A 72,089-nucleotide genomic window follows, 5' to 3' on the forward strand; every position below is an offset into this window, starting at 1 on the left:
CTTACTCCATCCTTTAATTCTGACCTTGTGGGTGTCAACCCGCCTCATGTGTGTTTCTTGAAGACAACATATGGTAGGGTTTTGGATTCTAATCCATTCTGCTATTTGTCTATGTTTTATGGGTGAGTTCATCCCAATAACGTTCAAAGTTATGATTGTCATTTGTGGACTCCCTGGCATTCCCTAATTCTAACTTTTTCTTCTTCGGCTCTACCTTTTAGTCCAGTGATTTACTTTGAATCTGTCCCCCTTGTCCCCTCCCTTGAAGTTTCCCTTTTTAGTCCCTCCCTTTTTGTTCCCTCCCCCTCCCCTTCCCTCCCTTTTTGTTCTCCCTCTCCCCCTCCCCCCCTTGGTTTTCCCTTCTCCCTACCCTTGTTGGGGAAGATAGAATTCAAGATCCCAATGGATCTGGAGGTTTTTCCCTCTCAGAGTTGATTTCCTTGAGATTAAGGTTTAAGTAAAAAAAACCCCTCTCTTCCTCTCCTTCTTATAGGAGTTTTCTTCCCCTCCCCTTCCCATGTGAATCTTTGTGTGAGAAAGATTATTCTATTTGGTCTTTCTTTACCCCCTATTTATACATTACACTTTCCCCACATGTTAGTATACATAGATTGATATAAATGTTGTCCTTATAGAAGAGAGTTTGAGTAAAAGAAGAAGATAACATTTTTCCCCTTTCCTTAATATTTACCTTTTCAGATATTCCTTGCTCTTTGTTTGTCGGTATCAAACTTTCCACAGAGCTCTGGTCTTTTCTTTGCAAAAAGTTGGAAGTCTTCTATTTTGTTGAATGCCCATACTTTCCCTTGGAATTATATATTCAGTTTTGCTGGGTAGCTGATTCTTGGTTGAAGACCCAGCTCTCTTGCCTTTCTGAAGATCATGTTCTATGCCTTATAATCATTCAGAGTAGAACTTGCAAGGTCTTGTGTGACCCTGATTGGCATTCCTTTATATCTAAATTGTCTTTTTCTGGCTTCCTGTAGGATTTTTTCTTTTGTTTGATAGCTTTGGAATTTGGCAATTACAATCCTGGGAGTTGTCTTTTGGGGGTTTAGTGTAGAAAGTGTTCTGTGAGCTCTGTCAGTGGCTGTATTGCCCCCCTGTTCTAGAATCTCTGTGCAATTTTCTTTGATTATATCTTGTATCACGATGTCGAGTTTGGTGTTTATTTCTGGCTTTTCTGGAAGTCCAATTATTCTTAAATTATCTCTTCTCCCTCTATTTTCCAGATCGGTCACCTTGTTGGTGAGATATTTTATGTTCTCTTCTAATTTCTTGGTATTTTGGTTTTGCTTTATTAATTCTTGCTCTTTTACACGATCGTTGTCTTCCAGCTGCCTGATTCTGGCCTTTAAAGCCTGGTTTTCCTTTTCACTTTGGTCAAACTGGTTTTGTAGATGCGTGATTTCTTTTGCATTATTTCCCACTTTTCCTCCCAGAAGGCTTCCATCTTTTTGGTCATTTCTGATTCAAATTCTTCATGGGTTTGTGGAGAGTTTCCATTTCCTTTGGAAGGTTTCAGAGCATTTTCTTGTGCATCGTATTCTATCTCCTCTGTGTTTTGTATTTTGGTTCCATAGAATGTGTACAAAGTCGCCCCTTTCTTCTTATTTTTCTTGTTATTTTGGGGCTTCTGTGCTTCTGTGAAGTTTGCCATAACTGAATGTGGAGGATTAGCTTTTCTTATCTCTGTCTGGTGTTCAGAGGCTTTATTCCTGGGCAGATTGTCGGTTCTATGAGCTCTCCCTGGGTTAAATTGAGTATGGGCAATGACTTTCACTGGAACTGGAATGGAAGGGTCGGATCAGGGGGCCACACTGTCCCCCGGCTCTATCTGCTTCCCTGCTGCTAAGGTGCTAAGGTGCCCCCTCGACTGGACTGGGTCGGGTTGCTTTCCGGAAGTTGCCTTCAGAATAGCTGGCTGTGAGGCTGTTTGGTCAGCCCTGAGGGTTGCTGTTGTTTCAGAGGACCCTGCTCTCTGTGGGGGGATGGGCCACGGCTTCAGGGAGCTCTGAGGGCAGTGACTTTCACTGGGACTCTGATAGAAGGATCCAGCCCGTGAGGCTGTCTTGTCCGCCCTGAGTGTTGCTGTTGTTTCAGATGACCCTGCTCTCTGCCTGGGTATGGACTGCGGCTTCCTGGAGCTCCGAGGGCAGTGACTTTCACTGGGACTCGGATAGAAGGCCCTGAGGTTTGCTGTTGTTTCAGATGACCCTGCTCTCTGGGGGGGAAGGGGCTGCGGCTTCCCAGAGCCTTGGACTCTGCGCTCCTACCCCTTAGGTCCCAGTGGTCTCAGGTTCTGGCTTTTGAGGGGGGGCGTACCTTTTGATCCAGGTCCAGGTCCAGGAGGAGGATTCCCAGGGTCTATGCTGTTGATCATTTTGAATTTCGGCGCCTTAGGAGCTTATAGTTTGAGATCAGTCGGGAAGGGTTTTCCGGAGATCTGAACTCTAGCTTTCTCTAAGCCGCCATCTTGACTGGAAGTCCTGAGGATTTTTAATGTATTCTTTTTTCTAATTTTCTAAGTTGCAAGCCCAATTCATTGATCTCTGCCCTCTATATTTTGTTGGCATATTCACTCAGTGATATAAATTTTGATATGATGTCTCCTCATTGTCAATCTCTTTAATGAATTCTGGAATTATTTATATGGTTTCATTCTTGATCCACTTGTTTTGAAGAATTAAATTATTTAATTTCCAATTAACTTTAAATTTACTTTTGCATGGACCCTTGTTAATTATCTCTTAAATATCTGAAAATTGGTATTCATTATTTCTGATTTTCTGCATTTGTTTGCAATATTTCCATGACCTAGTACTTGGTCAATTTTTGTGTATATATACCATGTACTGCTGAGAAGAAGGTATATTCCTTTATAACCCTGTTCAGTTTTCTCCAGATATCTATTACCTCTAATTTTTCTAGCATTTTAATTACTTTCCGTACTTCTTTCTTATTTATTTTTGGTTCAATGTATGTAGTACTGAGGGGATTTTTAAGACTCTCTCACTAGTATGGTCTTAGTATCTATTTCCTCCTTGAGTTTCTTCAATTTTTCCTTTAGGAATCTGGATGCTATACCATTTGGTACAAAACTGTTTTATTACTTCATTGTTTATATTATCTTTTAACAAAATATAATTTCCTTCCATATTTCTTTTAATCAGATCAATTTCTACTTTAGTTTTATGTGGTACCATGATGGCCACTCTTGCTTTTTTTTTTTTTACTTTAGGTTGTTAAGTTAAATTTTAGGGGTTGAGACTGAATACAATAATTATTGGTCACCAAAGTTTTTATTAATATATCCTAAATGAAACACTCAAGTCAGAATGGAGTTTATGGTGATTTAATTACAACAGGAGGAAGAAATTATTAGAGGGAGAGAGAGAGAGGGAGAGAAGGAAGGGAGGTTAACTCAAAAACTGCTCTGGCTAAGGCTGAACCAAGGCTGGAGTCTAAGGCCTTGGAGAGCCAAGGCAGAGAAGGGAGTCAGTCATTATCACTCACATGACTGATCTGAAGAGAAGCTATCTTTGGAGCTCCTCCAAGCTCCAGCTCCAGGATAGAACTCACATCTTTCCTTCTCTACAGGAAGTCATGAGAACTCCAGAGGCTGTTCTCTACCTGACTTCCCAAGTTTCACTTGTGCCAATGGTGGCTCAAGCTTGGCTTAGGATAGCCCGGGGGGGCAGTGAGTTGTTTCTGATTTGTCATTAGCTAGCACATGCCCACGTAGTGTGGGTGTGTACATTCCTGGTTGCTAGATCAAGCAAGATGGAGGAAATTTAAAAATCACAAGATTACACATTATGAATTCTGCTCTAGTTTTTTTATCTTGAATCTCTGTGTGTCATCCTGCTTCAAATGTGTTTTTTTGTAAACAACATGTAGTAGGATTTTGGTTTTTAATCCACTGTGCTCTCTGCTTCCATTTAATGGGTAAGTTCACACCATTCACATTAAGCATTATGACTACTAAATATGTATTGCCCTCCATCTTATTATCCCCTTTCTATCCTACTCTATTCCATTTCACTCTATTGATTTTCACCAGTATTTTGCTTTTGTCACATCCTAGTTTCTCCTCCCTTTTATTATCCCCCTGATTCCCTTGTCTTATTCTCCTTCTACTTCTCTGTAGGGTAAGATAGAATGACCCACTGAGTATACTCATTTTCCGCTCTCTGAAACAGTTATAGAGTGAAGCTTAAGCATTGCCCATTAGTACTCTTATCCCACCCTCTTTGTATTGATTTTTCTCATCTCTTTATGTTATATAATTTACTACATTCTTTCTTTACCTTCCCTTTTCTCTCAGTGCAACCCTGTCTTTCAGCCCTTAATAGATTTTCATGTCATTCATATTCATACATATTATATCATACATACATATTGTTCCAAATCATAACATTTACATATACATCATATCATCATTCATCATCATATTATCATAATCAACTTACTTTTCTACCCTCTTTCTAAGTAAATTTCTTCTTCTTTACTACTGAGAGTAATTTTTGAGAATTATAAAAATCCTCTTTCCAAGAAGACATATAAACATTTTTTCCTTAATGAGTCTTTTAAATTTTCTCTTTCTTATTTACCTTTTGGGGCTTTTCTTGTATTTCGTATTTGGTCATCAAATTTTTGTTTAGGTCTGGCTTATTCCTCAGGAATGCTTGGAAATATTCTACCTTATTGAATTACCTTTTTCCCCTTGAAAGAGTATACTCAGTTTTGCTGGTAATGACTCTAGGTTGTAAACCTAAGTCTTTCATCTTTCTGAATATCATATTCTGTGCCTTATGATCCTTTAATTTAGAAGTCACTAGGTTCTGAGTGATCCTGAGGGACAAGTGGATTATTGGAATGTGGGAAAATAAAAATAAATTTGGTTATGTTGGAAACAAACATTATGGATATCTATAGTGGGGAAAGTAGAGCATAACTCATCTCATCTTAGGGTAACATTATAGTCAGAGAATGCCTCCCTTGAGTCCATCAGGAGCTCCTGCTTTGAGATCCAGCAGGACACCATTGCCTGAACTTTCCCAGGGGAATGACTGTGGTATAATTAGTGTGATCTATGTCTTATCATTACCTTTTGATGGTTTTCCAACCTCTTCCTCTCTATTATATTCTATGCTCCTCCCCCTTACTAATAGCATGCTTATTTATTTACTAGATACAATAGTCCTAATTACTTAAAAGTTTGGAGATTTAACTATGAAAAATAATCAGTCACTGAGGCAACAGGCTCAACAAGAAGAAAAGGAAACAAAGCAGTGGAGATTTATTCCATGAATTTCAACTGCTTTGTTCAAAACTTCTAATTCCTATTCCTTGTCAAAATGGAATTTCTCTATACTGATTTCCCATAGATCCTTTTACAGATGACATTGTTAATAATGGATTGTCTCCAATAGTGTTTCATCTTTTTTTTCCAGTTATTATACTCTTCTTCCTATTTTTTGAAGCACTAGACAAAAGCACTATTGTCAAAGGTCAAAATATGGTTTCTTCAAGCTTCTGATTCTGTTGCCAATTTATGGTACTCTCTGTCTTAATATTAATTCTATGTCCATTTGAAGAGATGGAAACAACCATTTTATCCAATGACATGCCCACTTTCAGTTCTTTCATGTATTTCTGTAATCCTAAACTTTTAATCAGTTGCCACTTTCCTACTGGCGTCTGGAAAGTAGCAATGATAGATTAGATCAGAAGAGGAAAGATTTCCTAATAAGTAAGTAGTGTGTCTTACTGAGAAGCTTATAGATGGTATGTACCACCTCAGTTTCTTCATCTATAAAATGTCTTATAAAACATCATTCCTACTGTGATAGAGAAAGAAAGTTTTGCAACAAACTGAGTGGTGTATACGTCAGAGTGATTGACAGGAGAATGTGTCTGAGTCACATTGGAGCCTAGGGATGAAGATCTGGGGAAATATTCTAAAGTTCCAACTGTTTGGGCACTTCTCTCCTGAAGGACCTTGATTGGAGGTTTGAAAAAAACAGATTTCTGGCTTCTCTTGATGCCAGTTGAAGAGAGGAATCTTTGAACTGGCTGCTGGCAGGTTGAACATTAGATTGAGGAGACACTTCACAACTCAACCTGTTTGGACAGTTATCAACTGGCCCATTTGATTGGACTCAATTTGTAAGACATGGTTATTGGGGGAAATTACTGTTTATCTTATAATAAGATAGGTTTAAATAGATTTATGGAAATTAGAGGTTTAGATAACCTTGTAATGATTCTCCTAAACTCTTTTCCTTTCTCCCCTGCTCAAACAATAAATCTGAATTTTTATGTTTCCCTCTTGTTTACTCCTCATAGAAATCCTATTATAACACTACTCATGATTTTTGGGGTATAAAATGAGATTATATATGTGTAATATTCATAAATGAATTTTTACATAGAATAAATCATTAAAAAGCTACATAAGCAAAGACATTTAAATCTATATAAAGAGGGTTTGCTCTTGTAAAAATAGTTAGAATTTTATTTCAATGTCCACCCATTAACATTAAAACATTATTTTGTAACAATGTTCCCCTAAAGAAGTAATGAAGCAATCACTTGTTGATCTAATTTCAGAACATATTTTATACCATCAGCATCTCTGGGCAAATGCTATCTTTGTTACCTATCTGTATGTTAGTCAAAACAATCTGAAAAAGATCAACTTGGGAGTGATGGTGAGAAATATTTCTCTATCACAGTATAATCATAAAGTCAGAAGTCATAAAAGCCAACCACTACCAATATCATGAATATCTACCAAAACATTCATATTACAGTATCATTTAGATTTGGCTGGGTGGGTGGTGTTTGTGGTGAAGGGATTTAAATCCCACTGGAGTCAAATTCTTTATCCTTAATTCATCCCAAAGAGGCTGAACATGAATTTTAATCCCAACTCTGGATTCTTAACTTGGGAATGCTATTTCCCAGAGTGCATTTCTTAACAGCATTCAACTGATATAAACTTGTTTGGATGTCCTCTGGGATTTGTTATAAAGGGATTTAAAAAAAATTAGCTTTCTCAAGATGTATTTGAAATATACAGATGGGTGAAAACAAAATGAAAAGTGATAACTGCTTAGTCAATGTCCATTAAAACTTATTCATACTTATCCTCTGGAAATTATAGAAAAGACAAGTCACTGTCATTTTCATGCTTATTACTATAAATTAATTAACTGATTTGCATTATATAGCCTACCACACAGAAGCAACAAAGGGAAATTGTTGTTCTTAAGCTACATTACAATTAAGCTTAGAATTTCCACTAAGGAAGAAAAGACAAGTGTTCAAGAAAGCCTTAAAGGCATGAATTGTTTTATTTCTCCAGTGGGAGACATTATATAAAGAAAAGATCTAATCCTTAATGAAAGGCAGACAGAAGTTACAAAGCTATCTTTTTTTTCTGAATGGTTGTTTCCCTCTATAAGCCAAGACAACAACCAACTTCTGAATATTCAGATATTGGGAAGGCAATTAGGCATCCGATTTTATTGCTATATATCATTTTCATTTTTGGCTGTTCTATTTATATCTTTCTATGATATAAGTCACTTTTTGGGATGCAACTACAGTATAAACTTAAACTGCTGTTGTGAATAATGTAAAAGGGGGAAAGTAATACAATACAGCAAATACAGCCTATATATTTCAAAGGCACAGACTGAAAGCTTTGTATCCAACAGAGACCACAGTGACCTTCACCTTTTAGGCCCTGTAGAAATTTTGAGTAGCATGGTCAATGGGGATTACTGGTCATGATTAAGAAATTAAAGCTACATTTGCTGCCAAATTACAAATGAAAAAAGCACTCTTCAGTTTATTATTGGACCCAAGGAAAATCAATGCTGTTGCATTTCAGTTCAGCATGTGAACTATTTCTAGATACTCACAGCTGAGCTTCAGACAATCTCTTTCTTTTATTACATGAAGAACAGGAAACCAAATCCATGATCAGTAGTTGCCATCAGGAGGGAGCTTTTGTGGTTTTCATTGGTGAAATTTTTGATGGAGTGTTTAGAGTGACTGCTCTTAATGGAAATGAAAGCAGTGACACAATGTGGAAATAGCTAAAATTAAAATGAATAACTATCAAATCATCTCCTGATCTTTGTGCTTGCTTGTAGCTGGCAGGTATAATGAGGAGTGATGGGCTAAAATGGAGCAAAGGGAAATTTCAGCTGATTCACAGGAACAATTACATATTGGTGAGATTTGTAAGCCTGGAAATGTGTCCACAGGGAAGCCTCTTCACTTGAGTTATTTAAAACTAGACTGGACAAAGCACACTAGAGAATATGCTTCAGGATATAATCCTCTACTAGTAAGAAGATAGGCTAAATGACCTAGAAGTGCTTTCCATCACATATGTCAATGCTTCTGCATTTTCTTAGATAGAATGCATATAATTGCACTACTGGGATTAGATCAAGGCATTTAGATTCAGTACTTCCATTTAAGGAAAGCACCACAGAATTTTAGATCAACAGAAATCAATGTGAATGTTGTATTATTCTTTTGCAAAATACAACAGATCAAAATTTCAATCAGTTTTCTGACTATTTAAAATATTTTAGAGAGGCAAAACAGGAAAACAAGGGTGATTACCCCCTCATAAATGGCCTGCTTAAATTCTCTTGCCATCTTTTATTATATCTCTTGTGCTTCCTGATTTGGAGTTGAAGAACATGGGTTCAAATAACGCCTTTGATTTTGATGATAAATAAGTCACTTAACTTCTTTGGATTTTTTCTTTGTCTGCCTTGTTTTTAGTCATTTCAGTGATTCCATTTTGAATTTTCTTGGCAAAGATGCTGGAGTAGTTCATTTCCTTTTCTAGCTAATTTTTTACAGATGAGGAAACTGAGATAAATAGGATTAAATGATTAAGCCAGGTTCACCTAGCTAATTGGAATTCAAATCAGGTATTCCTGACTCTAGGCTCCCCACTCTTATCACTGGGCAACTACCTGTCTTTGACCTTAGTTATCTGATTTATAAAATGAGGATATGGGCTTGAGAGCCTCTGCCTATCCTTTGTAACTCTAGATTTGTGAATCTGGGTAATTACATTTTAATTTAGGAGTACAACAATAGCACAAACTTCTCAAATATAAGAAATATTTAATCTAAATCCAAGTTATAAGGCCCCAAAAAGTAATATATACAAAATAAGGTAAAAGGGGATAGGGTTTACTGAGGTTACTTTCTCAAGGCACAATACTTCACTCCACTACTGGGAATATGGATCTTTCATTTGAGGTTTGGGTGTGGTGTTTTGCTTTCATATACTCCAATGAGATGTTGCTTCTCTGGCAGACAGTGATGGATACATCTAACCCAAAAACCCAGAGGGAGCTGAAATAGTGATATGGAAAAGAGTTTAAGAGCCAAAATATTTCCAGTTCTAGAGGTGAAGGAAGGTTGAAGGGATAAGAAGGGAAATTTTGATAGACATTAAGCTAATACTTGCAGGCATGAGAAAGATTGTTAAAATGTTGTTCTCTATCTTTCCTTTGAGAAGATAACAGTGAGAACTGACCAAAAGGAAATTATTCTCATTTTCTACAGAACTGAGAAGAGTTGAATTTTCCCTCTCTCTTCTCTTCCCTGCTTCTTCCCTTAGCTCTGTCTTCTCTCAACCTCATATTTATTTATTTATTCCTCTCACTTCCTCTCCCCTTAATCCTTTGTCTAACCACCTGGACTAGTATATGAAAAATCTCAGTAATCAGCCTTCTAGCTTAAAACAATGACAGCTGACCTGCTATAGATATAGATACATAATGGAATCTTCTACTCTCTAGAATACTGCTCTAGAAAAATTATTCCCTTAATTCCTGGGATTAAGTTATCTTTTCAGACAGCTATCCCTAATGAACTCACAGACAGTGATTGTTTTTTAGTCTTTCTGGCTTATGTCTAATATAAATTTAGGTAGAGTTAATATGTGTAGTCATATGCACTCTTCAGTGTTTTCTTTTATATGTGTTCTGGTCCCTACCTCCCTGGAATAGGTTAAGCGAAAACAGTTCTCACACTGTGACAGTTGTAAATTTGGAAAAATACACTCTACTGTACTTGTCCCTTAACCCCTGATTAAAGAGTTGTTCTAGAGTTTCCACTTCCCCAGTCAACCTGCTAAGTAGAATCTGGACTGAAACTCAATGTGTTCCTGTTAACATCTCATGTCTGGAGTCTGCAAGCAGGGAGTTTAGGCAGCTGGAACTTCAAATCTTGTTGGGGCCTCCATTTTTTGTCAACAAAGAAAGTACAGGAACACTATAATAATCAAAAAATCAAATCTTTAATCAGGATTAGCGACAAGTCCTTAATGAAGCACCTGAAATACAGAGCATGCATACCAAGCACTAAATACCACACAAAGCCAAATCTCTAGGGACTCTGGGGACTGTGTCTCTGAGAGAACCCATCACCAAAGATGATTCTCCAAAGAATAATAGAATATGGAGACTTATATACCTTTTGGGGAATTAAGTACAGCAAACATGCACTGATTGGTTATGAGCAGGCTTGGGAAAGTGGCTGTAGCTAGGGGCTAGTGTATCAGAGAATGGCCTAACTTAAAATATATACAAAAGGATAGTCCCAGCCAGGGGCTGGGCTATCAGGGAGAGGTCTCTGATACAATGGAATAAACTTCTACGACAAAAAGAGTGTTTAAGATTTGATTGTGTCTACTAGTGCCAGTTTTGGGATCATTGAGTACTTTAAGGTATATTGTTCAGTCTGAGACAAGGTCAGTCTGGGATTTCCCTTAAGTTAGGTTCCCAAGGGACAGGGGCAAACTTGGGATTCCAAAAATAAAGTTGACATAACTTTAAGGAATATAATTCTTCCACTCTTTCTGTTTCTCTCCCTTCTTCTCCAGTGCCATCATTTACAAGATTAATAGCTAAATGTGCAGAATCAGGATTAATAATCTTTATGTTCTAAAACAAAAGTATAAATATAATTGTCATGAAAATGAATATGGAAATAGACTGCTATTAGTTTTGCATACCTGCATAAGAAGGGCAGTTGGGTGGTACTATGTATAGACTACCAGGCCTAGAAAAAGGAAGATTTCAGTTCAGATCTGTCCTCAGACACTTAGCTGTGTGACCTTGGACAACTCACATAACATTTTCTCTCAGTTTCCTAATTTATAAAATGAGGCAGAAAAGGAAAGGGTTAACCACTCCAATATCTTTGGTAAGAAAACCCCCAAAAAGAGTCTCTAAGAGTTGGATACCACCAAACGAAAAGTAAAATGAGAAGAAAGTGGAAAACTGGAAAGTGAAGGGAAAAATCCAGTAAGGATCTTTCTTCTTGCCTTTGCCTTTGATGCTCCCACCTCATATCCACCAAAAAAAGGCTAAAAAAATAATATTGTTAGGTAAACTGTCCTAAGGCTTTTGGTTATATTTTAAATCCTCTCTTTTCACATTTTGTTAGTGACTCAGTTTCAATCATATAGTCAGCTCCTCTTCTAATTGTTTCCATTATCTTTTGGTCCTGGTCAGTTTTCTCTTCTATGATAGACAACCTAAAAAGGAGTACCTGTAGAGCCATCTTTTCAACTGTGCTTCTTAGTCAACTCAAGTGCAAATATAAAAACAGGAGCAAGTATTTGTCTATTTCACGAATACCTTGATTATCACCTTTATTTGACCACAATAGTGAGTCTTTGGATGTGCTCACCTGGGTTATTCCTATCTTCCATTTCCTCCTAGTTCCTCACTCTTCCCTTCTCATATCCTCAGTTTTTCTTTCCTAGCTCCTCTCTCCTCTCCTCCCAAGATACCTTCTTCCTTCATCTTTTTCTTATCACCTTCAAGATAAGTGATACGGAATCTGTAGCACAACAAATATGAAGTACTCTACCTCCCTAATCAATATTTTATCAAATCTTCCCTCTTTTTCCAGGTTTATTTTAATAACTTACTTCAACCACGCTTAAATGTGTCAAGGTTATGTTCCCAGAGAGAGAATACATCCAAAATGTGACACCAATAAATAGAGGATGGTGTTATTCTTATAGTGCAAAAGACCTACAGACATATGACTTAAAAAGCTTTTCTTCTCATCCTCTGTCTTTGTCACTCTGTGTCTCTCTGGTCTTCCTTTGACTCTATTTCTCCTCTGCCTTTCTCTTTCTCTTCCACTCTCTTTCTGTCTGTCTCTGTCTCTCTGATCCTCCCTTCCTCATTCAAAGACCCCTAGTGTCTCTTGCTCACTCCAAACTACTTTAACACTTTCAGACTTAATTTCCTAGAGATTGAAACTCTTAAGTCCTAGGAACCTAAATATATGGATCTAATTATAAAGCACTTCACATATAAAAATAAATTTGAATAATTGGAGAACTATTAATTGTTTATCATAGGTAAGTTGAGCTAACATATTAACAATGAAAAATGTTCATAAATTAATTAAAATTTTGGTACTGTGCTAACCATTCCCAAAAGAACATTTTATGAATAAGAAAATAATAATGCAATTCATACTGATCTACATTAAGAATCTCAAAAGCAATAATGAAAAAAGAATATAAGATTTTTAACTATCCTAACAAAAAATTAGATTAAGTTTTTTTAATATTTTCTAGAATTAAATTACAGGAGCAACTCCCAGCCTAAAAAGGTTCTTATTGTTTGTTTGTTTTGTAAATGTCCAGCTCTTCCATTTAGATAGTCAAATTTATTGGCATATTGTCAGACCAAATAGCTTCCAATAATTGCTTTAATTTCTTCTTCATTGGTTGTGGTTTTACCCTTCTCATTTTTGATGCTGGTAATTTAGTTTCCTTCTTTCTTCTTTTTTTTATAAATCAAGTTAACCAATAGTTTATTTTATTTAAATTTCCTAAAATCAACTGTCTATTATTTATTAACTCAAAGATTTTCTCATTTTTAATTTTATTTATCTCTCCCTTGATTTTCATGATTTCCAATTTGATGTTTAATTTGGTATTTTCAATGTGTTCATTTAATATTTTTTTAGTTGCATGTTCAATTCAATGATTTCTCTATTTTATTGATGTAACCATTTAGAGATATGAATTTCCTCCAGGTTCCACTTTTTGTCTACATCCCATAAATTATGATATATTTTCACCTTATTTAATGAAATTATTGATCGTTTCTATTTTTCTATGATTTGTTCTTTGTCTCATTCATTCTTTAGGATAAGTATTTCTTTTCCAATTAATTTTTAGTCTTTCTCCTAACCTTTGTTGAGTATAATTTTTATTACATTATGGTCTGAAAAAATGCACTTACTATTTCTGTTTGTTTGTTTTTTACATTTGAATATGAGGTTTTTCTGCCCTTTAATGGCATTGGTTTTTGTGAAGGTGCCAGATACTGCAGAGGGAAAAAATGGTGTATTTTTTTTCTATTCCAATTCAGTTTTTCTCTTATTTCTGGGTTAAGATGGCCACAGAGTAGAAGCAAGAGTCTTCTTCTCCTCATCATTGATCAATAGAAAGTGCCTCAAAAGGACAAAATTCAAAATCAGATGAGCAAAGGGGCTCTACCATAGGGCATAGCCTTGAGGGTAGGCAGGGTTTGGGCATTTCCATGCTATAAGGGGGTAAAATTACTCCTATAAAAGCTTGAATTTACCACCCCTCCCTCACTCCACCTATGAGGTGCCAGAGTCAGAGGGAGCATGGAGCAATCTCTAAGTTCTGGGAGTGGGGGTTGGAAGGGTGGGCTGACTGAAGACACCACAAACTTACTCCTGAGACCAGCTAGACTTGGGACCCCAGGAGATTGAGGAATGAGGAACTTGGACACAAAGACAGAGCAGAGAGGGGCTGCCCACAGTGGATGAGGACATTGAAAAATAGCATCAGGGTAAAATATGTTCTGTAGCTCAATACACAGAAATATGCCTATCCTCCTCACTCATACTTCTGGCTGGGAAGGGAAAGTAAAACTAACACAGCAATGGCCACCAACACCAAAGAACTACAATCTACAACTACCAAGTAAGTTTTCTCCAGAGGTCTATCATATCCCATTTTCTTAAAGTTGTATTTACCTCCTTAACTTGTTTCTTGTTTATTTTTTGTCAGATTTATCTACTTCTGAGGGGGAAAGTTTGATGTCCCCCACTAGTAACATTTTACTATTTCCTCCTGTAAGTCACGTAACTTTTCTTTTAGGGATTTTAGGAATCTTGATTTTATGCCATTTGGTGGATGTATATTTATTATTGATATTGTTTTGTTTTCTATGGTGACTTTTATAGTGCTGTAATTTCTTTCCTTATCTTTTTTATTAGAATAGGTTTTGCTTTTGCATTGTCTCAGATCATGATTTCTTCCCTGTTTTTTTTAATAATTTTTTTTTTAGCTGAGGCATGGTAGATTCTATTCCAGACTCTTACCTTTATTCTCTGTGTAGCTTTTTGTTTTGAGTATGAATAGATCAAACAAAAGGTTTAATTTGCTTTGTGCTTATTGTTGTTTTTAAAAAAGGGCAGAATTGAATCTCCTTAGGCATTTCGGTTATTCCCCTACCATTCCTCAGTGATAGCATATTGATATTGGACTTAGTTCAGACACCTATCAGGTCAGTGCTCTGAAATTCAAAAATCCCTAACTCAAGAGAGCCTCAACTTTCCTTGTAATAGATATATACCAATATGATCAACCAAAGAAATTATCATTAAAATGATTTGGTACTGATTTTGAAAAGTGAGAAAAGTGTCAATCATTAGAACAGATTAGGTACAGAATATACTGAAATTATATTTCATGTACACATAATATATATATGCATATATATATATATATTTATTCAGTACCATAGTGTTTCATCAACCCAATGACTCCAGTTACTAGAAAAGAACTCACTTTTTGATAAAAAAAATGCTAGGAAAAATTATACAGCCATCTGGAAGAAATTAAGTGTAAACCAGCATTTCACATTACATACCAAAATAACTCCTAATTGAAACATAACTTAGATGTAAAATATGCCTTAAACAAATTAGAAGACAAAGGAAGGAACAGTCTTTTGAATCGATGAATATAAAGATTTATGACTTCATCATTCAAGATAAAATGAACTTCTTATTCTGGAGAATATATATGGGTGAGTATATGAATATATACGTATATATTCTTGTTGCTACATTTATATATATATATATATATATATATATATATATAAATCATATAGTGTAGTCACTAGCATTACTGGATGAAATAAAATATCATTTTGTATTAAGTTATCATAAAGTGTTACACAACACAATACTACATTAAATGATAAAAAATGTTGGCACACATTAGGTATAGGCAATATATGTATTAGAAATATCTCTGAATAAGTATGTGTATATCTATATGTATTAGCAATTGAATGGCATAAACAAAGTTTAAAAAGTTGGCAAATTATATCTTTGGGGTGAGAAGAAATATCTTTAAAAAGAATTCTGGTGAATAGCATTATTCAGATAAGAATTCTATTATGGAAAGCCTCATAGTACATGTCCTCTGAGGAGAGAAAAATGCCCTTTTCTAGAGGTTTTGGGTCAGAGGACCCATCTTTCAAAAATGCCCCTCTTGTTATTTTTCTAATTATTCCTACTATTGTCACTTCAGATTATTATAGCCTATCACTTCAAAAGCACAGCAATTCCACATAAACAGAATTGTAGTGTTTCCTCCAGAAACGACATACCTTATTATTCTAAAGATTTTATTTGTATAGCTCAATGGCAGATCAAAGATCATCATCTCTAGTTCCTTATTCATCTAAACTGTGTTTCCCTTCCTATCTATCTCCTAAGAGCACAATGGAGTATTCTTTTTCAAAGGATCACATCAGAGTACCCTATATCCTATCAGAATCAACAAATCAAAAACAATTTATTATGAAACTACTATGTTTAAGGCATGCCAAATGAAGTTAAATACTATCTCATTTTTAAAATTCATTCCCATGAAGAAATATGGTGATTTAGGCAAATTGAACATGTCTATATGAGACAAAAAAATGACACTAGTTCAAAAGAGTTATTCTTTATGCTTTTGAATTTAATATATTATAATGACTAATAATAAACTATTACTTCTTCTATAATTATATTCTTTTTTCCTAGAGTGATATATTACTTCCTTATTGAGACAGCTATAAAAATCATATGAACCAATACAAAAATAGATGTAAATTGTTTTTGAATATTCTCTGATTTTGATTTGTATTATTATTTCTGTGAAAGCTAAAGGGGTTCAGAAAATAACCTAGTCACATTAATATCACTACTAAAAGAGTTTGTACATTCAAATACAAAGTAACAGCACTTAGATTTATATCTAGATCTTAATAGAACAACATGGCACCTGCTAATGGAATCCAGAGAATATGAAGAAAGGCAATGAAGAACTAGGACTTCTAAAATAATCAGTTACTTAGGATAGAAGAAGCAGGCAGAGAATTAAGTATATGGAGTATAATATATAATAGTTGTTCATAGTTCTTTATTTCTTGTGTAATTATGTGTTTGATTTGCATAAGAAACCCTAGTGATTTATAGGAGACAACTGAGGAATAGTCCATGTGTTCTGATAACCTTTATAGTTTGACAATTGAAGAGATATCCAATTTGACATTAGAAGGATTAACTGGATTCACTCTACAACTTTGTGACTTAAAACCTCTGCTTCCTTAGTCAAGTGATTTCATCTTTATGGACTTCATTCTCTGTATCTCTAAAATGAAGGGATTTGCAGTCAATAACCTCTGTGATCCCTTCCATTTAGTGCTATGTTGGTAAATATTTAGCAACTGGGTGTCAGGGCCCAGCTGTGGGGGAGAATGCATGACATACTTTAAAGCTGCATTTGAATTATTAAGTTTTTCTCTGTTGTTTTCTTATATCTAGAAAATCAGCAAAAAACATAAACATAAAAAACTGAATCTTAACTTGTTGAACTTTGTTGATTTTGAAGGTATAAATGCATGTACTAAAACTTATTTCAATGTGGTTTGAGCATACCACTGTTTACAGTTCTAAATCTAGCATAGCATAGTAGTAGTTCATTATAATTATAAACCACAATTTGTTCAACTGTTCCCCAATTGATAAGACATTTCCTCAGATTCTGGTTATTTGCTACAACAAAGAACTGTTATAAATATTTTGTACAAACAGATCATTCTGCACTTTTTAAATCTTTTTTTGATATAGACCTAGCACTGGTATTGCTAGATCAAAGGGTATGCACAGTGTTAGAGCTCTTTGGTCATAGTTCCAAATCACTCTGCAGAATGGCTGGATCAGTTTAGAACTCTACCAGGTGTGTTTGTGTCCCAAATTTTCCACATCTCCTCCAGCACTGATTTTCCTTTTCTATCACATTAGCTAATTTGATAGGTAGGCGGTGGTACCTCAGGGTGTTGGCATTTCTTTAATCAAGAGTGATTTAGAGCATTTGATATGATTATATTTAGACTTGATTTCTACATCTGAAAACAGCCTATTAATAAGGGATGTCACTTTTGTTGGGAGAAGAAACACTGAAGCTATCCATAAAGTCTTACAGTTTGTGTTCCTTAGAGAGACTGAAAACACACACACAGGTGAATTACATTTTAGTATGATATCTCTGGGGTATATAGGGTGTATGGGGTGTTCAGGGAGGGGTATTATTTCTGGTATGGAGGGCTTGTCGTGCCCTTCTAGGGCAGCTCTCCAGCCTCTTACCCCCACCTGACACCCAGCTCTCACTTGTGGTTCCTAGTAGCTGCTAGCATGCGGCAGCAGCCACACCCCAGGCAACGGCTTTGACAGGCTGGCTAAACCTTGTGAGGGTAGCCATTGGGGCATTGACCCCTGGTGAACTACGGCTTTGCTCACCCAGTATGTGAAGACTGCTTTGGCCAAACAGACGGAAGAAACCAATAATAAGGTTCAACGGCTGCGAGGGCAAGGCAGCAAAGCACTGTGGGGTGCTTAGGGTGTGTTGGAGCACAAAAGACAACAGGGCCATCCAATGCAGCTGAGGAAGTCTCCAGGTGTAACAACTTTTTGTGCCAATGGTCCCAAGCTTCCAATGCCAAGAGAGTGGGACTGTCTCTGTGCATCAACTTTTCCACTTAAATCTCCTTCACGCACAAGTGTCTTTGTTCACACTCATCTATTATAGATGAAAACGCACAAAGACAATCGTCATCCTCGGTTACCAAGAGACTACTATTATGACATCTCATCTGGTATAATTGAAAATCTGTTACCCTAAAAAAAGAACTACATTTCCCAGGAGTCCACTGACTTCCTATCATTACATACTTCATGTAGACAAGAGAATAAATTGAGTGGATAGTCCTACATTCTCTCCTTCATGGCAAGGATAGGGGTGGTAAGCATGGGAGATTTGGAACTGGCTGATTAGCCATGGGCATGTAGTTTTTTTTTATTTTGTATCCCTTTTATTCATTCATTCTTTTAAAAAAATCTCCTAAAATATATTTTTATTATTGAAAATTAATTTTAATTTTCACATTAATGGCAACCACTAGACAGAGAAGAACTTCTAAATTATTTTAAGATAGCCTAGATAAATTTTTAAGCCATGTTTCTTTTGCCAAGGTTTTTTGCCCTCCCCACACCCCACCCTCCTCTTGAACTCTGAGAGAATTACAAAATCTCTCCTGGAGCTGCTGCCCTACTCCTGCTGGTTTGTTTGTTTGTTTGTTTGTTTGTTTTTCCCTACTTTTATCCTAGTCACCCTCCCTACCACCCAGGCTGTTTTTAGTTTGAGACTCTTGGCAGAGAAGGGATAAGCTGATTCTCTCAATCATCTTCTTGAGCCAGTGTTCCTCATTCCTCACTGCTGCCTCTGGCATTGCTATTCCTGCTCCTGCTCCTGAACCTCCTCATTCTTAGTCCCTGACCCCTTGCCACTGACCCTGACCTCTCTTGCTGATCCTACTGGGGTACTGATTGCTGCTGGGAGTCCTTGGAGCCCTCTCTGGGCAGCTGGTAAAAACCAGGATGTGTTTTGCTCAGGTAACAATTAGCCTCCTAAATCCCTGTCCACATGGCAGGGGAAACAAACCCCTCCATAATATTTTAACTCAGGGAAGGAAAGTTCATCTGAAAGTATGGGAGCACTCTTTGAAAGAGCAGTGCATTACCTATCTCAAACAGCTCCCAGTTTTAGGATATTTTTTCCTTCTACCACTCCTGGATTCACTGATCTTTTCAATTATCTTGCCTGAGATTCAGGGGAGAAATTCATCTCCCTACAACCCTTGGCCATTTGGGCCTGCCCAGTCTCTAAAATTCATCCAGTTTGGGATTTCTTCAAAACCATGTTCTCCCTCACTATGGGAGATACCAGAGCTCTGAGAAAGGGAATCTGTATAGATAGAGAAGGAACTTTAAAGGGACTGGAAGTGAAAATTTTAAGGCTCTTAAGACTCCATTATTTTATGAAAGTCTCTTTATTTTATTGCATTTTGCTAATTGTTTTGTTTACAATTTAATTTGATTGGTTTTATTTTCATATGTTAATATGATCAATACTATTCTGTTACACTGAATCATTTAATCTACGGTGTTTTAACTATTAGATATATTCTGTTACCTTTCCCGTATACTGAACAAAATATCATTTTATAAGCCCATAAAAGTAACTTTTTTCCATTTTGGCTTTGTTAATTGTCACATAGATGATTGATGGACTCCTTTAATCCAAACAACATGTGGAAATATCTCAAATTGATTTTAAGGGGTCTTTAGAAATAATTTTTAGATTTTTTTCAACATCTCTAACTGATCATTTTGCCTGCGTCTGAGTTATTTGTAAGAAGAGGTAAAGGGTCCATTTTAGAAGCTGAAGTGAAGTGCAATTATATCCACACTTCCACATTTGTAAATATGTTAATGGATGGGACATCACAGTCTCATACCAAAGGAGATGGGAAGTTGTTCCCAGGGCATGGTACCCCTGAATGGCTCTCCCATTTGATCTTCAGCTTAATATATCTTTCCAACACCATGATCTAGATTCTTCATGATGTTTTTTAGACCCAACATCTACAGTACAGAGGTTTTTTTTTTTTTAAATTTTAAATATTATTTTATTTGGTCATTTCCAAACATTATTCACTGGAAACAAAGACCATTTTCTTTTCCTCCCCTCCCCCTTCCCACCATCTTTCCCTCTCCCATTGGTTATCACATGTGTTCTTGACTCAAACCCATTTCCCTGCTGTTGGTATTTGCATTAGAGTGTTCATTTAGAGTCTCTCCTCTGTCATGTCCCCTAAACCACTCTAGTCAAGCAGTTGCCTTTCCCTGGTGTTTTTACTCCCACAGTTTGCCCTCTGCTTATGGATAGTGTTTTTTCTCCAAGATCCCTGCAGATTGTTCAGGGACATTGCATTGCCATTAATGGAGAAGTTCATTATGTTCGAATGTACCACAGTGTATCACTCTCTGTGTACAATGTTCTCCTGGCTCTGCTCCTTTCACTCTGCATCACTTCCTGGAGGTTGTTCCAGACTCCATGGAATTCCTCCACTTTAGTATTTCTTTTAGCACAATAGTATTCCATCACCAACATATACCACAATTTGTACAGCCATTCCCCAATTGAAGGGCATCCCCACATTTTCCAATTTTTTGCCATCACAAAGAACACAGCTATGAATGTTCTTGTCCACATCTTTTTCCTTATTATCTCTTTGGGGTACAAACCCAGCAGTGCTATGACTGGATCAAAGGGCAGACAGTCTTTTATTGCCCTTTAGGCATAGTTCCAAATTGCCCTCCAGAATGGTTGGATCAATTCACAATTCCACCAGCAATGCATTAATGTCCCAAATTTGCCACATCCCCTCCAGCATTCATTACTTTCCTTTGCTATGATGTTAGCCAATCTGCTAGGTGTGAGGTGATACTTCAGAGTTGTTTTGATTTGCATCTTTCTGAGTATAAGAGATGTAGAACACTTTTTCATGTGCTTATTAATAGTTTTGATTTCTTTAACTGAAAACTGCCTATTCATGTCCCTTGCCCATTTTTCAATTGGAGAATGGCTTGATTTTTTGTACAACTCATTTAGCTCTTTATAAATTTGAGAAATTAGACCTTTGTCAGAGGTTTTTGTTATGAAGATTGTTTACCAATGTGTTGTTTCCCTTATAATTTTAGTTACATTGGTTTTATTTGTACAAAAACTTATTAATTTGATGTAGTCAAAATTATTTATTTTACTTTTTGTGACTCTTTCTGAGTCTTGCTTGGTTTTAACATCTTTCCCTTCCCAAAGGTCTGACATGTATACTATTCTGTGTTCACCTAATTTACTTATAGTTTCCTTCTTTATATTCAAGTCATTCACCCATTATGAGTTTATCTTGGTGTAGTGTGTGAGGTGTTGATCCAAACCTAATCTCTCCCACACCATCTTCCAATTTTCCCAGCAGTTTTTATCAAATAGTGGATTTTTGACACCAAAACCTAGGATCCTTGGGCTTATCATAGGCTGTCTTGCTGAGGTCACTTACCCCAAGTCTATTCCACTGAGGCTCCTTTCTGTCTCTTATTCAGTACCATATTGTTTTGAGGACCATTGCTTTATAGTATATTTTGAGATCTGGGACTGCAAGGCCACCTTCCTTCTCATTTTCTTCTTTCATATTTCCCTGGATATCCTTGACTTTTGTTCTGCCAAATGAACTTTATTATGTTTTATTTTTTTCTAATTCAGTAAAAAAAATTGTAGTTCAATGGATATGGCACTAAATAAGAAAATAAGTTTCGGTAGGATTGTCATTTTTATTATGCTTGCTCATCCTACCCATGAGCAGTTAATGTCTTTCCAATTGCTTTGATCTAGTTTTAATTGTGTGGAAAGTGTTTTGTAGTTGTGTTCATATAATTCCTGTGTTTGTCTCAGCAGATAGATTCCTAAGTATTTTATATTATCTAGGGTGATTTTAAATGGAATTTCTCTTTCTAATTCTTGCTGCTGAGACATGTTGGAGATATATAGAAATACTGATGATTTATGCAGATTTATTTTGTATCCAGCAACTCTGCTAAAGTTGTTGATTATTTTGACTAGCTTTTTGGTTGATTCTCTAGGATTCTTTAAGTAGACCATCATATCATCTGCAAAGAGTGATAGATTAGTCTCCTCATTGCCAATTTTAATACCTTCAATTACTTTTTCTTCTCTAATTACTACTGCTAGTGTTTCTTGTACAATGTTAAATAATAGAGGTGAAAATGGACATTCTTGTTTCACGCTTGATCTTATTGGGAAGGCTGCTACTTTGTCCCCATTGCAGATGATCTTGGCTGATGGTTTTAGATAAATACTGTTTGTTATTTTTAGGAAAGTCCTTTCTATTCCTATACTTTCTAGTGTTTTCAATAGGAATGGGTGTTGTATTTTGTTAAAGGCTTTTTCTTCATTTTTTGGGATAATCATATGATTTTTGTTGGTTTGCTTGTTGATTTGGGCAATCATGTGAATGGTTTTCCTAATATTGAACCATCCTTGTATTCCTGGTATAAATCCTACCTGATCATAGTGAACAACCCTCATGATGACTTGCTGGAGACTTTTTGCTTGTATCCTATTAAAGATTTTTGCATCTATGTTCATTAAGGGGATTTGTCTATAGTTTTCTTTCTCTGTGTTTGACCTGCCTGGCTTTTCAATTAGCACCATATTTGCAGCATAAAAGGAATTTGGTAGAACTCCTTCTTTGCTAATTATGTTCAATAGTTTGTATAATATTGGGATTAGCTATTCTTTGAATGTTCGAAGAATTCACTTTCAAATTATTGAGGCCCTGGGTATTTTTTCTTAGGTAGTTCTTTGATGAATTGTTCAATTTCTTTTTCTGATATGGGATTATTTAAGAATTCTATTTCTTCCTCTCTTAATCTAGGAAATTATATATTTTTTGTAAATATTCATCCCTATCATCTAGATTGGGATATTTATTGCCATATAATTGGGCAAAATATGTTTTAATGATTGCCTTAATTTCCTCTTCATTGGAGGTGAGGTCTCCCTTTTCTTCTATGGTACTGTTAATTTGGTTTTCTTCTTTCCTTTTTTATTAGATCGACCAATACTTTGTCTATTTTTTTTAATACCAGCTTCTAGGTTTATTTATTAGTTCAATAGTTCTTTCACTTTTGATTTTATTAGTTTATCCCTTAATTTTTAGGATAACTAATTTAGTTTTCTTTTGGGGATTTTTAATTTGTTTGCTTTCAAGATCTTTGATTTGCATGTCCAATTCATTGACCTCTTCACTCCCTAATTTGTTAATATATGAACTCAAGGATATAAATTTTCCCCTTAGTACTACTTTAGCTGCATTCCATAGATTTTGAAAGGATGTCACATCATTGTCATTTTCTTCAATGAAATTATTATCTGTTTCTATGATTTGTTCTCTAACCGATTTTGGAGAATCATATTTAATTTGCAATTAGTTTTTGATTTGGCTCTCCATGTACCCTTAATGATCATTATTTTTATTGCATTATGATCTGAAAAGGTTGCATTTATTATTTCTGCTTTTCTGCATTTGATTGCCATGTTTTTATGACCTAGTACAGGGTCAATCTTTGTGAATGTACTATGTGCTGTTGAAAAGAAGCTATATTCCTTTTTGCCCCTATTTATTTTTCTCCATATATATATATATATATATATATATATGCATATATATATATATAAACTCTAATTTTGCTAAGATTTCATTTATATCTTTTACCTCTTATTTATTTCTTGATTTAATTTATCTACATTTGATAGTGGTAGGTTCAGGTCTCCCACTAGTATAGTTTTACTATCTATAACCTCTTTCAATTCCACTAATTTCTCCTTTTAGAAATTTGGGTGCTATACCATTTAGAACATACATGTTGATTACTGATATTTCCTCATTGTGTATACTCCCTTTTATCAGGATGTATTTACCTTCCCTATCACTTTTAGTCAGATCTATTTTTACTTTGTCTTTGTCAGATATCATGATTGCAACTCCTGCCTTCTTTCTATCAGATGAAGCCCAATAGGTTTTGCTCCAATCTTAAACTCTAAGCTTGTGAGAATCTACCCACCTCAGGTGAATTTTTTGTAGATAACATATGGTAGGATTTTGGATTCTAATCCACTCTCCTATTCTTTGTGTTTTATGTGAGAGTTCATCCCATTCACATTCAAAATTATAATTGTCACTTGTGTATTTCCCAGCATTTTGATATCCCCTCCTATTTCTGCCCTTTCTTTGTTTGTTATATCATTTCCTTTTAAACTAGTGGTTTACTTCTATTTAATCCCCCTAATCCTCTCCCTTAATATGCTTCCCTTCTTGGCCCCTTCCTTTTTGTTCTCTTCTTGTTTTTTTAGGGTATGTTAATTTCCCTCCCTTTTCTCTTTCCCTCCCTTTTTATACTCCCTTTCCCATACCCCCCTTAGTTTTCCCTTCTCACTTTCCCTGAAGGATAAGATAGAATTCAAGGCCCCAATGGATCTACATGCTCTTCCCTCTCAGAACTGATTTCACTGAGAGTAATGTTTAGTATTACCTATTAGCACTCTCTTCCTTTCCTTCTTATAAGAGTATTTTCCCCTCCCCTTCCCAAGAATATCTTTGTCTGATAAACATTATCTCATTTGTTTTATTTCTTCAAGTATCTCTTGGTGCCATCTTTGATTCCCCCCTCCCAATTTCTTTTTTTTTTTGTATATCATCTTATGGCACTCATGACCCTAATGTCTTCCTGTGAATGATTCTTCTAATTGCTATAATAGTGAATATAATTTTTGAGAGTTACAAATAACATTTCCCCCATATATTAATATATATATATATATATATATATGTATATATATATATGTAATTTGATCTTATTGAATCCCTTAAAGAAGAATGGTTGAATAAAAAAATGTCCCAATCCATCTTTTTGATAAGCTCCATTTTAAATTCTTCAAGAACTTGTGGACAATTTCTATTTTTTGGAAGGTTTTGGGTTCATTTGAATTTCCTCCTGTATTTCCTCTGTAGCCTGGGTTTTCCCTCCATAAAAAGTTTCCAGGGTCAATGCCTTCTTTTTGTTTTTCTTGGCTGGAGGTTGTTGTTTCTTGACATAATTTGTCATCACTATGGAGGTTTTTCCCTCCCTTTTAGTCAGAAGTTGGAGTGAGATGGGCAGGCTCTCTGTTTATGGAGCTAAGGAGCAATGATTTTGCATTAGGCAAGCTCTCAAATCTTTCTGCAGCTTCTTCTGTTTGCTTGGTGAGTGCCCAGGTTCTGCGCTCTTTAGCTTGCTGGGGTTTCAGGTGTAGCTGCTCTCAGCAGTAGGTCTTTGGTGGTCTTATTCAGCTCCCAAGGACCTAGATGTGTCCCTTACTCACTCTTGGGGTGCCCTTCATTCACTTGCTGATTCTCATGTGTGCTGGCTCTGACTCTGGTTCTGTAGGTGGCGTGGGGGAGGGTAGATCAGCTGGAGGTTTTGGTGGGAGCTTTTTCACCCCCTTATAGTGTGGAAATGCCCAAATCCCATGTACCTTCAATGATGCACCCTACTGTACAGTCCCTTCATTCTTATGAATTTGGCTTTTTTGGTCTCTTGAGGTAGTCTATATCAGTGGGTACTGATGAGAGGATGAGTCTTGTGTCTATACTGCTGCCATGTTTACCCAGAAGTTCCATATTTTTGACTTTTTGAAATTTTTGTAGAGGTTCATGAAATTTTCCCATACTTTTCTGTACTATTCTTGTTCGTCATTTCTTGTAGTATATTAATAATCTATTATATTCAAATGTTACATTTTATTTTATCATTTAAATATTGATAAGTGTCTATATTTGATTTCTAGTTCTTTTTATTAAATGTGTTTTGGTAAATGTATTTATATATCTAAGACTTATTTTTCATTATTATTTACATTCCTGGAGTATGGAAGTGTCACCTTTGTGCCAAAGAAGATAGATATTTGTTACTTTGTTATATAATTACAAATAGATTTTCTTTTTCAGAATGGCGAGACAAAATGATATTTATGCCAATTGTGTAACATGTGTCTCTTTCCATAATTTTCCCAATATTTAACTTTCCTATCTTTTTTCAGTCTTTACTAATGTAACCAAGTGAACTAAAACTTTAGAATAGTCATATTCACATTTCAAAGATAAATTTTAGGATAAATGTATATACATACTTAAGTTTAAAAAATCAACCTAAAAATAAGATGAAAAGGAAAGCAGAAAATTGGAAAACAATATTTATGGACTCCTTCTTGATAGATGTCTTATATCTAAAATATAGAGAGGGATTTGTCAAATTTATAAGACTCTTAACCATTCTCTAATTCATAAATGGTGAAAAAAACATAGTTTTAAATGAAGAACTTAAAGATATATATATATATCTACATGAAAAATATTCTTAATCATTATTTGCTAGAGAAATTCAAATTTAAAAAACTTATATATCTTGTACCTATTTGATAGGCTAAAATGATAAATGGACAAATTGACAAATGTTGGTGGGGATGTGGGAAAATGGGGATATTAATACACTGTTGGTAGAACTGTGAATTTAAACAACCATTTTGGAGAACAATCTGGAATTTTGCCTTGAGTTATAAAACGGTGTATACCCTTTGACACAGGAATGAAATTATTAAATTTATTTCTTAAGCAAAAGAATCTATATTTTCTAAAATATTATTGCAGACAAGGGGAATGTTGTGCACAATTACAGAAATAATGTATGATGATCAACAGTGAAAAATTTAACTATAATAACAATATCAACAAAAAATAGAAAAGAACTCCAAGATTGAAAAGGCTTGCCAGTATCCAAAAAGGAACTGACAGTCTTCAAATTCTTCACTTCATTTCCCCCACCAATTTCTGTACAGTGTAAGAAAAATGTGTCTTCTTTCAAAATATAAGGAATATGGAAATAAATATTATTTGATAACATATGTACAACTTATATCATAATACCTGTCATCTTGGGAAGGAATAAAGAATGGGAGGGATGGTGTGAAAGTGGGATGCAAAAAGGTAGAAAAATACTATTAAAACTGAATCTGCATGTTAAAAAATTAAATTAAATTAAAATATTTAAATCAACTTTCTTTTTGGTGGCAAATAGCTAAAAATTGTGGGAATGCCCTTCAATTGACATATAAATTTATATGTACAACCGATGACTGTGATAGATTATTGCACCAAAAGAAATGATAATCTGGTTGATTTTTTAAAAATTGAAAACCTACATGAAATTTTGAGTAGTAAATTGAGTAGAATCATGATAACATTATATATAAAAATAGAACTAAGGCTGAATAGTGACTTGTGTATGTCTACATTCAGAGAAATAACATAAATAGAAAAAAACAAGGCATATATGTGTGACATATATATGTGCGTATTTTTGTCAAAGTCTGGGAGGGAGAAACCTGGGGGTTTTAATTTACCTACTAAACAGGAAAATAACTTTCAAAAAAGTATAACATTGGAAAGACATAGTTAGACACTACTTGGTTTAAAAGAGTTCTAGATGTTTGGATACCCTGCAATTCTATTACTGGTATGAAATGGAAATGAATAAAGATAATGTGACCTTAGGCTATATTAAGAAAGGTATGGCATCCAGAAATAAGGAAATGTTCATTCCACTATGATCTTCTGTAGTGAGACTTCATTTGTTTATTTCTGGGCACAACATTTTAGGAGGCATAGAGAGAAATTAGACAGTGTCCAGAGGAGAGCAATGAAAATGGTGAAGATACTTAAAGACATGATATATAGACATTGTTTGTATGCATTAAAGAAGGAAGTGCTTGCTCTGCTTATCTATAGAGTTCAGGGCCACAAGCAGTGCATAAAAATAATAGAGACAAATTTTAACTTGACATGAGGGGAAAAAAACAACAACATTGCTACCATTAGGACAATTTGAAAGTGAATGATGTTTTGGCATATAATGGCTTTCCCCCTTATAGATTTTCAATCAAAGAATTGATCAAGTCAGATATTTCAAATTGTATTATTTTTCTTATTTAGACTGGACTTAATTTCTAAAAGTATTTTCAAATCTAATTTTTTTGGTGAGGAGTTGAGAATCCTATTTTACCTCTTATCTATTAGCATGGTCCTAATCACAATAAGATCAATCCTAATCATTTCTCATCTTCTTTTTTGTCTATATAACATTAACATTTTTTATCTCATTTCTTTCACATTTACATGTAAAACCAGTGTCCAACATTTTTAAAAGAAAATTGAGTCTTGAATTTTGTCTTTCTCTGTCACCTGTTAAGATAGAGAACAATCTCATTTTTTACATATGCAATTGTGTAAAACATTTTCCCATATGTGAATCTTAAAACTACTCAAACTCTACTTTAGAAGATTTGATTAAGCTATTCCACATTTTTAACAATGAAGATACTTAGTCAGGAATGTATTGGGAACTTTTAAAATTACTCCACCCTACTCAGACAGTGCCTTAGGGGGAAGATAAAGTTATAAACTTGAACAATGAAAAGTCCCTAACTCATACTTATAGTAACTCTAGAACCTTAATCTAGGTGGTCTATTTTTAGATCTAATACAAAAAGGTGCTATGTACCTATAAAGGTTAAATCAATCACTAAAAGGTCAAGCAACTTACAAAAGGCAAGCTTAACAAAAGAGGTGTGAAGTACTCAGAGGATTTAATCTAACCAGAGAAGTTGAGAACCAAAGAAGATGAGAACTAAGAATGGGCAGTCCTGGGAAAAAGTGTCTGCTGTGATTGGTAGATGTGAAAATTTAGGGGAGGTGATATAAGAGAAAATTTCTTTAAAAGGAAGGGGTAAAAGGTAATTTAGTTGATGGAGTTCAGAGTGGAGTGGATGCTGAACTCAGTTCAGGAGAGTGAATTCAGTGGAGGACTGGAACCAAGCTTGGAGATGGTCTTATGGTGAGTGATAAGACTGACTCCATTTCCCTTAGGCTCAGGTAGGCCATTTTGGCCAAGGCCTTTAACTACTGCCTGGCTCAGCCTGAGCCAGAGCAGTTTAAACAGTTTAAATTAATTCTCTCTCTCTCTCTCTCTCTCTCTCTCTCTCTCTCTCTCTCTCTCTCTCTCTCTCTCTCTCTCTCTCTCTCTCCTCTCTCTCTCTTCTCTCTCTCTCCTTAATTTCTTCTCTCTATATTAATTAAAATCTCCATAATTCCCAGCTGACTTGGGTATTTTATTATTTGGGAATCATCCCTGGTGACCAATTATTTAGATTTTAATTCAAAACACTAAAATTATCCTTATACATATTAATAACTTTTTTGGAAGAAAACTAACAAAAAATTAGAAAGTGAACAAAAGTTTTCTTTTGTCTAGATTCATAGGTTATTGGTTCTTTTTCCCTGGAAGCAGAAGGCATTTTTTTTCACAAGTCCTTTGGGATAGTGTTAGATCATTGTATTGTAGAGAATAGCTAAGTTACTCAGTTGTTAATTGAACACATTCCTGTAACTAAGTACAAAGTTCTCTTGGTGTTTTTTATTTCACTCTGCTTCAGTTCATATAAGTTTTTCCATGTTTTTCTGAGCTCCTCTTGCCTGTCATTTCTTATACAATAGTATTCCATTATATTCATGTAACTTATTTGGTCATTGTCCAATTGATGGATATCCTGTCACTTTCCAATCTCCCCCCCCCCCATAAAAGTCATGCTTTAAATATTTTTGCACATATATTGTTGTTTTCCTTTTCCTTTTTTAAAAATCTCCTTTGAAAAATGCAACCTAATAATAGAATTCCTTGGTCAAAGGATATTACTGTTTCATAATCCTTTGGGTATAGATCCAAATTGCTTTCTAGAATGGTTGAATCATCTCACAACTCCCACAACAATGCATTAGTGTCTCAATTTTTGAACCTCCTCTCCATTTTTTGTCATTTTCCTTTTTTGTAATAATAACCAATCTTATGGGTGTCGGGTAGTACCTCAAAATTGTTTTAATTTGCATTTTTCTAATTAATAGGGATTTAGGAAATTTTTGAATGATTATAGAAAGCTTTAATTACTTTGTCTGAGAATTGCCTGTTCATATCTTTTGACCATTTTTTGGAGTGAATGACTTATTTTCTTTTATATTCAATTCATTTATGTATTAGAGAATTTTTATATTTTTATTTTTTATATTTTTGTATATCATTCCCTTATTTTAACTTCACACTCTTGCCCTGTGTTCATATACTCCTTATAATTTCCCTAATAATGATAAAGTTCTTTTGAGTCATACAAATAATCTTCCCATATAGGGGATGTACACAATTTAACTTTATTAAATATTTTGTATTTCTCTTCTGTTTGCATTTTTATGCTTCTCTTGAGTTTTGTATTTGATAGTCAAAGTTTCCTTTCATTTCTGGTCTTTTTACATCAAGAATGTTTGAAACTCCTCTATTTTAGTGAATAACTATGTTTTCCTGAAGGATTGGGCTCAGTTCTGCTTGGTTAATGATACTTGGTTGAAGTCCTAGTTCCAATTCTTTAAAATAGAAGTTGTAAAATCTTGTGATATCTTGATTGTGGCTCCATGATAGTTGAATTGTTAATTCTTACCTGCTTATAGTATTATCTCCCTGACTTGAGAATTCTGGAATTTGGTTATAATGTTTGTGGAGTTTATCCTTTTGATATCTCATTCAGAGGTGATTGGTAGATTCTTTCCATTTCTGTTTTTCCCATAGGTTCTAGAATATCAGGGCACTTTTCCTTAATGATTTCTTGAAAGATTATCTCTGAGATTTTTATTTTTGATCATGGCTTTCAGGTAGTCCAATAATTCTTAAATTATTTCTCCTGGTTTCTCTTTCCAGAGATCAATTATTTTTACAATGAAATATGTCACATTTTCTTTTATTTTTTTCATTCTTTTGATTTTGTTTGATTGTCATGAAGTCATTAGCTTCCACTTGCCCAATGCTAATTTTTAAGACAAGATTTTTCGAAGATAGCTTTTTGTGCCTACTTTTCCATTTGGTCTATTCTACTTTAAGAGTTCTTTACTCAGTGAATCATGTGCCTCTTTTCCCATATGCTCCATCCTGTCTTTTAAGAAGTGCATTTTTAAAAATTTGTTTCTATTTTGTTAATTTTCTTTTTTAAAAAGTTCTTCTGTTCACTGAATTTTTGTATCTCTTTAACCAATTGGCCTCTTTTGTTTTTTAAGATGTTAATTTCTTCAGTATTTGTGTGTGTTTCTCTTTTTACCAAGCTATTAACTCTTTTAAAATGATTTTCCTGTTTTACCCTCATTTTTTCTGCATTTTCTTCTTGTCTCTCTCATTTGATTTCTAAGATCTTTTTTGGATTCCTCAACTATTTTTGGGCTTGAAAGCAAATTGTGTTTTTCTTAGAGGCTTTGGGTGCAGCAATATTGACTATTGTCTTCTGAGTTTGTGTTTTGGTTTTCCCTGTCACCAAGATAACATTCTTTTGAGTTTATTTCTTGTTGTTTTCTCATTTTCCAGTCTTTCCTTTTCTTTTAATTAAAAGAAAATAAAATTGAGCTCTTTATCTGGGGTTAAGGGAAAACTGTTCCATGCTTCAGGGTTTTTGTTTTGTTTTGTTTGTTTTGTTTTGCAGCTGCCTTCAGAACTAGCTCTGGGGATCTATCTGCTTTCAGGTAATCCAAGGTGGTGTGACATAAGGAGATGTGTATTTGAAACTGTCAGACCCTGTGTTCTGGTTTTTGAGTAACTACAAGCACTCTTCCCCCCCCCCCCCCCCCGCCGCCCTTGGAATTGTGACTACTATCTCTCCTGTTCCAAGATGACTGCTAGGGCTGATGTGTCCTAGTGCTCCTCTTCCCCCTGAGATTATGCCCCTGGACTGCTTCCTGGAACTGTGTATGAGCAATGTAGCTAGAGTCTTGCACAGGAAGCCAGCAAAATGACACCTCAGTAATCCCTTTCTGAGCACTTGTCAGACCCACCTATACTATTTGTGGCTGACAGGTATGGAAGATTTTGCTGCTACTTCAATTATATCCAAGGCCAGTTGTCATAACAGGGCCTGCTCTGGCAAGTTGCTTTGCTTTTGTGAACTTTAAATTACTCCACCCTACTTAGACCTTACTTTATGGGAAGATAAAATTGTAAACTCCTGATTGAACAATGAAGGTACTTGACTCTTACCTTATAGTGAACCTAGAACTTTAAGCTAAGCCTATTTTTAGATCTTAATACAAAAAGGTATTAAGTAACTATGAAGGTTAAATTAATCACAAAAGGTCAAGTAACTAACAAAAGGTGAACTTAACAAAGAAGTGTTAAGTAACTCTAAAGATATAATCTAATCAAAGAAGATGAGAACTAAAGAATGGGCATTTAGAGGAGGGGACACAAGGGTGAAAGGTCTATATATTTGGCTCATTTCCTCTCTCTGGTACCTTTGATGGCAGAGAGGTGGCTGACAGCAGTGTACTGGGCCTTTTGGCATCTTGACATGGCTACAGCTATTGTCTGGTTTGGTGGTGAGTTTCTGACTGAAGTTTCCCTTATTTACATTCCAAACTTCATCCTCTTAGAAGCCTCTAATCTCTTTCAGAGTCCCAGTGGCAGAGAACTTGAACTTCCCCTAGCACAGACCAGGCGGGAGAAATCCTATATCCTCTTCCTTCCTTCTCCTTAAATTCCTTCCCTCTATATTAATTAAAATTACCATAATTTCCAGACTGACTTGGATATTTTATGTGGGATTTTTCCCCTGGTGACCAATTAATTTGGATTAAGTCAAAATCCTAAAATTATCTTTATTGTTTCCACCTCCACTCAGGTGAACTAGATTCCTCATGAAATTCTTAAAAGTTGTTTTGGAATGAACACTTATTTCACCATCACCTTTTTGTACTTTATACTGCTCCAGAATTTGTTATGAAGCATTAAAATTTTCTGGAGGGTCATTTTATAGAGATCAGATGCATCTATGTAACTTCTTGAACATCCTTGCTCTGCCCACCCATACAGCTTAAAAAACGGTGTCTTTGATTACCCACATGAATTTGAGAATATCTGGAGCTTTAGAACTCATATTGCTCTACTTATAGCATTATGTTTATCTTTCACTAGAGTAGAACATTGGAAAAAAATGCATTGGCTTCTGTAGTCAGATAATTTTAACTCAAATCCTGACGCTAATTCTTACTGATTTGTGACCTTGGCCATTTAATATTTTTGGGCCTCAAATTCTCTATTTGTAAAGTGAGTGACAGGATTAGTTCCTGACATCCCTTTCAACTCATTGATTTCATCATTGGACATTACCAGCCTGCATACATATCTTTTATAACTAAGATGCTTATGTGCCCCTTCTGCACCTAGAGGATTATCTTTAGTCCTTCTTTTCCTCAAAATGTTCTGTTGAAATTTTCTTCACATCTTCAGTATTTCTTTCTTGAACTCTTTCTATCACTTTCTGAGCCTTGGAGAATTTTAGCAGATGACATCTATGCCATCTTTTCATTTAACTAAAAAATGTATGGTGGAAATCAGACTACTCTCTCTTCTATTACAGCACTCCATAGATGAAATATTCAAGTTTCTTGTATTTTTATTCTCCAAAGATGTCATTATTTCCTCTACCTAGAAATTAGTTCCTCTTTGTTGATGAGAATCAAATGTAGAAAATCAGTTCTTTAATTTGTTTATTAAGTTTCTACACATTTTGAAGGATAAATATCAATAAAGAATGAACATCATTAAAGGAAGTCCAGAAACTATTAACAGCCTTTCTTTTAGCAAAGGGATAGTTCTACTATATATTCTAAAATTGTACTCAAACTGTTAGTTATCTAGATATCTTTGCCTCTAAATATTTATGTTTTACTATTTTAATTTGTTATATATCATGTTTTTCTATTATATCTTTTTAAATTTTCCTCTCCTTGTTGAATTCCTTAGGTAGATGGGTGGGGCAATGGATAGAATGCTAGACATGAAGTCAAAAAGACCTATGTTCAAATCCAGGCATAGATTATTATCATGCCCCCTTGTTTATGACTTACCAAATTCCTAAAGGCAAGGAGAAATGGCACCCACATTAAGAAGTCAAACTGTCATTTTTTTGTCTACATTTTTCTTTATTTTCTCTGTATTTTCATTGATATATCCAGGATTTTATCTAACAAATCACCATTTTTTATCTTATTAATCCTCTTCTTTCTTTCCTAGGTGTGGATTTTGTCCAATGCCATGCTTAAAAGAAACATTAATAAAGGTAGTCTAAGGTGCTGAATTTATTGCTTATCATCAAAATTTATTGCTTCACTGGTATTTATCATTAAACAGACTTAGGCTTGGTAGCTACTGAAGGAAAGCTGCTGATTTTCTTCAAGTATGTATTAGGTTATATTGGTGTTTCTTACAAGATATCTATTGTGTGTATTTCAACCATTTCATTTATTCAGTAATTAAGTGAGACACTGCATCAGGATGTTAGACATGAGGTTTGAATGCTCTCTTTGTAAGCAGATTGCAAATTGGATTTCTAAGCTTTCATATATTTAGACATGCCTTATTTTATATTTTAACATACAAAGGCTCTGAAACTACACCCAGTTTTTTATTGTGGCATAAAATAAAGGAAAAATGTTAATCAAATTCTTTTGATGTAGTTCTTGGTATATTGTAATCTAGTCAGTCCTGAAAAGACCCCAGGGCTGTATGAACAAATCTACTTTATATAAATTCCTAAATAAAGAGGAAGGAGTGACATGGTTTCAGGGAGTTTGAAAAACTTCAGTTCCCCTCTAGTCTTACCTATAAAAGAATAATAATATCCTTTAAAAAAAGCAAGCAAGTGAATATTCAATTTTTCTTTGAAGGCTGGGAGCAAGGAAGAAGCCACTACTATTTATATAGCTATACGTGTTAGAATAATTTTTTTTTTCTTACAGAGTCTAAATCTTCCCATTTAATGCAGAGTCTTCTCTTCAAAAAATATGTGTGAGAGACAATGCTGGAATCTGGCTTTCCCAAAGTGGTTAGGATTGTCCTTACTTTGAAAAAAAGCCTGTCAAATAATTAATGGAGATTTATAGTTAAGGACACATACAAGTGTGTCCACATTTACATGTATAAATATATATGTACATACACATACATACACACATGTACACAAGGTATACACACTTTTGATAGCAAAAAATAATGTCAACTTTCTGCGTTTCTATTTCATGAACTATCAAAGAATAAGCATTTAAAGACATGATTAGAAATTCAACATATGTATATGCATTTATTCTTGTGTATTAAACACTTGGCACCTCCTCAAGTTTTCTATTCTAAATCTAGCAGACAGATTTTTTTCCCTCACTAAATGATTTTTTTAGTTCAAGAAGGACTGTAGAACCCAATCCAGTGACACTTATCTCTCAGGCTCCAGTTGCTTTCTTCTTATGAACATACATGAGACACATTCTTGTTAACCATTTTTTACTTATAGGTTTTTGGAAAGACTCTTAAATTGCCTTGACATTCTTTTACAGTATTGGCAATGCAAGTACATTTTCTATCTTCCCATGCAATGGAAGATATTATACCGATAACCTGGTAGTAATTAATGAACCTTGAAGGGATACCTGAATCCCAAAGGAAATGCCACCAGACGGCAAACTAGGATGTTCTTCCATGTTGGAAAATGAGTAGTTAGACCTAGCACTGTTTTATATTCAGGAGACCAAAAGCAAATGGAACCTTTTTTTCAAATACACCAAGCTAGGATATACAGAGCCCTTCTTGAAAATTGGTGAATATATCATTAACAAATAAATTACATAAAAATGGACACAGTGGTGGGCAGAATTTGTTGGTTGTCACAGTCTGCATGTAAGAAGGAGAGAAGGAAGGCATCTGGGTAGCTCAGTGGATTGAGAGCAAGGCCTAGAGACTGAAAGTCCTAGGTTAAATTCTGGCCTCAGATACTTCCTAGCTGTGAGACTCTGGGTAAGTCACTTAATCTTCATTGCCTAGCCCTTACCACTTTTCTGCCTTGGGAGCAATTTATAGTATTGATTCTAAAGTAGAAGGTAAGAGTTTAAAGGGAAGGAAGGAAGGAAGGAAAAAGATAGGTAAAAATATAATGATTGAAATGATTAAGAGATGGATGAAAAAGCATTTTTTAATCTGCTATAAGCAAAGCACTATGCTAAGCACAAGGGAAACAATTACTAAATTAAGATAATTCTTGCATTCTTTTGTGAGGAAGCATTTAAGAAGGTTTAGTTGAAAGGAGACTAGAAATGCCTCGAGGTCCTTAGGGCTCAGTATTAGGGTAGATGGTCATTCTAGATGATCCAAGAGGTCTGGTCACAAGGCAAAAGGTATTCTAAGGTACATTAAAAAGGATGAATTATGAATCCTAGATATCCAGTGGGTTTAGAGGCAAGGCATAGAGTAAAACCTTGGTTTATTGAATATATGCTTCTAGTCATTTCTAGATAGCTGTTTTCTTTTCATAGGGAAAGGATAACAATCAGTGTTCTCATCTATACTATAAGCTCTTTGAGATCTAGTCACCCCAGCCCTTTCCCAGTACAATAATATGTGCATAATGGATGATCAATACTTATTGTTGAATAACATGTTGATGATGATAATTATAACAAGTGTTTTTCAGTTATTTGTGCAAGTTTTAGTTAAGTTAGATGTTATTAGGATCATGGATGGGCAAGATTCACAAACTTAATGGGTTTTCCTCCAAAAAGAGCATCTGAACTATTTTTTATTTTAAGGATATCTTTGATTATATGGTAAAACCCAGGGGCCACTTCTCAGAATAATGTTTGTAACCTACATTCATAATTTTTTAAAAATTCTTAATTTTGGTTCTGGATTATGTCCCATCCAAATTCATAGGCTTTATGAAATGTAGCTATGGATGCCAGGTTAAGAATCTTTGCCCTAAAGGAATTTTAGATTTACTCTTAAATCTACAATGCAATATTGACAATAGTAATTACAATTATCTACTTATCATAAAATAGGCTATGGTGTTCAGAGTTCTTATTTACATTGTGAATAATTTTTGAGATGAAAAAAAAAAGATCTTAATTCTAAACATCCAAGATTTAACTGTTCTGTAAGAGAAATAAGTTACATCAAACTTCCTAATGAAACTCCAAGTTGGATCATAAAATCTGTGCTTAAACTTTCCCTCTGTCCTTTCTGGGCATGCAAGATTATAACATGCTCTATCACTTTCTCTTGAAGCATTTCAGGGTGCTGCTTAAACAGCTGCCTTGTTCCAACTCAGAGACCATAGGCACTTCAAGGGCAGGTGCAATGATCCCTCAAGGTATGGTAAGCACACATTCTGAGACACTTTGGGTGGAAAATCACAATCTCAAGACAAACTATTACCTCCTACCAGATTGTATGAAAATCCCATAGGTCATACCATTTGTAGCTTAAAATGTAGTGTTCTTTCAGTGCTGAGTGAGTTTAAGCTTTGAGACTTTCAAATGCCTGAACTGGGGACACACAGTCAAAATGGTTGTTCTGGGTCTAGAATCCATGGAGACAAAATTAGACAGGAAAATGGAGTGGAAGCAGCTTTGCTACTTTACCCTACTGCCCTAGTAATGTATCACATAAGTGGGTTTTTTTTTTCATATTACTTCAGAAAGCTAACCACTTTTAAAATCATTTGGCTCTTGCAACAAGCAGCCACCATAGTATTAATTTTTCTTAAATATGTCTTAGCAGTTGGCACTAGTAGTCTGAAGGCATGAGCTTTACCCAAGTAGTGACCATTGAATCAGATTGTTGTTTTTCCCCAAGCATTTCATTGATTCAGCAGCTTTATGTAGTACATAGTTAGATAGGTGCAATAGGGACATGAGATAAAGAAGAGTTCACAAGATATTTTGAAAATCAGGAAAATGAAAGAAGTTTGGTAATTTTGCCAAACACACACTGTCAATGTGTAAGAGAAAATCAGGATTCTGAAAGGCAACCTTATGAAAGTGGAATCTGTGAAAAAACTATAGGATATCAGGAAAAGAGAAGGAATTGCGGTAAATTGCCTTTGTCTTTGTTCACTATTCAGAGCCCCCTTATTCTACAACTGCCCCTGCCTGAAGGATTAGAGAAATGACCTTATGCTAGGGGTTCAAGACAGAGAATGATGCAATGTTGTCTGGACAAAGAGGTGCTATAATCAAACTCCAGATAGTAGAGAAAAAGATGTCAAAAAGACTGCTTCTTGCTGGAACCAGCAGCTTAGTTGACTCAATACTGTTATAGGATGGAGTAGCAGAAACCAGTCTAGATTAAATGTGGCTGGCAATGACCTGTCAAGATTGTTAAGTTCCACTTCATGCTAAATCTTGGTCCATTTCCTGGGCAATATTCATAACAGGTCCTGAATTCTTCTAGAAGTTTTATCTCTCTATCTAGAGTGGTTACTTTTTTACCCTCTCACATTCAATTCAATAAAATTCAAATTTATTAATTTCCTACCATGTGTCAAGCACTTTACCAATTGTTAAAGATACAAAAATGACAAAAGAAACTCTGCTGTCAAGAATCTTGCAATGTAAGGAGAAATAACAGTGAGGAAATAAAAAAGAGATTTGATAGCATCTTGGTTTCAGATTGATCAAATGTCTGGTGGATATTCAGTTTATGGAGGTAAGCAGATTTACAGTGTTTTGATGGATATTTTATTATTTTACTTATTTTTGCATGATATTCATATATATAAGCCATATATAGTATGTAAATGTCAAGTTCCTAGAGATAAACACACCAAGTTCAATAATCTAAAAATATGATTCCATATATATATTTTTAAATTTTAGTTGATTAGATCCCCAAATGCAAATACACTTTGAAAAATGTCAATGTCTACTTAGGTAGAAAAAAAATTGAACTCAGTTCAAATCCGGCCTCAGACATTTATTAGCTGTTTTACCCTGGACAAACCATTGTGTTCCTCAGTTTCCTTATCTGCAAAATAAGGATAATAATACTACCTATCTCCTGGGGTATTTTGAGGATCAAATGAGATAATAATTGTAAAGTGCTTAGCACAGTGCCTGATATATAGACAGTATTTTATAAGTGTTACTATCATTATTATGTGAAAGATAAAATTCTATAAAGTGCCAAGTATTATAAAAAGGCTAGCATTTACGCAGCACTTCTACATTGAGTATATATAAATTACCAGAGTGTGCATTAATTAAGTCCCTTTCTGGATGTCTGAGAATCAATATCATCTTATATATAAAAGTCCATTCATAGGATTTTATAACCATATAAATAAGATGGCCTTCTACTACAAGATTTTAAATGGTACTATTAAACAGTTATCATCAAAACAATCTGTTACTGATTATGAAAGAGAATGGTTGATCAATGGAATGGACTAGATAGACAATACATAGGCATATATGATAATAATTTTGTAGTATTTGATAAACCTGAATATCTCAACTTTTGGAATAAGAACTCATTGTTTGAAAAAAATGCTGGAAAACATTATGATAGGAAGTAGGAAGAGACCAATATCTCAAACTTTCTATCATGATTAATTCAAAATGAGTATATGATTTAGACATAAGGAATGAAAACATAAGCAAGTTAGGGGAGTACAGAATACTTAGACTGTCAAAGCTATAGATAAGGAATTAATTTATAACAAAACATGACATAGAGAACATTATGAGATGCAAAATGAATCATTTTGATTTTATTAAAAGGTTTTTTGTTGAAACAAAACCAATGTAAATAAGATTAGAAGAGAAACAACAAACTAGGAAAAATAAAATGGATTCTTCTGATAAATGCTTCATTATTTCTCAAATACATAGAGAGGTCAGAGTTGGGAGAGACCTTAGAAGAAAGAATGGAGGGAAGAGTCAAGATGAAGGCTTAGAGACAGCAACAGATCTTACCTCAGTAAACCCTTCCTCACCAAATCAAAAACACAATGCTTCAAGGGTACTGAAAACCAAATCTAACAACAGGACAGATCAAGGGAACCCACTTCCTGGACCCAACTTAAAAGGTATGTACCTCCCCAAAAGCCTGAATTTTAGAACATGTGGATTTAAGAGGAAGGAAGGAAGAAAGGTTCCAGGACCCTTCCCCCACCTACAGTGCTGAGCCTCTAGGGTTGTTTGGAATCTATGGGTGGGCAAGGGTGCTAGTCTGGAGGGAGTCCTTGCCAGCAAAGCTGTGCCAGGTTCAGAGTGTAGAACACAGGTGGTTTAAAAGCATCTGGAGGAGAAGTTCAGAGCAGGCAACCTAGTCACAGCTAAGAGGCTCCATTTTGCCCTCCCCTCTTCCAGTGGTTTTGGCTTCAGGAAACATACAGCTTTGGAGATCAACTCCTCCACCCTGTCTCAATCTCATCAATAGGAATGATAAGAGACCTTCAGATGGCAGGTAAGCTCAACCTCTAACACATCTCCCCCACAGACTGATCTGAGATCCTTGCTGACTAAGCTCCAAGGGCAAACGCTACAACAAACTACAGGCAACAACCTTGACAACAGGGCAGGAAGACCAGCTCTTTTTCAGCTTCTACTGGCAGCTGGGGAAGATCTGACTAACCTGATGAATCAGCAGAACAGAGAAGAAACACCTTCAGGACAGAAGAGCCCAAACCCACACATCCAGCACATAATGTGAAGAGCAAGACTACAGAAAATATGGGGGGCTGGCGGGGGGAAGAAAGGGGAAATATGAGTAAACAACAGAAAAAGAAAAAAGAAATTACAATCAACAGCTTCTGTTGAGGCAATGATCAAAAATAATCAAAGAGCAATTGGAACAGAGAAAGATTGAGGAACATCAACCAAAACATAGACACTCCAGAGAATTGGACACAGGCTTTGAAACAACTCAGAACACAATTCAAAGCACAATTAAGAGAGGCTGAAGACAACTGGGAAAATAACTTAAAAAGCAAAATAAATCGAAGGCAGTAATACCTCTGCAGGTTTCTCAAGTTAAAAAAAAAAGAGGACTTCTGGGTAAGCATAGCTGCAGAGTAGACATGGCTCACTTCCTCTCCTCAGACCCAATGACACAGATGACTGCAGAAGACCCCCCCAAAAAAAAACATCCTCATAAGTAGGGACCCCACACTAAGGCACAGCACTGAAGGTAGGTGGGATTCTGGCATTTTCACATTACAAGGGAATGAAAAGCCGACCTACCCTCCCCCACACACCACCCCACCACACCTTCAGAGCCAGAGTTAAAGTTAGCACTGGCCAGACTCAACAAGTGAGGGAGGGGTACCCCAGGACTGAACAACAGGAAGCTGCAGGTCTAGGGACTTGAATAAGACCATCAAGGACCTTCTCCTGTGAGTAGTAACACCCCAAACCCTGGCAGGTGGGCAAGGGGAACTCAAATCTTGGGCACCCAGAACCAGTGTGCTTTAATCAACAAGTGTGTGAAGGGATCCCCTGAAGTGAACAAGGGGCACCCACAGGTCTTGGGAGTTAGCTAAGACCACCAAAGACCTACAACTGAAAGCAGTAACACCTGAAAAGCTGGTAGGAAGAGGAGGGCAGACCCTGGGTTCCCATGGGAAGACAGAGCAGCTGAGGATAACCAAGAATTTGCCCAAGGCTAAAGCCTCGATCATTAGACCCTTACACTGAGAGCAAGCCGTCTTCACTCAGATTTCTGACTGGAAAGGGGAGAAAATAAAACATAGAGATGGAAAACAATGCTCAGGAACCACAACACCCCAACACCAAGAAAAGCAAGAAGAAGGGGGTGACTTTGGATACATTTTATGGAGGGAAAATACATAATACAGAGGAAATAAAAGAGGAAACACAAACAACACAAACAAATGCTTCAAAAACTTCCAAAAGAAATGGAAATTGTTCACAAGCTCTTGAAGAATTTAAATTGGAAGTTATCAAAAAGATGGAAGCCTTCTGGCTGAAAAAACGGGAAATAATGCAAAAGGGACAAAAAGATGCAATTGCAGAATCAGCTTGAAACCTCAAAAAGCAGGACAGACCAAACTGAAAAGGAAAACCAGTCTTCAAAGGTCAGAATCCAGCAACTGGAAGACAATGATCTTGCAAAAGAGCAAGAATTAATAAAGCAAAGTCAAAAGACTAAGAAATTAGAAGATAACATAAAATATCTCACTGACAAGGTGACAGACCTGGAAAACAGAGGAAGGAGAGACAATCTGAGAATCATTGGTCTACCAGGAAAAAAAAGAAATAAACAGTAATCTTGATATCATAATACAAGATATCATCCAAGAAAACTGCCCAGAGATTCTAGAACAAGGGGGCAAAATTGCCATTGAAAGAGTTCACAGAACACCCTCTACACTAAATCTCAAAAGACAACTCCCAGGAATGTAATTGCCAAATTCCAAAGTTTTCAAGAAAAAGAAAAAATCTTATAAGAAGCCAGAAAAAGACAATTTAGATATAAAGGAATTCCAATCAGCTTCACACAAGATCTTGCAATTTCCACTCTGAATGACCGTAAGGCCTGGAACACTATATTCAGAAAGGCAAGAGATATGGGTCTTCAACCAAGAATAAGCTGTCCATCAAAACTGACTATATACTTCCAGGGGAAAGTATGGGCATTCAACAAAATAGAAGATTTCCAAGTTTTGTAAAGAAAAGAACAGAGTTCTATGGAAATTTTGACATCCAAACACAAAGAGCAAGAGAAACTTCAAAAGGTAAATATGAAGGAAAGGGAAAAGGAGAAAAATGTTATCTTTTCCTTTTTTTCAAACTCTCTTCTATAAGGACTACATTTATATCAAACTATGTATATTAATATGTGGGGAAAATGTAATGTGTAACTCTCAAAAATGGTATGCATTGTTAGAGTAGTTAGAAGAATCACACATAGGGAAAGATTGGGGCATTAAGATGATATGGAGAAAGGGGGAGAAGAAAGAAAAAGGGAGGGGGGAAGAGTTGATGGTACTAAGATATACTTCAAGAAATAGAAAACAAAATTAAATAGAATAATCTTTCTCACACAAAGATACACATAGGAAGGGGAGGGGAAGAAGTCTCCTATAAGAAGGAGAGGAAGAGAGGGCAAATTGGTATTACTTAAACCTTATTACCAGTGAAATCAACTCTGAGAGGGAAGAACATCTAGATCCACTGGGATCTTGAATTCTATCATATCCAACAGGGTAAGAGAGAAGGGGAAATTAAGGAGGGGGAGTGGGAAGGGAGTATAAAAAGTGAGGGAAGGAGAGGGAGGAGGGAATTTAACAGACCCTAAAAAAACTAGCAAACAAACAAAAAATAAAAAACCAAACAACAAATAAAAATGGAACAAAAAGGCAGGGGCTAGAAAGGGAAGCATATCAAGGGAGGGGACTAGGGGGACTGATTTAAAGTAAATCACTGGCTTAAAAGTTTATAGTGAAAGAAGGAAGGTCAGAATTAGGGGAGGATATCAAATACCATGGAATCCACAAGTGACAATCATAACTTTGACCATGATTGGGATGAACTCACCCATAAAAAGTAGATGAATAGCAGAGTGGATTAGAATCCAAAACCCTACCATATGTTGTCTTCAAGAAACACACATGAGGCTGATAGATACTCACAAGGTCAGAATTAAAGGATGGAGTAAGACCTTTTGGGCCTCAACTGATAGAAAGAAGGCAGGAGTTGCAATCATATCTGACAAAGCCAAAGCAAAAATATACCTGATTAAAAGGGATAGGGAAGGTAAATATATTCTGTTAAAAGGGAGTATAGACAATGAGGAAATAGCACTAATCAACATGTATGCGTGAAATGGTATTGCACCCAAATTTCTAATGGAGAAACTAGGAGAATTGAAGGAAGAAATAGACAGTAAAACCATATTAGTGGGAGACCTAAACCAACCACTATCAAATATAGATAAATCAAAACAAAAAATAAATAAGAAAGAGGTAAAAGATGTGAATGAAAATTTAGAAAAATTAGGCTTAATAGACATATGGAGAAAAATAAATAGGGACAAAAAGGAATACACCTTCTTCTCTGGCACATTCACAAAGATTGACCATACAGTAGGTCACAGAAACATGGCATACAAATGCAGAAAAGCCGAAATAATAAATGCAACCATAGCACTGCTGGGTTTGTACCCCAAAGATATAATAAGGAAAAAGACATGAACAAGAATATTCATAGCTGCGCTCTTTGTGGTGGCCAAAAATTGGAAAATGTGGGGATGCCCTTCAATTGGAGAGTGGCTGAACACATTGTGGCATATGTTGGTGATGGAATACTATTGTGCTCAAAGGAATAATAAAGTGGAGGAATTCCATGGAGACTGGAACAACCTCCAGGAAGTGATGTAGAGCAAAAGGTGCAGAACCAAGAAAATACTGTACATAGAGACTGAAACATTGTAATGTACTTCTCCATTAGTGTCAGTACAATGTCCCTGAACATTCCACAGGGATCTAGGAGAAAAAACACTATCCACAAGCAGAAGACAAATTGTGGGGGTAAAAACACCGAGGAAAAGCAACTGCTTGACTACAGAGGTTGAGGAGACATGATTGAGGAGAGACTCTAAATGAACACTAATGCAAATACCAACAACTTGGAAATGGGTTCAAGTCAAGGACACATGTGATACCCAGTGGAATTGAGCATTGGCTATGGAAGGGTTTGTGGGAGGGGGAGGAGGAAAAGAAAATGTTTCTAATGAATAATGTTTGAAAACGACCAAATAAAACAATGTTTAAAAGGGGAAAAAAAAAACCAAAATAAATTATCTGGAAGCTGAAAATAGTGTCTTGAAAGCCAGAATTAATCAGCTTGTAAATGAGGCAGAGGAGATGAAAGATGAAGCAAAGAAGATGAAAGATGACCTCCAAAGAAAGTCACACCAGAAGAAGGATGACCAAAAATCCAGGTATGAAATTCAATCTTTAAAACCTAGAATCCCACAGCTAGAAGCAAACGACTTCACAAGGCAACAGGAAACTATTAAAAAAAAAACAAAAGAAGGAAAAAATTGAGGAAAATATGAAACATCTCATCCACAAAATGGAAGTTCTAGAAAACAGGTACAGGAGAGACAACTTAAGAATCATTGGTGTACAGGGACATCATGACAAAAGAAAAAGCCTGGACATCATTCTACAGGAAATTATCCAGGAAAACTGCCCCAACATTCTAGAGCAAGAGGGAAAAGTGGAGATTGACTGAATCCACAAATCACCTCCTGTACTCAAATACATAAAGAACTGAATCAAATTTGTAAGAATAAAATGTATTCTTCAATTTAAAAAGGTCAAAAGATATGAAAAGACAGTTTTAAAATGAAGAAACCAAAGCTATAAATAATCATAAGAAAAATATTATAAATCATCATTGATTAGATAAATGAAAACTAAAATGACTATGAGGCTTCACCTTACACCTATCAGATTGATTAATATGACAGTAAAGTAATAAATGTTGGGAGGGGGAATGGAGCAATATTCAGATATTAATGCACTTGTGAACTGATCCAACTGATCCAACTCATCCAAACTCTGAAGAGTAATTTGAAACATGCCTAAAGGCTCATAAAACTGTATACTCTATGTTCCAGTAATATTACTATTAAATGTATATCCTAAAGAGGTACAAAAAGAAGGAAGGATCTATTTTACAAAGATATTTATAGCATCTCTTTTACCAGTGACAAAGTATTGGAAAGTAAAGAGTTTCCATCAATTGGGACTTGGCTGAAAAATTTTAGTATATGGTTGTGATGAAGTACTCCAGTACTATAAGAAATGATTAATAGGATAATTTCAGAAATAAAGATTGGAAAGACTTTCATAAATCGATGCCAAGTGAAGTAAACAGAACCAGGAGAACATTATAGATAGTAAAAACAATATTATAGCATGATCTGTTGCGAAAGACAGTTATTATTACTTATATAATGATCCAGAACAATTCAAAGGACTTATAACAATTAAGGTTATCCACATTAAGAAAAAGAATTGTTGGAGTATGTATGTATACAAATCAAAGCAAAATATTTTTCCATGTTATTTTTGTTTCCATTTTGGGGTTTCTGTTTTATATGAGTATTCTCTCACAACAATGATAATCATGAAAATATATTTTGCATTATCATTCATCTATAACATAGATTAAATTACATTCAATCTCAAAGAGGGAATGAAGGAAGGAATGGAATGAGATATTTTGGATCTCATAATTTAAAAAAATATGTGAAAAACTATCACATATAATTGGGACAATAAAATATTTTTGAAAAAATAAAGAATATTTTTTTCAGGAGTGGCGGTTAGGGAGACCATGTGATCTATATCATAGTTAGTCATAATTAGTGTTGGCCAGCACTTCTCACAGCTGCTAAATGTGTCCTCACAAACATTTCTAGAATTCTAGAGTCAGAGATAAGGTCATGAAAATATCTCTTTCTCCTTGAGTAGAATTAATTTGCGCAGAGTTTGGAAGATGCTTTTAAAGATTTTGAGTTGTGAGATATTTTTCTTTTTTCTCAGAGTCTTTAAAGTAAGAGTACCTTATTTCATTTGGTTTTCCTGTTTAAGGCAAATTTCTGGCAATGTAAAAAAATATTCTAAACTCTATCGTGTGACTTTACATATTTTTCAGATAGCAAAGATGCAGTTTTTCAAAATATTTTATTTTAACTAACTTATTTTGTAGGGAATTTTTACAAAGGTTTTTCTCTTTTTTTCCTCCTTCATGATTTTGTCAAAATGAGCGGAATATTTCCTTACTCATACTTGACTATACTCTCCCCATTTCCTAATCTCCCCACCCCTTTTTAGCTATCCAATATATATTGTATTTTATATTAGAACGTAAACTCCTTTAGGATGGGGAATATCTTTTTTGGCTTATATTTATAACCTCTATGCTTATTACACTGCCTGGAACATAGTAGAGCAGCTTAATGAATGTTTCCTATATTTACAAATGGGACTCAAAAACTGGGATAATCAGACGTAAACTTCAGTGGGTCCAAGGCCATTGAAGGGAAAAAAAAGATGTCTTTATTTTCAATAATCTTTTGTTTCCTTTGCAATTCTATGTATTTTGTTTTATGCATTTAAAGACATTATTCTGAGACATGGTCCATAGATTTCACTAGATTTCACCATCCTGCACCACTGTACAAAAGATTTTAGTACAAAAAAAGGTGAATAAACCCTGTTATAAAAATATATTTTGGGGCAACTAGCTGGATCCTCAGTGGACATAGAGGCAGATTTCTACATTGTTCAAATCTGTCCAAACTTTCTAGCTGTGTGATCCTAGGCAAGTCACTTAACATTTGCCTAGCACTTAACTTTCTTCTTTCTTGTAACCAATTAAGGTGAATGGTTAGGTTTTAAAAATATGAATGTATATACATTCATGTACATGCTTACATTTGTGTGTATATATATACATATATATGTATTTGTGTATGTATGTGTTTACACCCAACACACTTCTTCAGGCAATTCCTTTTTTTACAAATTTAATTTAATTATTCAATTTAGAATATTTTCCCCTGGTTACAAGAATCATGTTCCTTTCCTCCCTTCCCACCATTTCTTTCTGTAGCCAATGCACAATTCCACAGGGTTTTGCATGTGTCCTTGATCAAAACCTATTTCCATGTTGTTGATGTTTGCATTAGGGTGATCATTTAGAGTCTACATTCCCAGTCATATGCCCACCGATCCATGTGATTGATCAGTTGGTTTTTTTCTTGGTTTTCTACTCCCTTAGTTCTTTCTCTTATTGTGAATAGTGCTCTTTCTCATAAATACCTCAGAATTGTCCTGGATCATTGTATTGCTACTAATAAAGAAGTCCATTACATTCAATTGTACCACAGTATATCAGTCCCTGTATACAATATTCTCCTGGTTCTGCTCCCTTCACTCTGCATCAATTTCTAGAGGTCATTTCAGTTCACATGGAATTCCCCCAGTTCATTATTCCTTTGGGCACAATAGTGTTCCATCACCAACATATGCCACAATTTGTTCAACCAATCCCAAATAGAGGGATTCCCCTCATTTTCCAATATTTTTCTACCAGAAAGAGAGCAGCTGTGAATATTCTTGAACATGTCTTTTACATTAATATCTCTTTGGGGTATAAACTCAATAGTGCTATGGCTGGATCAAAGGGCAGACAGTCTATAGTTTTCTATCTCTGTTTTCAACATGCTTGGCTTTGGAATCAGAACCATATTTGGGTCATAAAAGGAAGCTGGTAGAACTCCTTCTTTGCTTATTCTATCAAATAGTTTCTATAGTATTAGGATTAGTTGTTCCTTGAATGTTTGATAGAATTCATTTGTGAATCCATCTGGTCCTGGGGTATTTTTTCTTAGGGAGTAATTTGATGGCTTGTTAAATTTCTTTTCCTGATATGGGATTATTTAGGTATTCTCTTTTTTCTTTTTTTAGTCTAGGCAATTTGTATTTTTGTAAATATTCATCTACATCACCTAGATTCCTGTATTTATTGCCATATAATTGGGCATAATAGTTTTTAATGATTGCCTTAATTTCTCTTCATTAGAGGTGAGGTCTCCCTTTTCATCTTGGATACTGTTAATTCGGTTTTCTTTTTTCCTTTTTTAAATTAGATTGACCAGTTCTTTGTCTATTTTATTTGATTTTTCAAAATACCAGCTTCTAGTTTTATTTATTAATTCAATAGTTCTTTTACTTTTGATTTTATTAATTTTTCCTTTAATTTTTAGGATCTCTAATTCAGTTTTCATCTCAGGATTTTAATTTGTCCACTTTCTAGTTTTTTAATTTGCATACTCAATTCATTGACCTCTGCTCTCCCTAATTTGTTAATATATGAACTCAAGGATATAAATTTCCCCAAGTACTGCTTTAGCTGTATCCCATAGATCTTGAAACCTTGACTCATCAATGTCATTGTCTTTAGGAAAATTATTAATTGTTTCTATAATTTGTTCTTTCATTAACTACTTTTGGAGAATCATATTATTTAATTTCCAATTAATTTTTGATTTACCTCTCCATGTGCCATTACTATTCATTATTTTTTATTGCAGTTAAGTAGTATTAGTGATAATGAAACACTCATGTTTCTAGTACAATGTAAACTTGGAATCAAGGCATCATGCTTTTGTCTTTTCATTAATGTGGAACTTTGGGCAAATCATTGTTTATCTTTGAGTCTATGGGTTCTCCTTTTAAAGATGAAGGAAAGAGTTTAATACTTAAAAGTTATGGTCTCTCCAGGTCTAACAAAATGAATTCAATATTCAATTTTGTTTCATTAGCACTTAGTATATAAAAGTCATCATTCTGGTTTTGGAATGCAAAATAAAAACAAAAACAAAATAGTCTTTGAAGAGCTTATATTATATTTGGAAAAGGGGAAGGAAATGACAAAAATAAATATAATAATGCATATATATGTATAAATGATAAAATTATTTATATATACATAATATACAATCATCTTTTCTACTTCACAGGGGTGATGGAATGTGATGCCCCACAATCTGAAAAATCTCCATAAAAACTTTCAATCATCCCTTTGTACCAGAGAAGTCTGACTTTTTCCTTTTCTCTTTTATGGAATTTAAAAAATATAAATTATAAATTTTCATTTTCATATACATTTCTAAGCTCCTAAACTTTTTTCTCTATTGTCTTCTGGCCTTTCTGTGTTGTCTGAAGTTTCTGCAAAACTCAAAAAGAATTCCATTTAATTTTTATGACAACTCACAGTATATGGAAACTATAATGAAGAAAGTCAAGATGTTTAAGAGATAACTGCATGCTATTCAAATAAGATAAGTAAAAAAGTATAGATAATATGCAATTTTATGTATATATTATGTGGTACTATATATTGTATTAACTGTATGATTTCTCTCTCTGTCTCTCTCATACACACACAATCTTTTTATTTCTAAATTCCCTTTGCTTTATCAAATGTACACGATATGAATTTTCCATTGGTCCATATTTAATTTCTAAATAGAGCATTTTTACAGGTTCTTTCATTTCTATGGAAAGCAATGATTCCCAGAGATGGTCTGTATCTCCTAGGGTTTGTATAAAATGATTGACCACAGTTAAGGATCAAGACATTACTACTTATGTGGCACCACTGCTTTTTTTATTTCTATGAAAATATATCCATTTTATTTCTTCCATATTATATTTTAACACCATTACTTGATATTTGTTTTCACATAATCACAATCTATTTTCTCTTCCTCCCTTCCATCACTCTCCCCTCCTAAGAAGGCAGATAATATGCTTTGGTTTGTACATATATTATCCTATAATATATACTATTTCTGCATTCATTTGTTGTGAAAGAAGACATATTTCTTACCATAGAAAATAATTTATGGAGAAAATAATGAATGGTATGTTTCAATTTACAACCAGATTACATATATTCCTTTCACTCCCATTATTTTCCCAATTGTTCTTCTTCCCCTTTTATTGGTTTTAAAAACTCATTTCAGAGGTCTTCCATCTATAGTGGTAATCATTTTTTCGTGTGTGTCATGAGTCTTGTAGTTGTCCTGTATTCTATTCTTGTTGATAATGGTTAAATCATTTGCACTTGATCATCATGTGTTATTGTTTTTACTGTGCAAATGTTCTTTGTATTACTTTGTATTACTTCATAGAAATTTCTTCAGATGTTTTGGGATCATCTTTTTTTCTCCACATTTAATTCCATTTAAAACATATACCACAACTTATTCTGCCATTCCCCAAATGATGGACATAACTTCCATTTCCTTCTTTACTACAATAAAAAATAGCTTCTACAAATATTTTAAAAGGTAGGTTCTTCCTTCTACTTTTAATATCTTTAAAATACAGACCTAGTAGTGTTATTATTGGGTCAAAAGGCCACAGTTCTATGCCCTTTTGGTCATGGTTCCAGATTACTCTCCAGAATGATTTTATCAGTTCACAGTAACACCACCAGCATATTAGTGTCCTAGTTTTTCCACATTCCCTACAAGATTCATGATTTTTCTATTTTGTTATGTTAGCTAGTATGATGGGTGTGAAGTGATATTTCAGACTTTATTTAATTTGCATTTCTCTAATAAATAACAATTTAGAACTTTTTTCATAAGACTAAAGATAGTTTTCATTTCTTCATGTTAAATTAATTGCCTGTTCTTATCATTTGATTATTTTCAGTTGGAAAATGCATTGTATTCTTATAGAATTGACTCAATTCTCTATATATTTGAGAAATTAAGTCTTTTTCAGAGAAATATACTATAAAGTTTTTTTTTCCAAGTTTGTTTTTTGCCTTCTAATCTTGGTTATATCCCTTTTGTTTGTACAGAAACTTTTTAATTTAGTGTAGTCAAATGTATCAATTTCACATGTTATGCTCTTTACAATGCTTTGTTTTGACCTTAATTCATGCCTTATCCTTAGAACTGACAGGTCCTTTTTGTACTCCTCAGATTTTTCATGGTATACTGTTTCTAAATTATGTACCCATTTTGACTTTTCCTTGGTATATGGCATGAAGTATTGTTCTAGACCTAATTTCTGTCATATTGTTTTCCAATTTTCCAAGAAATTTTTTTTGTCAAATAGTGAATTCTTAAAGAAGGTTGGATTTCTAGGTTTGTCAAACATTGTTACTATAGTAATTTACAATTATGTGTTGAGTGCTTTATTTATTCCATTAAACCATTCTATTTCTTAGCCAATATAAGACTTTTTATTGTTGCCACTTTGTAATATAATTCAAGATCCAGTAGAGCTAAGACCTTTCTTCATATTGATTTTTTTATTAATTCCTTTGATATTCTAAATCTTTTTCTTCACTACAAATTTTGTAATTATTTATTTTTCTAACTTTAAAATCTAGGGTAGTTTGATTGGGATGGCATTGAATAAGCAAATTAATTTATGAATAATCATTTTTATTATATTGGCTTGACCTACTCATGAACAATTCGTGATTTTTTTCCAATTATTTAGAACTGAATTTTTGTGTGAAAAGTATTCTGAAGTCAGGATCATAAAGTCCTGGGTTTGTCTTGGCAGATAGATTTCAAGTTATTTTATATTATATATATATGGAAATGGAAAAATACCATTTAAATATATATATACATATTTAAATGGTATTTTTCCATCTCTTGCTGTTGGCAGTATAGCAAAATGGTGATAATATAATATGTTTATTTTATATCCTGTAAATCTGCTAAAGTTGTTAATCATTTCAATCAGATTTTTGGTGAATTCTCTAGGATTTTCTAGGTATACCACCATATCATGTGTAAAGAGTGACAGCTTTATTTCCTCATTGCTTATTCTAACTTATTCACTTTCTTCTTGTTGTCTTATTGCAATAGCTAGCATTTCTAGTACAATATTGAATGATAGCATTGAATATGGACATTTTTGTTATACTCTTGTTCTTATTAGGGAAGATTTCTAGTTTATCCCCATTATGAATAATATTTGCTGATGGTTTTAGATAGATTCTATTCAAAATTTTGAGGAATTTTCCACTTATTATAACCTCTAAAATTTGTAATAGGAATGGCTGTCATATTTTGTAAAAAGCTCCTGATGCATCTAATGAAATGGTGTTCAATTATGTGTTCAACAACAAAACGTTGAAAAAATGTGTTTAATTATTTTTACAATTTTCCTAATATTGTCCCATCTTTGCATTCTTAGTATAAAACCTATATGGTAATTGTGTGGGATCCTCATGATTTGTGGTAATATTCATATATTTTAACCATTTATCAATTGGGGAATGATTTTGATTCATATAAATTTACCTTATTCTGTATATATTTGAGAAATGAGTCCTTTATCAAAAAAATTTGTTATAAACATTTTCCCCAATTCATTGCTTTCCTTCTAATCTTGGTTAAATTGGTTTTGTTTATACAGTCTTTTAAATTTAATATCATTAAAATTATTCACTTTATACTTCATAATGTTCTCTATTTTTGATTTGCTCATAAATTCTCCTCTTTTCCATAGATCTGATGGGTATTTTATTCTATGTTCTTTTAATTTACTTAAATAATCACTTCATATTTAAATCATATACCCATTTTTACCTGATCTTGATATAGGCTATAAAAAATTGATCTAAACCTAATTTTTAACATATTGTTTTTCAATTTTACCAGCAGTTTTTGTCAAATAGTGAGTTCTTGTCCTCAAAGCTGAGATCTTTGGATTTATTGAAAACTAGCTTACTCAGGACATTTATTCAGTCTATTCCATTGACCCACCCTTCTATTTCTTAGCCAGCACCAAATTGTTTTGAGGATTACTGCTCTATAGTATAGTTAAAGATCTGTTACTGCTACAACAACTTCCTTCATATTTATTTTTTCATTAGTGTCCTTGATATTCTTGACCTTTTGTTCTTCCAGATGAATTGGGTTATTTTTTTCTAGTTCTATAAAATCGTTTTTAATAGTTTGATATTTATGGCACTGAATAAGTAAATTAATTTAGGTAGTATTGTCATTTTTATTTTATTAACTCAGCCTATCTCTGAGGAATTAATGTGTTTTTTTTTTCCAGTTGATTAAAACTCATTCTATTTCTGTGAAAAGTAATTGTAATTGTGTTCATTTAATTCCGTTGTTGATCTTGGCAAATAGATTTGCAGATATTTTATATTGTTTAGAGTGATTATAATTGTAGTTTTTCTTTCTAACTCCTGATGATGAATTTTGTCAAAACTGTATAGAAATATGATTATTTATGTGGATTTATTTTGCATACTGCAACTTTGCTAAAGTTATTATTTCATCCAATTTTTAATCGATTTTCTAGGATTCTCTAAGTATATCAACATATCAACTGCAAAGACTGAAAAATTCATTTTCTCATCATCTATTCTAATTCCTTCTTTTTCTTGTGTAATTGTTAAAATTACTATTTCTAGTAAAATATTAAATCATAGTGGTGATAATGGGCATCCTTGCTTCATTCCTGATCTTATAGGGAAGGTCTCTAATTTGTCCCCATTGCAGATGATACTTGATGATGCTTTTAAATAAATACTACTTATTATTTTGAGGAAAGGCCCCATTATTTCTATTTATTCTAGTGTTTACAATAGGAATGAGTGTTGTATTTTGCCAAAGTCTATTTCTGCATCTATTGAGATAATAATGTGATTCTTTTTAGTTTGATTATTGATATGGCCAATTATCTTGATGTTTTACTAATATTAAACCAGTCTTATATTCCTGATGTAAATATGACCTGATCATAGTGAATATTTCTTGTGATTTATTGCTGTCATCAATTTACTAGTATTTTACTCAAGGCTTTTGCATCAATGTTCATCCAGGAAATTCATCTGTAATTTTCTCTGTTTCTGGTTTTCCTGATTCATGTATAAGCACCATACTTGTGTCATTTTAAGGACTTGGTAGGATTCTTTCTTGCCTTATTTTGTTAAATAATTTATATAGTATTGGGGTTAATTGTTCTTTAAATGTTTGGTAAAATTCACTGGTGAATCCATTTGGCCTTGGAAATTTTTTTTTGGGTGGGGGAGTTCATTGAATGCTATTTTTTTCTGAGATAGGATTATTTAAGTATTCTATTTCCATTTTTGTTAGTCTAGGAAATTTATATATTTTTAAAATATTTATCTATTTTCCCTAGATTATCAGATTTGCTGTCATAAATTGGGTGAAACAGCTCCTAATTACTTTAATTTTTTCCTTAGAGGCGAAATCACCCTTTTCATTTTTCAGTGGTAATTTGATTCTCTCCTGTCTTTTTAAAATCAAATTAAAAGATACTTTATCTATTATATTTATTTGTTTTCTTAGAAAAGCTCATAGCTTTATTTATTATTTCAATAGTACTTTTTGCTCTCAATTTTATTAATTTCTCCTTTAATTTTTAGGATTTCTAATTTACTCATTAAGTGTGAATTTTTAATTTGTTCTTTTTCTAGAATTTTTTTAGTTTCATGCCCAACTCATTGATCTGCTTTTTCATTATCTTCTTGATATAAACACTCAGGGATACTGTATAACTTTTCCTCTTTTAGCTGTATTACATGAATTTTGATATGTTGTCTACTCATTATCATTCTCTTCAATGAAATCAGTGATTGTTTCTATGATTTGTCCTTTGACCTACCCACTTTGAAGAATAGATTATTTACTTTCCAATTAATTTTAGTTGGTCTTTTTGTAAACCCTTATTCATTATGATTTCATTGTATCATGTTATGAAATAGTTGCATTTATTATTTCTGTTTTCCTGTATTTGGTTGTGAAAGTTTTATGCCCTATTACATGGTCAATCTTTGTATATGTATCATGTGCTGCTGAAAAGAAGGTATATTCCTTTTAGCCCTATTTTCTCCAGATATCTATTAAATCTAACTTTGGTAAAATTTCATTCACTTCTCTTACTATTTTCTTATTTATTTATTGGTTATATTTATATATAACCAATTCTGATAGTTCTGATAGGTGAATATTGAGGTCCCCCAGCAGTTTGATTTTACTGTCTATTTCCTCATTAATATTGTTAAGATTCTCCTTTAAAAATGTGAATGCTATGCCATTTGGTGCATATGGTAAAAAACTGATATTTCTTCATTGTGTATAATACATTTAATCATGATGTAATTATCTTCTTTATCTCTTTTAATCAGATCTATTTTTTTGCTTTAGCTTTGTCTGAGATCATGATTGCTACTCCTGCTTCTTTGTCTCAGTTGAAGCACAAGAGGTCCTACTCTAGCCTGTTAACTTTACTCTATGTGTGTCTATCTCAAAAGTATTTCTTGTAAACAACATATGGGGCTCCTGATTTTTAATGCACTCTGCTATTTACTTGCCTTTAATGAATGAGTTCATCCCATTTACATCATTACCATCTTTATATTCCCCCATCTTGATTTTCTCTTTTAATGTTTCCCTTTCTCCTTTCATTCTTTTCCCACATACCTATGTTTTGCTTTTAATCACTACCTCTTTTCCCCCCTCTTATTACCCTTTCTATCACTATGCTTCTTATTTCCCTCATACTTCTCTATAGGGTCTTTCAATTGCCCCCAATTTCTCCCTCCCTTATTTTTCTCCCTTCCCCACCACCCACTTTCTTATTCCTCTTTTATTTCTATGTAGGGTAAAATAGGACTCTATACCTCAATGGATCTAACTGCTCTTCCTTCTCTGAGGCAATTCTACTAAGAGTAAGGTTTAGGTATTTCTTCCCATCACCCTCCCACTGGCACCTCTTTATGTGACATAATTACCCTATTGTATTTCTTTACTCCTATTTCTCTTAGGATAATCCTCTTTTCCCCATTATTTTTTTTCCTATAATATGTCATCCTAAACAGCTTACTATCATGCTTTCTATGTACAATTCTAACTAATATAATGGTAACAATTTTAAGAGTAATAGATATCTTCTTTACATATAAGAACATAATCAATTTGATCTTATTGAAGCCCTTAATTTTTTTTCTCTTTCTTATTTAACTTTTTAACATTCTCTTGAATTTCATAATTGAACATTAGATTTACCATTTTAAGTCTCATCTTTTCTTCAGGAATGCTTGGAAATTGTCTATTTTATTAAATAACCATATTTTTTCCTGGAAGAATATAGTTAGTTTTGATGGGTAGGTGATTCTTGATTGTAAACCTGCCAGTCCTCTTACCTTTTGGAATATCATATTTTGAGCATTCTGGTCCTTCAATGTGGAAGCTGCAAAATCCTATGAAATTGACATTGGAAAATTAATGATATTTAAATTGTTTCTTTCTGGCTTTCTGTAGTATATTCTCCTTGGCCTGGAAGCTCTTGAAATTGACTATGATATTTTTGGGACTTGTCATTTGGGGATTTATTAGAGGACGTGATCTGTGTATTCTTTTAATTTCTATTTTACCCCCCCCCCCTACACACACACTTTTCAAGTGTAGCAGAGCGATTTTCTTAGAATTCCTTGTGGCTGGGTTTTGGTTTTTGTCTTTTGGGTTTTTTTGGTCATGACTTTCAGGCAGTCTAATAATTCTTAATTTTTTTCTCCTGGATCTATTTTCCAGTTCAGTTAATTTTTTTAACATTATTTTATTTGGTCATTCTCATACATTGTTCATTGGAAACAGATCATTTTCTTTTCCTTCCCCCAACACCCCCCACCCCTTCTCTAGCTGATGTGCGATTTGTCTGGGTATCACATGTGTCCTTGCTGTGAACCCATTTCCTTGTTGTTGGAATTTGCATTAGGGCTCTCATTTAGCATCTCTTGTCAATCATATCCCCTCAACCTCTGTAGTCAAGCAGTTGCTTTTCCTCAGGGATTTTACTCCCTCAGTTTGTCCTCTCCTTGAGGATAGTTTGTTTTTTTTTTTTCTCGTAGATCTCTGCAGGTTGTTCAGGGACATTGTAAAGCCATTACTGGAGAAGTCCATTACCTTCGATTGTACCACAATGTCAGTCTCTGTGTATAATGTTCTCCTGGTTCTGCCCTTCTCACCCTGCATCACTTCCTGGAGGAGTTGTTCTAGACTCCATGGAATTCCTCCACTTTATTATTCCATTTAGCACAAGATATACCACAATTTGTTCAGTCATTCCCCAATTGAAGGGCATTCCCTCATTTTCCAATTTTTGGCTACCACAAAAAGCGCAGCTATGAATATTTTTGCACAAGTCTTTTTCCTTATTATCTCTTTGGTGTACAACCCCAGCAGTGCTATGGCTGGATCAAAGGGCAGACAGTCTTTTATTGCCATTTGGGCATAGTTCCAAATTGCCCTCCAGAATGGTTGGATTATTTCACAACTCCACCAGCAACGCATTAATGTCCCTACTTTGCGACATCCCCTCCAGCATTCATTACTTTCCTTTGCTGTCATGTTGAACAACCTGCTAGGTGTGAGGTGATACCTCAAAGTTGTTTTGATTTGAATCTCTCTGATTATAAGAGATGTAGAACACTTTTTCATGTGCTTATTAATAGTCTTGATTTCTTTAACTGAAAATTGCCTATTCATGTCCCTTGCTCATTTTTCAATTGGAGAATGGATTGATTTTTTGTACAACTGGTTTAGCTCTTTATAGATTTGAGTAATTAGAACTTTGTCAGAGGTTTTTGTTATGAAGATTGTTTCCCAATGTGTTGTTTCCCTTATAATTTTAGTTACATTGGTTTTGTTTGTAAAAAAACTTTATAATTTGATGTAGTCAAAATTATTTATTTTGCATTTTGTGACTCTTTCTAACCCTTGCTTGGTTTTAAAATCTTTCCCTTCCCAAAGTTCTGACATGTATACTATTCTGTGTTCACCTAATATACTTATCGTTTCCTTCTTTATATGCAAGTCATTCATCCATTCTTAGTTTATCTTGGTGTAGGGTGTGAGGTGTTGATCCAAACTTAATCTCTCTAACACTGTCTTCCAATGTTCCCAGCAGTTTTTATCAAATACTGAATTTTTGTCCCAAAATCTGGGGTTTGGGGGTTTGTCAAAGACTACCTTACTGAGGTCATTTACCCCAAGTCTATTCCACTGATCCTCCTTTCTATCTCTTAGCCAGTACCAAATTGTTTTGATGACCGCTGCTTTGTAATATAGTTTGAGATCTGGGAGAGCAAGGCCATCTTCCTTTGTATTTTTTTTTCATTATTTCCCTGGATATCCTTGATCATTTATTCTTCTAAATTAACTTTGTTATGGTTTTCTCTAATTCAGTAAAATAGTTTTTTGGTAGTTCAATGGATATGGCACTAAATAGATAAGTTTGGGTAGGATGGTCATTTTTATTATGTTAGCTCAACCCACCCATGAGTAATCAATGTTTTTCCAATTGTTTAGATCTAGTTTTAATTGTGTGGAGAGTGTTTTGCAATTGTGTTCATATATTTCCTGTGTTTGTCTCGGCAGATAGATTCCTAAGTATTTTATATTGTCTAAGGTGATTTTGAATGGAATTTCTCTTTCTAATTCTTGCTGCTGAACTGGGTGGGAGATATATAGAAATGCTGATGACTTATGTGGGTTTATTTTGTATCCTGCAACTTTGCTAAAGTTGTTGATTATTTTGAATAGCTTTTTGGTTGATTCCCTGTGATTCTTTAAGTAAATCATCATATCATTCCCAAAGAGAAACAGCTTGGTCTCCTCATTGCCAATTTTAATACCTTCAATTTCTTTTTCTTCTCTAATTGCTACTGCTAGTGTTTCTAGTACAATATAAAATAATAAAGGTGATAATGGGCATCCTTGTTTGACTCTTGATCTTATTGGGAAGGCTTTGAGTTTTTCTTCATTGCAGATGATGTTTACTGATGCTTTTAGGTATATACTGTTTATTATTTTTAGGAAAGGCCCTTCTATTCCTATACTTTCTAGTGTTTTCAATAGGTATGGGTGTTGTATTTTGTCAAAGGCTTTTTCTGCATCTATTGAAATAATTATGTGATTTTTGTTGGTTTGCTTGTTTATATGGTCAATTATGTGGATGGTTTTCCTCATATTGAACCATCCTTGCATTCCTGGAATGAATCCTACCTGATCATAGTGGATAACCCTTGTGATGACTTGCTGGAGTCTTTTTGCTAGTATCCTATTTAAGATTTTTGCATCTATATTCATTAGGGAGATTGGCTTATATTTTTCTTTCTCTGTTTTTAACCTGTCTGGCTTTGGGATCAGTACCATGTTTGTGTCATAAAAAGAATTTGGTAGAACCCCTTCTTGGCTTATTTTGTCAAATAGTTTGTATAGTATTGGGGTTAGCTGTTCTTTGAATGTTTGATAGAATTCATTTGTGAATCCGTCTGGACCTGGGGATTTTTTCTTAGGGAGTTCTTTGATGGCTTGTTCAATTTCTTTTTCTGATATGGGGTTGTTTAGGTCATTTATTTATTCTTCTTTTAGTCTAGGCAATTCATATTTTTGTAAGTATTCATCCATATCACTTAGATTGCCATATTTTTTGCCATATAATTGGGCATAGTAGTTTTTAATGATTGCCTTGATTTCCTCTTCATTAGAGGTGAGGTCTCCCTTTTCATCTTGGATATCGTCAATTTGGTTTTTTCTTTTCTTTTTTTAATTAGACTGACTAGTACTTTGTCAATTTTATTTGTTTTTTCAGAGTACCAGCTTCTAGTCTTATTTATTAAATCAATAGTTCTTTGACTTTCACTTTTATTAATTTCTCCTTTGATTTTTAGTATCTCTAATTTAGTCTTCATATGAGGATTTTTAATTTGTTCACTTTCTAGTTTTTTAATTTGCGTGCCCAATTCATTGACCTCTACCCTTCTTAATTTGTTTATATATGAACTCAAGGATATAAATTTCCCCATAAGTACTGCTTTGGCTGCATCCTATAGGTTTTGAAGGGATGTCTCACCATAGTAATTTTCTTCAATGAAGTTATTAATTGTTTCTACAATTTGTTCTTTAACTTGTTAGTTTTGGAAAATCATATCGTTTAATTTCCAATTAATTTTTAATTTATCTATCCATGTACCCTTACTAAGTATGATTTTTATTGCACTGTGGTCTGAGAAGGTTGCATTTAATATTTCTGCCCTTTTGCACTTGTTTGAAATGATTTTGTGCCCTAGTACATGCTCAATTTTTTTGAATGTACCATGTACTGCTGAAAAGAAGGTGTATTCCTTTTTGTCCCTATTTATTTTTCTCCATATGTCTACTAACTCTAATTTTTCTAAGATTTCATTTGCTTCTCTCACCTCTTTCTAATTTATTTTTTATTTGATTTATCTAGTTCAGATAGGGGAAGGTTCAGATCTCCCTTTAGTATAGTTTTTCTATCTATTTCATCCTTGACCTCCTCTAGTTTCTCCTTTAAAAATTTTGGATGCTCTGCCATTTGGTGCATACATATTGAGTACAGATATTTCCTTGTTGTCTATACTGCCTTTTATCAGGATGTAATCACCTTCCCTATCTCTGTTAACTAGATTTATTTTTACTTTGGCTTTGTCCGATATCATGATAGCTACTCCTGCCTTTTTTATCATTTGATGCCCAATAGGTTTGGCTCCATCCTCTTAGTTTCACCCTATGCTTATCTACCTTACGCATGTGTTTTTTTTAACATTATTTTATTTGGTCGTTTTCATACATTATTCACTGGAAACAAAGATCATTTTCTTTTCCTCCCCCCCCCCCCCCGCCTTTCCCTCTCCCATAGCCGACGCATGGTTCCACTGGTTATCACATATGTTCTTGACTCAAACCCATTTCTCTGTTGTTGGAATTTGCATTATAGTGTTCATTAAGAGTGTCTCCTCAGTCTTATCTCCTCCAACCCTGTACTCAAGCAGTTGCTTTTCATCGGTGTTTTTACTCCCACAGTTTATCCTCTGCTTGTGGGTAGTATTTTTTTTAGATCCCTGCAGATTCTTCAGGGAAATTGCATTGATACTAATGGAGAAGTCCATCACCTTCGATTGTACCACAATGTATCAGTCTCTGTGTATAATGTTTTCCTGGTTCTGCTCCCTTTGCTCTGTATCACTTCTTGGAGGTCGTTCCAGTCTCCATGGAATTCCTCTACTTTTTTATTCCTTTTAGCACAATAGTATTCCATCACCAACATATACCACAATTTGTTCATCCATTCCCCAATTGAAGGGCATCCCCTCGTTTTCCAATTTTTGGCCACCACAAAGAGTGCAGCTATGAATATTTTTGTACAAGTCTTTTTGTCCATTATCTCTTTGGGGTACAAGCCAGCAGTGCTATGGCTGGATCAAAGGGTAGACATTTTTTATCGCCCTTTGGGCATAGTTGCAAATTGCCCTCCAGAATGGTTGGATCAGTTCACAACTCCACCATGTAATGGGGAAATTTAGGTCTCTGGGAGAGGGTTATAATTTTGTAATGGGTAAAATGTGGCTACAGGATTTATGTAATATTGAACAATGGCCGCCAAGGAATTTACTTATGAAATTCCTAAAATGAACACTCAAGTCAGAATGGAGTTTTATGGAGGTTTAATCACAACGGGAGTAGGGAAAAGGAGAGGGAGAGAAGGAGAGAAGAGAAAAGGGAAAAGGGGCTACTCAACCTCTGACCAAGGCAGAGGGAGTTTAGGCCTAAAGGCCCAGGTGGAAAGAACCAGTCCTTAACTCACGTGACCGATCTGAAGGAAAGCTGTCTGCGGGCGTCCTCTCTCTCCAAGCTCCTAACACCAACCTCCCCCTAGCTCTCTCCACAGGAAGTCCGCGAATTCCAGAGGCTGTTCCCTACCTCACTTCCTGTGTCTCAAAAATCCAATGGTTGGCTCTAGCTTGGCTTAGGACAGCCCAGGTGGGCAGTTAGTTATTTCTGATTAGTCATTGACTAGCGCATGCCCGTGTAGGTGGGTGTGCACAATTTTTGGGTGCTAGACCAAGATGGAGACTTTTAAAATTCACAATCCCCCCTGATGATGATTGGGAGACTAGTCTCCCCAATTGATCACTAAACATAAGCATAGTGCACCCCAAAAATTTCTAACTATAAGTGTATACAAATTTTTTCCACTAAGAGGACAATTATAATAGTTGTAAATATGGGGAAATAGAGGAGAGAGAAAGACAGCAAACCAATGTTTTGCTGGGCGCATTGACAAAAGCCAATTAGGGGGCAGTCCCCTTTGGCATAAGAGTGTACATTAAAAAATGTTCAATCAACCACACCCCAAGGTTCATTCTGGATCTTCCTGTAGTGAAAAGGTTTAGATATCTTTCTGCAAACAGTTCATTCTCTGGATTCAGTTAGTTAGCAAGCTTCTTCTCTGAAGATTTCTCTCTCGAACAAAATTTAAATCTTGGATTTGATGAAATACAATCCCCCCTGAAGAAAGTGTTGAAAAAACACTGAGTCCAGCTGAGGATTCAAGTTTTAGTTGTGGGGGTGTGTGAGTTAATCCAAAAGAAAAACAAAACAAAATGAAAATAAAATCAAAATTCAAAATCAAAAGAAGAAAAAGGGAAAAAATTAAGGGAAAAATATAAACCCTTTATATATGCATATTTATATTAAAGAAGAATTCAAAATCAGTATCAAAAATCAAAAAAAAATCTATGTATACAAAATTTTAGAAAGCAAGAATAAAAAAAAATTTTTTCCACAGGCCCCTGTATTAGGGTCCAGTTAAGTAATTTCTAATCCCACAAGTCTGTAGGACAGAATGTAGCATAATTTTACTTCCCCATTTGCAGCCAAGGCTACAGGAAGTTGCCATAGTATAGGAGAGAAAAAAAGAGGACCAGATTTTTATTTTATATCTAGGGAAGTGTTATTCCCTCGTCTGATTTTACCTTTGTTCTCAGGAATGGATGGATGGAGCCAGGATGGTAGCCAACCTTAGGTACTTGTCTGTAGGTATTTTCACGAAGAGTGTGGATACAGGGAAGGCCTACATCTTAACGTCTGTCAAGTGTCGCAACCCCGAGTCTCACACTAGGTTCAAGTCCTTAGTATTGGCTTAGAAATGCATTAATCCTACCTGGATTGGTCTTTTGATTTTAGACCTGTGAGCTCTTTTGGCATTATCCAGGTTATCTCTGTGCTCCTTTTTTGATCTCGTTCCTAGAATCAGACACAAACATTAATCATAGTCCCACAACAATTATCAATAAATGGCAGGTTCCCATAGTCTAAAGCTGTTTGGGTGCATATTAATAATAACAGCAAGTATATATATATAAACTAATATTGTAGAATAAAACTTAATATTGATCATATGTACCTTAAGTACATAGAAATGAGAAAAAGGGAAAAAATAAAATAATGTAAAAATAATAATAATAAAATAAGGAAAAGAGAAAAAAAAAGGAAAAAAGGGAAAAAATTAAATTTAGGAATTCAATGTGTCAAAAGCAGAATAAAACATTTCCACTTGTCAATGGGTAGTTATCTCCAATGCATGTATAGGATACAGTCAATCAGTCTCAACAGAAGATGCTCTCTTTACATGAGAACAGTGAATCCAAGAGTCCTTTTCTCCAACCTTTATAGATGTTGGAGTAGTTAACAATATTTGGAATGGTCCTTCCCATGAAGGTTCAGTTGCTCCAGTAAGCTTGAAATTCTTAATATACACATTGTCTCCTGGTTTCAGGTCGTGAAGTGAGAAGTCTAGTGGTCCGGCTTGTACTGCAGCTCCGGATTCATGTAGCTCACGCAGTTTGTGCTGTAATTCCTGTATATAGGAAGCAATAGTAATATCTCCCCCTAATAGTGATGTATAAGCCGGGGAGAAAGGCTTAGCCTGTATAGGCGGATGTCCAAAAAGCATCTCAAATGGTGAAATATGTAAGTCTCCTCTAGGCCTGCTTCTAAGATAAAATAGGGCCAGAGGGAGAATTTCAGGCCATTTTAAATGGGTCTCAGTGCATAATTTTCCAATCATAGTTTTAAGTTCTTTGTTCATCCTCTCAACTTGGCCTGAACTCTGGGGATGATATGGAACATGGAATTTTGGAGTTATCCCCAAGCAAGAATATATCTGGTTTAGAACAGAATCGGTAAAATGACTCCCCCTATCGGAATCAATACGTGCTGGTAGGCCAAAGCGAGGAATAATTTCTTTTAAAAGCACCTTAGCAACAAAAGCTGCTGTGGCTCGGGCTGTAGGAAATGCTTCCGGGCATCTGGTCAGTTGGTCTACTATGACCAAACAAAATTTATATTGTCCAGCCTTTGGCATCGTTATAAAATCTATCTGCAGGTGCTCAAACGGTGTGTAAGCCAGAGGACGTCCACCAAAGGCTTTGCCACGAAAGGCATGTTGGTTATATGCCTGGCAGGTAGGGCAGGATGAACACACTTTAGAGGCTATGGTAGTTATACCAGGGGCTATCCATACTCTCTTAACAGAGTCCACGATGCCCTGGGTACCAAAATGACCATTTTTATGAACAGATTGGCAAATTTGGTTATAGAAACTTCTAGGGAGCAGGGGTTTTCCTTCAGATGACACCCATACTCCATTAATCTGTTTTGCTTTAAATTTTTGTTTCCATTTTTCCACTTCCTTTTCATTATAGGAAAGTGATAAATTTAAATTATCAGTGGTTGTTAATGTTAAAATTAATCCAGGTCCTTCTATGGCTGCTAGTTTTGCAGCGGCATCTGCTTGGTCATTTCCTCTAGAGACAGGGTCAGAGCCACCTGTATGGGCAGAGCAATGAACTACAGCTAAGGCTTTAGGCAGTTTGAGAGCAGAAAGAACTTCATTAATAATTTCTGCATTAGCTATGGATTTTCCAGCTGAGGTTAAAAATCCTCTTTGGAGCCATAGCATCCCGACTGAGTGACAAATGCCGAAAGCATATCTAGAATCCGTATAAATTGTTGCCTTTTTATCCTTGGCAATTATACAGGCATGTTTCAGAGCTATGAGCTCTGCTCCTTGAGCGCTAATGTTAGAAGGTAGTGAAGCTGACCATTCAGTGGCAAATTCTGAGACTACGGCAGCTCCAGTGTAACGTATGCCATCCCTCATAAAAGAGGAACCATCGGTAAATAAAATCAGATCTGCATTGTCTAAGGGAGTGTCCAAGAGATTATCTCGAGGTTTTTCTGCCATGGACACTAATGTTTCACAGTTATGTAATGGTTCTCCTGAAGTAGGTAAATCTGGAAGCAAGGTGGCAGGGTTAAGAGTTGAACAGCATTTCAAGGTAATATTTCCACTATTTAATAAGGTTATTTCATACCTTGTAATTCTCTGATCTGAGAATGCCTGTGTTCTATGTTTTACCAATAATGCTTCAATCTCATGCGGGCACATTATTGTTAATGGACATCCCAATACTAAATCAACGGTTTTTGTTACTAGTAAGGCTGTAGCAGCTACTCCTCTAAGGCATGGTGGTGCTCCTGCTGCTACTGGGTCTAGTTGGGCAGAATAATAAGCAATTGGGCGCTGAGAAGGTCCCAAAGTCTGAGTTAAAACACCAGAGGCTACTCCTCTTCGTTCATGTACATACAAAGTAAATGGCTTGTTGTAATCTGGGATGCCTAGAGCAGGGGCAGATAAGATAGCCTTTTTTTAGCTCTGATAGAGCTGACAGGTGTTCAGGCTCTAATTTGAGGGGCTCAGGGACTGCATCCCTTGTTAGTGCTATAAGAGGTTTAGTAATTTCCCCATAACAAGGAATCCATTGTCTGCAAAACCCTGTTGCTCCCAGAATTGCTCTTAACTGTTTTTTAGTAGTAGGAGCACTCAATTTTTGAATATTCTCAATTCGCTTGGGAGAAATAGAGCGGGCACCAGCTGTCAGAATGAACCCCAAATATTCTACTTTGGGGAGACACCACTGGACTTTGTCCTTCGAGATCTTATGACCTCTTTTGTGCAATTCCAAAAGAAGGTGTTTGCTATCTTCTTGACATGTTTTTGCATCTGTTGAAGCCAAGAGTAGATCATCTACATATTTGATTAATTTGCTATTTTTAAATGTTATATTGTCTGTGTCTTGGCTCAAAATTTGCTCAAATAAGCTCGGACTTTCGACATAACCCTGTGGCAGCCGACACCAGGTATATTGTGAGCCCTTCCAGGTGAAAGCAAAAATATGTCTGGAGTTTTCATGTATTGGTATGGAAAAAAAGGCTGAACACAAGTCTACTACTGTAAAGTATGTAGCTGTGCTAGGAATAGATGAAATAATAGTATGTATGTTAGAAACTACGGAGTGTCTCTTTATAACGTGATTATTTACTGCCCTTAGATCCTGTATAAATCTATAGATGTGCTTGCCATCGGGCCCTTTTTTTTGGTTTTTTAATTGGCAGGATGGGCGTGTTGTATTCAGATTTGCAAGGGATTAGTATTCCCTGTTCTATTAATGAGTTAATAACTGGTGTAATACCCTCAATTGCCTCCTTTGAGAGGGGATACTGAGGGATAGAAGGAGGTGGGCTAGATTTAGTTTTTATCTGCACAGGAACAGCAGATTTAAGTAATCCTACATCAGAAGAAGATGTGGCCCAAAGAGACTCAGGTATATCTTTAGGTATTTCAAAAATGGAAGGCTCTTTTGCGTCCTGGTTTTCCGAGAGAAGTACAGGGAGTAATTTTAAAGATTCCTCTGGTACTTCTAATGATAATGAGCCATCTGGGGAGCAGGTTATTGTGGCTCTGAGTTTGCATAGAAGGTCCCTCCCCAGCAAATTTAAAGGGGAGTCAGGCATCAAAAGGAAGGAGTGTTGTACCTCTAGGGGTCCTACAGACACCATTCTAGGAGGAAGTCTTTTAACTCTTTGGGTTATTCCTGATACTCCCATTACATTCTCTGAGCCAATAGAATAACATTGTAAATCAGGTTTTCTCTTTAATACAGACCAGGAAGCTCTGGTGTCTAATAGACAATCATAATAGGTGTTACCCACCTTTAAGGTAACATGGGGTTCATTAGTATGGGGAGGGCAGTGGATAGGGACAACGGGTAGTAGGACATCAGGGTCTGGAAAATCAAAGGTTGTATCCTCTGATTCCTGTGCCCCAGCCCCCCCCCCCCCGGCACCATCATTGTTTTTGGGATATTCCTTGGGCACCCCCCTGAAGGGCACCTCTCTGAGGGTCATTAGTACCTCGAGTAGTTTTTGGACGAGCGCCATTTCTCATATATTGTTGAGTATTATCATTAAAATTTTCTTCAATTTGAGCATTGTCATTAATTTCCCAATTCCTATTTCTATAATTCTGGTTTCTAAAGTTCTTATTTCTATATTCATTATAGTTATTATTTCTAAAACTATTATTAAACTGTGTATTCCTTCCAAACATCTTAAGAAAGGTTCTACATTCCATCATTTTGTGGCCCTTCTTCTCACAGAAGTGGCAAGTAATGGATTGATAATTGGATTTCTGGAGAGGGGCAATTGTCGTTGGTTCATTATCATGCCCACTTTCTAATTTAGTTATCCTATCTATTAAATATTTCATTTTTTTCTTCATTTCCTCCATGTCATCATTATTTTCTATCTCCTTTTCTTCGTTTCCCTTTAAAACATATATAGTTGTTTTTCGCAATTCTTCAAGGTCCATATCTGACCATCTTGGGCATTGTGTTTTGAAATAATTTTTAATTGCTTTGCAAGAATTGTTTACAAAGATTCTTCTAACTTGTCTTATACTACTCTCTTTAGTTAAGTCCCAATCTAAGTATCTGTCCCCAAACTCGATAATTCTGTCCATAAATCTGGAGGGGGTTTCTTCGGCCTTTTGCTTAATTTTTTCCAGTTCCATCCACTTATCTGTATTGTCTGCACATTCCTTCATGGACGTGAGGATGGCCTCTCTACAACGGTATAGTTGTAGATAATCATCAGGATTTTTATAGTCCCATTCGGGATCCTGAGATGGCCAATGTGCTGCATTACGCCCCCTGGTTTTGTTGACATGAGCAATTATTTTATTTTTTTCACGTTCACTTAAAAAAGCCTGTAGTAAGCTCTCAACGTCCTTGTAAGACGGATTATACTGAAAAAATATGTCTCCCATCTTTTTTGTTACTAGAAAAGGATCTTGTTCATATGTGGGGATATTTCGTGTAAATTCATTTATTTCTTGGGGAGTAAACGGTATCCTATGTCTTAAAGTCACCACATCCCCATTTCGTCCTATTTCAGGTACTTCTCTTAGAGGAAACAGGCCTCTAGTTGAATTTTGCACCTGTGGGTCAGTTTGACAAGAACAGGTTTTTTTAGGAGGACAAGATTTCTCTTGCATTGGAATTTGGTTTTCTGTAGGAGAAGGAACATGAGAAGCTGGGATTGCAGGGGGAGGGTTTTGGGGATTAAATTCAGACAAGATTTGCACTGCACGAGAGAAGCAGTCTGTTAACTGGGCTATAGGCAAGGTGCTTTCCATCTCTATTTCAGGGAAGGAAATTTCCTCATTCAAAGGTTCAGAAACAGGTCTGTTTCTGGTAGAGTGGTTGTTTTCCAATTGATCTTGTAAGAGACTTTTTAGATCTTCTAATTGGGCTTGCATTTTATCCTCAATTTTTTTTATTTTTTCATCTCTAAATATAGTATTGAGGATTACAAAAATGACAGTACCTATTAATATAAAAATTTGGAGGTATCCTTCATTCCTCAATGCCCCTACTTCAGCTGCCATATAATTGTCAAAGAATATAGTAGTCATTTTTATATGTATATTTTGTAATTTCACAAAGCAAGTGGGGAGCAGGGCAAAGCAGCAAACTTTCCACAGGCTTTTTCTTTTTACAGTAGGTGGCTCTGAGATACAGGCTAAGGGCCTATTGTATTGTAAATTCTCCTTCTTTACAAAGTGTATGTGGGTGGGTCCCAGCAATCTTCTTTGGCCCTCAGGCTAAAGCCCCTAGGACCATGTGCTATCTTCCTTGAGCAAAGCCCACTTAAATTTTTAAGACTAGAAAGGCCAGGAAACAGAGAAAAAAAAATGGGTTTTAAGTTAGCTCCTTAGCTGTATTCAGCTGTTTTTTGCGGGCTAGGAGCTCCTAAGAGCTCCTTCTCCTGAGGTTCCTCGTTGCTTAGTTGATTAGGTAAGCCTGGCCTGCCTCTCTCTACTGAGCCACCTCCTTAAATTAAAAGGAGACGGAAATGAGAGACAAAGAGGAGAAGGAAAAAAAAATCCTGTTGACCCCAATTTAACTTAAGGGGTAAAGGGAAAAGAGAAAGGGTGTTTTATACTCACCTGTTCTGGCAGCTGTGTCTTTAAGCCAAGGTATTTGGTAAAAAGACTGACAGAGTGAGCAATAGGTGGGGTGAAAAGGCAAGAAAATTCAGGAAATTTATTGAGGTTCTAGAAACCTTCCAAGCACTAAGGCAGGGCCAAGAGCCAGAGGGGGTAGCCGGGTTGGGATTTCTCCCAGGTGATAGTAAGGAGATCAGAAGACTGATAAGGTTCTTTTTTCCGTAGTGGTTAGCCAAACTGTAATGGGGAAATTTAGGTCTCTGGGAGAGGGTTATAATATTGTAATGGCTAAAATGTGGCTACAGGATTTATGTAATATTGAACAATGGCCGCCAAGGAATTTACTTATGAAATTCCTAAAATGAACACTCAAGTCAGAATGGAGTTTTATGGAGGTTTAATCACAATGGGAGTAGGGAAAAGGAGAGGGAGAGAAGGAGAGAAGAGAAAAGGGAAAAGGGGCTACTCAACCTCTGACCAAGGCAGAGGGAGTTTAGGCCTAAAGGCCCAGGTGGAAAGAACCAGTCCTTAACTCACGTGACCGATCTGAAGGAAAGCTGTCTGCGGGCGTCCTCTCTCTCCAAGCTCCTAACACCAACCTCCCCCTAGCTCTCTCCACAGGAAGTCCGCGAATTCCAGAGGCTGTTCCCTACCTCACTTCCTGTGTCTCAAAAATCCAATGGTTGGCTCTAGCTTGGCTTAGGACAGCCCAGGTGGGCAGTTAGTTATTTCTGATTAGTCATTGACTAGCGCATGCCCGTGTAGGTGGGTGTGCACAATTTTTGGGTGCTAGACCAAGATGGAGACTTTTAAAATTCACAACCAGCAATGAATTAATGTCCCCACTTCGCCACATGCCCTCCAGCATTCATTACTTTCCTTTGCTGTCATGTTAGCCAATCTGCTAGGTGTGAGGTGATACCTCAGAGTTGTTTTGATTTGCATCTCTCTGATTATAAGAGATGTAGAGCACTTTTTCAAGTGCTTATTAATAGTTTTGATTTCTTTGGCTGAGAACCGCCTGTTCATGTCCCTTGCCCATTTGTCAATTGGAGAAAGGCTTGATTTTTTGTACAATTGATTTAGTTCTTTATAAATTTGAGTAATTAAACTTTTGTCAGAGGTTTATATGAAGATTGTTTCCCAATTTGTTGCTACCCTTCTGATTTTGGTTACATTGGTTTTGTTTGTACAAAAACTTTTTAATTTGATGTAATCCAGATTATTTATTCTGCATTTTGTAACTCTTTCTAATTCTTGCTTGGTTTTAAAGCCTCTCCCTTCCCAAAGGTCTGACATGTATACTATTCTGTGTTCACCTTATTTTCTTAGAGTTTCCTTCTTTATGTTCAAGTCATTCACCCATTTTGAATTTATCTTGGTGTAGGGTGTGAGGTGTTGATCTAAACCTAATCTTTCCCACACTGTCCTCCAATTTTCCCAGCAGTTTTTATGAAATAGTGGATTTTTGTCCCAAAAGCTGGGATCTTTGGGTTTGTCATATATTGTCTTGCTGAGGTTGCTTGCCCCCAGTCTATTCCACTGATCCTCCTTTCTGTCTCATAGCCAGTACCAAACTGTTTTGATGACTGCTGCTTTGTAATATAGTCTGAGATCTGGGACTGCAAGACCCCCTTCCTTTGTATTTTTTTTCATTATTTCCCTGGATATCCTTGATCTTTTGTTCTTCCAAATGAACCTTGTTATGGTTTTTTCTAAAACAGTAAAAAAAAATTTTGGAAGTTCCATGGGTATGGCACTAAATAGATAGATGAGTTTGGATAGGATGGTCATTTTTATTATATTGACTCATCCTACCCAGGAGCAGTTAATGTTCTTCCAATTGTTCAAGTCTAGTTTTAGTTGTGTGGAAAGTGTTTTGTAGTTGTGTTCATATAGATCCTGTGTTTGTCTCAGGAGATAGATTCCTAAGTATTTTATTTTGTCTAGGGTAATTTTGAATGGGATTTCTCTTTCTAGTTCTTGCTGCTGAGCTGTGTTGGAATTATATAGAAATGCTGATGACTTATGTGGGTTTATTTTGTATCCTGCAACTTTGCTAAAGTTGTTGATTATTTTGATTAGCTTTTTGGTTGAATCTCTAGGATTCTTTAAGTAGACCATCATGTCATCTGCAAAGAGTGATAATTTGGTCTCCTCCTTGCCTATTTTAATGCTTCAATTTCTTTTTCTTCTCTAATTGCTACTGCTAGTGTTTCTAATACAATGTCAAATAATAGAGGTGATAATGGGCATCCCCGTTTCA

The sequence above is a fragment of the Monodelphis domestica genome, chromosome 5 (assembly GCF_027887165.1).
Source record: "Monodelphis domestica isolate mMonDom1 chromosome 5, mMonDom1.pri, whole genome shotgun sequence".
Lineage (NCBI taxonomy): Eukaryota > Metazoa > Chordata > Mammalia > Didelphimorphia > Didelphidae > Monodelphis > Monodelphis domestica.